This window comes from Gordionus sp. m RMFG-2023, chromosome 2 (genome assembly GCF_954871325.1).
Source record: "Gordionus sp. m RMFG-2023 chromosome 2, tfGorSpeb1-WG-v2, whole genome shotgun sequence".
Lineage (NCBI taxonomy): Eukaryota > Metazoa > Nematomorpha > Gordioida > Chordodea > Parachordodidae > Gordionus > Gordionus sp. m RMFG-2023.
The window spans coordinates 18,467,582-18,523,638 of NC_088776.1; the positions used below are offsets into that span (position 1 = coordinate 18,467,582).

The 56,057-nt window shown below is 25.6% G+C and overlaps 3 protein-coding genes across 3 annotated transcripts in view; 1 reads left to right on the top strand and 2 right to left on the bottom strand.

Moving 5' to 3' along the window:
* The window catches only part of LOC135923192 (uncharacterized), a 12,589-nt gene extending 11,925 nt beyond the window's left edge, over positions 1–664 (bottom strand). Inside the window, exon 1 of the mRNA XM_065457807.1 lies at positions 159–664. Coding sequence (XP_065313879.1) covers positions 159–351 — 193 coding nt within the window. The 5' untranslated portion in view covers positions 352–664. The remainder of the gene's footprint in view (positions 1–158) is intronic.
* Positions 665–11,107: 10,443 nt separating this feature from the next.
* LOC135925215 (inositol monophosphatase 1-like) lies at positions 11,108–25,961 on the top strand. Its single transcript, XM_065460438.1, has 7 exons — positions 11,108–11,206; positions 18,851–18,984; positions 19,379–19,520; positions 19,617–19,725; positions 25,326–25,431; positions 25,522–25,673; positions 25,759–25,961. Exons 1-7 carry the CDS (start codon positions 11,141–11,143, stop codon positions 25,863–25,865), a joined length of 816 nt encoding a protein of 271 aa, XP_065316510.1. The 5' UTR covers positions 11,108–11,140; the 3' UTR covers positions 25,866–25,961.
* LOC135925214 (RNA-binding protein cabeza-like) lies at positions 25,893–37,673 on the bottom strand. The gene is made up of 11 exons (XM_065460437.1): positions 37,557–37,673; positions 37,403–37,509; positions 37,203–37,358; positions 37,113–37,161; positions 33,502–33,542; positions 28,364–28,402; positions 28,227–28,315; positions 28,045–28,174; positions 27,401–27,947; positions 26,759–26,935; positions 25,893–26,072 (listed from the first exon to the last, which is right to left on the bottom strand). Exons 1-11 carry the CDS (start codon positions 37,574–37,576, stop codon positions 26,027–26,029), a joined length of 1,401 nt encoding a protein of 466 aa, XP_065316509.1. The 5' UTR covers positions 37,577–37,673; the 3' UTR covers positions 25,893–26,026.
* Between the last annotated feature and the right edge of the window lie 18,384 nt (positions 37,674–56,057).

Sequence of the window (56,057 nt, forward strand, 5' to 3'; positions counted from 1 at the left end):
TTAACATATTTTAAATTAAAATTTTATTTATGTACATTGGAATTGATATATGTGAAAGATGGCCCTAGCAAATATTTCTGGAGCTTTTGCCTCCGATGTATATATATATAGATTTAGTAGGCCCTTTATAGGCTTATATTATATAATCTATTTATTACCTGCACTTATAAAGCATCCAAAGAATGAACTTATCATCACCAGCCAAGCCCAACCTTGATCCAAATCTCTCGCAGAATACATAATATCGAAGTTCGGCTTAGCTTTATAACCATGATCCTCGCGGATCCTTTTTTTCAATTCTCCTTCTCCCGGTTTCAATTTAAGCTCGTGGATTGGATTTTGTTTAGGCATCTTAATAAAGAAGTATATTTTGAGAATTATACTTCCTTCATAGAATATATATATTAATCCTAATTTTTTTAAAGTAAATTTGTGGAGAAACTACATTAAGAAAATCATTTTTTTTCCCCAGAATTTTACGAAAAAAAATTTAAAAAAAATTAAATTTATCGTAAAATATTAGTTTATATAAAATGTATATAATAAATATAATAACGTTTTAAAGACTTTTATTTATGCTCATAATATTAATATTTCTTTTTCTCATTTAAAATGTAAATAGATGGGAATTTTCCCAACTAAAGCAAAAAAAAAATTTAATTTCTTTAAAAATTAAAAAAAAAATTACAAACATAAATTAAAATTTAAACAAAAATGTCGCAGAGCAACATAATTTTATTTTTTTAGATTTTACGGATATTTTTTTTATATTTATTTATTTTCAATGTATTTTTCTAAAAAATATATCTAAATATCTCAAGGCACCACTATCTCCTACATACACTAATGTATTCGTGGTATCTATTTTATGACACTTTTTGGCATATAATTACTTTTATATCTTAAAAAATTATAAAAAAATCCCTGATACCTTTTAAATATATTCTATCATGCCTTTATATATATAATTTTATGAATATTTTGCATTTTTATATTTTTAAAAAATTTGTTTTAACTTTCATGACTATTATATAGGACATTTTTGCGCTTTAACTACAAATTAATTTTTTTTATAAAATTCTAGGCCCTCAGTAATAATTATTCTTTGTCATTTTTGGATAGCTAAAAAAATCCCTGATAATGTGTAGATAAATTAATTTGTATATATATATCCCCAAGAAATTAACAAACGATTGGAATTTTACTAAAATCTAACCAAAAGCTTCCTTTTTTTATAATTTATTCTACACATAAAAAATATCTTGATATCTTACTTTGATCAATTTTTAAAAACAAAATTCGCCGAGTTATAAGATATCAGACTTGAAGAAAAATCTTTACTGGCAAAACGACTTAAAGTATACTAAATTTTAAAAATTTGCAAATAATAATAATTTTTTTGATACTAATTGTATTTCTCTATTTATTTTTGTACTAATAAAAACAACGTTACAATTAAGGTTATTACTATTTCATTAAATAAATAATTTATCACAACTTTTTAAAATTTAAAATTTTTCATTTTTGTTACATATTAAAATACTTCTACAAGAGAGATCAAATCATAATTTATTGGTAAATTAAAGCGATGAGTAAAAATTTGAAATTTTTAATATGTGACTTATCAGTTATCAGTTAGGCAAGTTAAAAGTGAATGATATATTTAAAGCGTGAAGAGCACGATTTTTCCCCTTGCTAACGTCACCATTTCATGTAGGTGAATATTTTCACCTCATGTGTCACACAACATTCTGACTGAAAAACATTAATAAATATAAAACATTGGTAAGAGGTCAATAATTAGTACTTCTGTATTTCCGATTGGCATGATGCCAACTCATTCTTATTTGGCTTATAGTTCACTTATAATTTGTTTTGCTGACTTAAATGTTGGAAACCTATTTGGGGCCAAAGCATGCATTAAATATTTACTCAAACTATATAATTGGGGATCTGTATTCTCCGTTTTGACATAATACCAATCATTTATTTTTCTTACACTTCGATTTCCGATGATTGAATTGATACATTGAATATCACTAATTAAACGTTTGGGATGCCTAATATATTTATTGCTTCGAGAAAATTTGCCGACATAATGTTTCTTATTTAGCAAAAACTAAATTCCCATTAGTTTTTCTAACTTAATTTATTGAAAAATTTGGGGCTATAGTACATACTAAATATTGACGAAAACTAAAATATTGCTTCTAATACGTTTTGACATAATCACACTCACATTTGATTTGACTAAATATTTGCATTATCATTAAAATTAGTATATTACATTACCTTTTCTAGAAGTTTGCTGTACTGCTTTTTATTTTTTTTCTAATAAAATAACGCATTCTCTTTTCATTCTTGTTCCAAAAAGATATTGTACTAAGTTTCAGAATATATAAATTTCCATATTTGCCAATACAGAGCTTAAAATGCATATTTCTTTTTTCTACAGTAAATTTTTACATGAATATTAGGGTTATAAAATTTAGGGTGAATAATATTAGGTAATTTAGAAAAAATAAGAAAATGCGGAAATCTGGGAAGAAAAATTACAATTTGCGTAGTTTATATCGAACGGCGAATACATTTAGCGAAAAATTTATCGGGAACCCATTATTGCAAAATCTTTATCGCGCCTTTATATACTACCACGAATGTGTGTGAAGTCACTAATGCCAGAGCATTATCACGAAAAATGAATATATTGAGAATGGATTTATTAATAGGCAGACAACAATTCAATATATAATTTATCAACAAATGTAGTAAGCAATAGTTGACATAAATGTGACCTTTATCTGATGTGATGAAAAAATAACTTCGAAATTTCTTCCCTGATCTTTCCCAACATGAAAGCTAAGAATTTGGGTTACATGTTAATTCTGAGATACTTGTATGGCAAAATTTTATTATAGCGAATGGATTTTCTATCGAAACTTTCATCTTGAATCCACATTCGCGAATATTATTCAGCGATGACTATATCATGAATCAAATATTGTGAATTTTTTATGGCAAAACCCATACCGCAAACTATTTTGAACGAATATATAAAAGCAAAATTTTATCGTGCATCAATAATTGCTAAAATTTTATAGCAAAGTAATTTTTGTGAAACCAAATTGTGAAGATAATATAATATAGCAATATCGCGATAATTGCTAATGGTGTCTATTTTATTTTAAAACATTTATTTTTAAAGAACATATTATAAATGATATAAAAATAGATTGAAAGATGGATTCAAATGATAGAACTTTTAATTTTTTTAACCTTAATATATTTATATAATAATTCTCGAGCATAAGGGGTTTAGAAAATTTATTATAGGGATATTAACTTTTATTTTACCCTGTCCCATGCTATTCCTCGATCCTTATTTTATATGAATAGCACATATTTTTTACCTTTGTTTTGATATTAAAAACCTATCTTGGAACCTTTTTTTAAGGCAAAGACTCGCTACCGCCATTATTTGCTCTAACTATCTAAGTTATATCTCTTTCATTGAATAATCTTCCAAGTTTCCATATACTTCCCCTCTACTTTTATACTATTTACTAATTTCCTTTTTAGACATCCTCTTTTTAAATCCCTTAGCCTTTTTCCTAAATTCTATTTTTTTTTTATTAAATTCATCTTAGAAAAAATAATTATATGCCATTACCTTTTGACAATATACTATAACAGTTATTCAAATAAAGAAATAATTGTATTGAAAAAAAAATTTAACCCTTAATCATCAAAAAAAATTTAAATGTCTTTAGTTATGTATTTCCTAATTGTATTATAAATAATTATACAAATATATTCATAAGACATGTTCTAACTTATGTTATGAATGGCACAGTGCGATTTTATTTTAAATTATTATTTTTTTCTATAAGAAAATTCTTCTTAAGCGTTGAGTATTGATTTTTTTTTTTTAAAAAGTCACATAAATAGTTTTTTTCTAACACCTAACTTAATAATCTGCTTTTAATTCTTTTAATAATTTCCAAAATATAAGGTAAACTAGGTAAAAAGTTGAGATATTTTTTCTATAAAAAATTACAAAGGTTAGCAGTTAAAAATACTAATTTAATCATATTTGGAAAGTATCAAGTATTTTTATTCCATTAATTAATTTGATAGGTTTATTCTCTGTAAAAAAAATTAAAAATGCGTTTTAAAATGGACTTTGTTCAACGGTAAAAAGAATAGGGGTATATTGACATTTTTTCACACTACTCTTTTTAGTATTTGTAGCTTTAGCGAGCTCTTTTTTTAAAAAAAATAGTGGTAGTTAGCTTCTAGATTAAAAAAGATACACATAAAAATTATTAAATATATTTATAATTTTATAATTAATACTAAAATCATAATCTTTTTACTTAATTTAATTTTGAAAACAATTTTTAAAATGTCGACAATAGTGATTTTATATTAAAAATAATTTTGGTACAGATCATATTGACAAAGTAATTTCCACAGAAAACGATGATAATATAGAGATTCCTCTTCCCAAATTAGCAAAATTTTTAATTTCTGTAAAAATATTAACACGGAGTATAAAATTCGTTGTAAGATGTGCCAAAAAGTTCTATCATCAAAAGATTAGTTTCAACTTGAAAAACATTTAAAGGCAACATATCAAACAAATTTACTATCAATGTATAGCCCAATCCTTAATCTTTAAAATAAAATTCAAATCAATAGTTTTTGAGCTATATGAGTTTATGTAAAGTTGATTTTCCCTATTTAATGATAATATTTTATAAATATCTTAATTATCTGGATATTTACTATTGTTCACCCTAGTTTCAAGCTGAATTGACCAATAATTTGATTGAATTCAAAGGACAACTTGATAGGCTAATGGTAACATTAAATAATACTATACCAAACCAGGATACCCTAGCAAGATCAATAGATTTTTTTAAATATATAATATACTATTGAAATACCTCTAGACCCATTTTTAAATATAAAAATAATCAAATAAATATTTTTGATGACTTTTTTTATGTGTACTACATAATACACTGCATTCTTAAGTTGCTCTATACCTGGGGGTGACAGTATAGAAATGTTATCATTATTGAAATGCAATAAATAAAAAAAATTATACATATACGTAAAAAATATTTTAAAAATATCTAAAGTATCGTAAAAAGTATTTAATGCTGTTGCATTTTTTGTAAAATAGTGTTAGCGATAGCGCGTTACTTTTAAAAGTAGCGTTCAACAACACTGTATTTTTTAAATAATTTTTATCTATGTTCAAATTGAAACGGGATAGAAGATAAAATGAAAAAAATACACTACATATTTTATGCTTTCATAATGCGAGTTTTTGTTCTAAAACAATAGAAACCCCTTTATATGTATTAAAAAAAATTAAATTTTCATTAATCACTATTATTTAATTTACAATATACTTTTTATATTTTATTTTAAAAAATTTAAATAGTTTTTTTTAATAATGCGCATGAACCTTGAACAAACAACAAGTAATCACGAAATTTGAAACTAGACCAAGATTGTCTTTTAATTAATTAATAATTTATGTTTCTCTTTTTAGAAGAAAATTAAGAGTATTTAACATTATCATGGATCAAAAAACCATTCTTTTACAAGCAAGATTCGGAGTCGAAATGCTTTCAAATCACATTCGCACGACCAAATAGTTATTATTCGTTATCTAACTCTCAGATTTCCAAAAATTCCATTCGTCTGTTGACCAGGCTGTCCTAATCAGATTCCATTAATTCCTACATTATTTTGCATTTCCAGAGCAATCAATCTTTTAATTGCTCGCTCATTATCCAACAGTCCTTATAACCTTAATAAATGATCCACTTAAATTATGGTTTCTTTTTTCTTTATACATATCAATTATAAACATTCCAAAAATACATTATTAAATATATAATCATGTTTCAAATGAGCTGTTAACAATTAATAATCTATTAATTAAATATTGTTTATACGTGGTGTTCATTTTATTATAATTTTCAGCATGCCAGTATTTAGAGATTATAAAAACTATTTTTATTAATTTTAAATAAATTTAGTTATAATTTTAAATTACCAAATTGATTGATATTTAGAAGGATATCAGAAATTTTTAAGTACATATATGATATCAATTTCGCAACCATAGCCCGATTTAAGGCTTGTTGGATCTCATAGGTATAGCATAACTAATTGTGTTATCATAGCATTGTATTTACATTTACATTTACATTGATTTTGATTATTTTAGGATTATAGTATTAATTTTTAATATAAAAATATTAGATCCCTATGATTATTTCTGTTGATTAGAGTGGTGAATTATTTAAAATAAATGTAAGAAAATTTCGTCACTTCAAATTTATCATTTCAAGCTCTCAATTCAAATTGCATTGACACAATGCCAAATCAGTAACCAAATAGATTATAATAATCTAAATAGAGCCCTGAACCCAAACTAGAGGTCTGCAACTAGCAAAATTGAGGCCAGACCCAGTTAGAATTTAGTCGCCTGACTCGGTTTAATTGGTATCCGGCTCGGCCTAACCCGATTTCAATTTTTTATTAAGGTTACCCGGCCCGTCCCTTTAAAATCCGGAATATCCTAAGGAAAAATAACAAATATTGATGAGGATTTCGGTTGTAAGATTTTCTTATTAAAGCAATAAACACAAATTGTGGAAAAGGAAATTGTATTTTTGAATGAATATTTACACTGTAAGTTCTCCCGCGGAACGGCAACCTTGCCATAAATTCATTGACATCTCCTAGCTGCCCTCAAAAAAGTTAATATCCCATCTATTCTTGAAACAGTGGGTCTTTCAACTGAAAAATCCCTACACCGGAAGGCATATCTCTCATTAGGTGGAGGAAAGGCCTCCTTCTGATCTGTGATTAGACTTCTATCAATTTTGCAGCGAGGCTAACCTCTCATTTTCTGCCATCGAAAGGGAGAAGTCTTTAAAAAAACAAATATGCTGGCCTCACAAATACAGTGCTCATACCAAACATTACCAACACCTTAGGCATATTTGGAAAAGAGGCCCCTAACTTTATTAAAATCATAAACAAAAAAAGGTGACAGATTACAGGCAACCCCAACTAAAGATTCGATCTTCATCAGCAGATTTCAACCGAACAGATTCTATTTCCTAAGCTTTCATTCCTCTCTCGGGTGATATGTAGCATTTTTTTAAAGTTCATTTGTTTTTTTTTAAATATGTTTCATTTTATCGTTTATTGTATTTTATTTCTAAATTGAATTGAAACCTTTTTTAAATAAAAATATTCACTTTTAAAAGAAAGCAAAATAAAATATACAAAATTGGGTTTTAGAATATTTTTTTTCAATCTCTATTAAGCAGATATCTAAAAAAAATGGTAATATAAATTTATATAATGTTAGCTAAAAAAAAAAGGTGATCTTGAAAATGTGAGCTAAAAAAGGTACCTTTTAGATTTTTTTTGAGCCTCCTGAGTCCTGAGATTGAGTGATGTCCCTGCCCTAGCAGTGCCATGACTTGACTTTTGACGGCCCCTTAAGTACATGATATACCTAAGCTTATTTGATATCACTTTTTGCAATGAGAACTAAAAGCATATTTACTTTATAAATTTTAATCATGAATGAGTCACGCAAATTAGAAAATAAATATAATTATGTACTAAAATGTTGCAATTTTATTTATCCTCCTCGCCTTTTTATTCGCAAATGAGGAAATTATGATATAATCCTACGACGAGGCGATATCATTTTCTATTGAAATTAAGAAGAGATTAAAAAGTAGATTCTGTGCCATGCGGAATCGTAGATAAGTTTTAGTTAATTTGAGCTTTGAAAAGCTGCGTTCTGCAGATGGCGCGGTAATAAAAATGATTAAAATAATTTTCAATACAATGGATATATTTGATAAAGCTTTATTTAACCAATTAGAGTTAATATAGCGTATAATTTCCAATAGAGTTTTTAATTCAATAAGTAAATCTTGCGGAATACTATCGCATTCTAACGTATCCTAATCTGTTAAATATTTAATGACAAGATTTTTTTTAGCTCGCTTTCAGACACATTTATATTCTGGCATAATAAATATCGATAAGACCACTGCTAGAAACGTTCCTCTAACGAATTTTTCGCTTGATCTAGTAATACATTGGAAAATTCAAGCTCATATTTTTTTGAAGATCGTGTATAGACGACGTGTCATCTCCTTCGTAAGAAAATTGTTTTTGAACTTTCAGTCTAAGAATTAATGTCTTCTAAACTCATTTCCAATTCCCAAAGTTCTTTCGCCAAGTCAAGGGAATTCTGAAAACCGTTTTCCTTGTAGAAATTTATGCGCACTTTATCAGTCTAAATGGAAATTGTTTTACATTGGTCAAATGAATGCAGAATTTAGTATCAAAGGGCCTGATACTAGCACATTATATAATATATTTTAAATTAAACACTTAATAATCGAATCAAAATTTTAATTAAAATATACCTCAATAAAGATTAAAGTAATTTAAAGTTACTCATCTGAAATGTATACATATTAAAAGAAGAGTATAGGTTCTAAATCGCGAAAACAAAAATCGCTAAAAATTGGGAACATCGCTTATATAACCTAGAAATCTTTTAAATTAAATTTGAAATTAATATTAATAGATGATAGGGAAGTAGACACTTATATTTAAATTAAGTTTTTCGAATATCACAAAAAATGGAAGAAATATTATCATTGCTTCCAATTTCATTACTAATTTGGGAATCAAATTGGGAATATGGATGATATTTCCTCCATTTCTAGCGAAAAAACTCAATTTAAATACAAGTTTTTACTTCCCTAGCATCTATTAATATTAATTTTAAAAATTTACTTTAAAAATTTTCTAAGAGATATAAGCGAGATTCCCAATTTTTAGCCATTTAGAACCGGAACCAAATGAAGACTAACTTTTTTATTTTAAAATAGACTAATCAGAATATCCAAAAAGTTTCTCATAGTTATTACCGCTATAAAAACAGGACCTTTACGGGAAAATACACCAAATATTTATCAAAATAGTCAGTTAATAAAAATTGTTTTTTAAAAATAAATTTACTATATTTATTTACTTACCGATTATTTTGTTTCTTTGCCAATATTATTAAATTGTTTTTTAAGATGATTTATAAATAGGAAAAAAAAGAAAATTTCAATTTTTGCAATATGAATCAAATTTTTCGTTATAATTTTTCGAAATTCATACTTGAATTTTTTACAAAAATAGAATAATGTGTGTAGTATATAAAAAAAAAATTTATCTTTCAAGAGGCTAAAGATAATTGAGCAAAATTATAAAAATTGGCGACCCCTAAAATTGTCCAATCTCTGCGGCCCGCACTTGCCACCCCCGTTTTCACGTCCTTGTACCCTAGCCTAGAGGTCTGCTTTGAGCAGGGTTTTGGCCCGTCCGCCCATGCCCGCCCATCTAGCCAGTGGGTTAAAAATATTTTTAATCATTTAAGTTAATTTTAATAAAATTTGTTTGTATGAACTTTTTTGGACATTAAAAATTAAAATGTCCCTTTTTGGTATCAAAAAAACTTTTCTTAAAATAAATAAACTTTTTTGTATATTTAAAACGACTTTGGTGGAAATGACAAGAAGGTGATTTGCCAAAGCTATCAAGATTAGCAAGAAAAATATTGACAATTCCTGCAACTAGTGCTTCTTCTGAATGCGGATTTAGCAGTGCTGGACGGTTTTTAGAACAAAGAAGAACGTTTTTGAATCCAGAAAATATCGATTCATTATTATTTTTGAACTATTAATTACATATAATATCAATTTTATATTTATATTATTTTCATAAATATTTTATTTGATCAAATAAATTATCCATAATTTAAATTGAATATTTTTTTATGCTTAATATAGTAATTTTCTAAAATCTTTTTGTAGAGGTGTAATGCTGAATTTTTTTTTTATTAGATGATTACAAAATTGAAAGAATGACCATAATTAAATTTTATAATAGCAGGCTTTTTTCTTTTTTTTTTTAAACTTTATTATTTATTCATAATCATTAAATTACAGAGGATTAAAAAATATATATTAAAATGGATATATTAAAAATTAAATATAAAAATAATAAATATATAATATATATATAATCTATGAAGACATTAAATAGGACTAAAAAAATATATATATTTTAAAAAAAGGGGGTATATATCATCCAAGAGAAGAGTGAATACTTAAAAAATTAGACCGGCAAATTTCCAGGGAAATCTGCTGGCGAAGGTAAAATCCTTCATTGGGGTCCCCTGAGATCTGTCTCATTTTTTTTCCTATGATTTTAATGAAATTGAGGGCCTCGTTTCCAAACATGCATAGGGTATTGGTAACGATAGGAATAAACATTGTGTTGGCGAGGCCAGCGTATTTATTTTTTTTAAGGATTTCTGCCTTTTCGATAGCAGAAAATGAGAGGTTAGACCTGGCTGCAAAATCAACGCAAGTGTAATCCCATGTTAGCGGAAGACCATTAGACCAGGGTATGAGAGAAATACCATCCGGGCGTATGGTGATTCGTTTGAAATACCCACTGGTTCGAGGTTAGATGGGATATTAACTTTTTTGAGGGCGGCTAGTAAAATGTTATTGATAGATTTATGACGAGGTTGTCGTCCACGGGAGAACTTTCAGTGCAAGGGATGGTAAGCTTTCGATTCAATGGGCTGATCACAGTCGATGCAGATGGAGGAAACTACGACATTACAGCGGCTTGGGTTAATATTATTTTATAAATAATGGGTGGGCGGGTAAGGAATTTTAGACTAATGGGGGAGCGAGCAAGTATATTTTTAAAAAACTATGAGCGGGCTGGGCGGGAGAGTTAAATTTATTTAAAACATTGGGAGGGCGAGCTTATGGTCCAAAAACCCACCCAATGCAGATCTCAACCCTAGCCTACATCTCAAAGTATATGGAAGAAATGTTTTTCATAGAAAATCTTCATCTTATGAATATAAATCTACTTAATAAATATATAAAAATAATAATGTTTGCATATTGTATTGTTGTAGTATAATGTTTAGGATAAATAATTCTAAATTATCTATATATTTTTCGGCATACGATATTTCTCTATTTTAACTATTCTATAAAAAATGAGTAAAGATCAAATCGACGAGTGGTACACTTTTGGCTTACATTTAGCTAAAGAAAGTGGAAAGGTTATTTATTTACCATTTTAAATGTTTATAAACAAATTTTACATTGCAATTTGTAAATTTTAATTACAATCTGCATTATTGGCTACTTACTAGGAGAACTCTATATAAAAATACGCTTGTATCTTAAACGCAAAGATTACTGCTATTGATATTTATAAAATATCAGTTGTAAATATTTTAGAAACAATCATTTGCAATCTTCATTTTACACCCAAATAGTTAAATTGGCATTTAAATAAATTATGTAATTATTCAGCATCTATAAACTGAGATTATCTTTTATGCAAACTAGATTTTTTTTTCTATTGATATAAATGATTAAAGCTTATACATTATTCTAAAAAATAAAATTGTAATTCCATGGGATTAGGACAAAGCAATTGACTATTTTTCTTTAACTATATAAATGTGTTTTGCTATTTTATAATTAAAGATTTTAGGCTGGGCTATGCCTAATAATAATAATGGGCTAAATTTGGGCTGGGAATGAGGATTAAAAATTAATAAAAAAATTTGGGCATGTCCCTCTGAGAAAAAATATTGAATTTTCATGTGTAAATAATTTTAATTGATAATTCATAAATATTATAGATTAAACATTTTATAGTTTTTTTAAATTTTACCAGTTTTTTTTAAACATCTGTATGTTTTTTGTAATCATTTGAATAATAAAATTAAGATTTGATTATTCATGTACTTAAATACAATAGCTAATTTAATTGTAAGAAAATTGAAAATAAAAAACAGAAATCAAATATGGAAAATATATTTTCTGAATTTAAAACTAAATAAAATATACAAGTCCATTATATACTATTCTGTTTCTAGGACTTGTAAATAAATGCCTTTTCGTTATATTTAAGTCCAAAAGTTTCTAAAAATCTAATAAAAAAAATCCAGAAAGGCATATATTACTAATTAGAGCTGTGTGTACAAGTTTAGCCCATGTCAGACTAGATTGGGTAAGGCTTTTCAAAAAAATATTCATGCCAAATGGATTTGAACATAATTCTTTTTAAATATTTTTTCTGGATAAACTCAAACATATTTGTTTTTTCTTTATTTGGGTTAGGATTCTGGCATAATTTTTAAAACAAATATTGGGACTGACAGATTTGAACATTTTTAAAAATAAGAATTGGTCATTAAGACTAGTAAATATTTTTTTAAAAAAAATATGCTAGACTACAGACTTGGGCATAAATTTAAAAAAAAATTATTAATTATTTAGTTATAAAATTTAAATTTTAAACCTTATTTTTAAATAGTCTTCAAATATATTTTTATGATTTTTATAATATTGCATTTTTTAAAATAAATTTAATTTTATTTTTTATTCAGGCATGATCTGGTGATTAAAATAAAAAATGATTTTTGTGGGAAATTTGTATTATTAATATTTTAAAAGTTTATAATTTTTTTATAGTTTTATTATTGATTAATTAATTATTATTTTATTGGAAAGCATAAATATAATCATTTCCTTAAAATTGACTTTATTCTTCAATCTTCTCAAATTTCGATAAATAAATTAAAATAATATATTGATAAACGATTAATATACAAAACCAATTTATTATACTTGTAATGTAAATATTTATATTCAGGCCAACCAGCAGCAGACAAAAAATTAAATTTTTGTCTTGACTGGGCAACCTTGATCACAAAAAAATAGACGTCCTTTGCAGGGCTCTAGTACAAATAGTTGCAAAAATTTTTTTTACTATATTGTTTTCCAAAATTTATTTTTAACCATAATAGTTTTTCGGGCTATAGTTGAACTTTATTTATCTTAAAAAACAATGTTAAAAAAAAAATATATCCTTTTGTTAAACTTATTTTATACTAAACTATTTCTGCAAAGTTTCTTTCTTTTTTAGTGAAATGATTTGATATTAAAAAATTTTAGGCACAAATAAATACACTACATTTTAAAAGACATTACTCGAGAAAGAAAAGTTCTATAATATTTACATATTAATTAAATAATATTTATGATCATTATATCTTTTATTTAAATGATTTCTATGCCAATATACAAATTTTTCCTCCATCTCATATTACTACAAAACTGATCCGATAACCGATACCGGTTATATATTTAGATATTCATTTACCACTTATATTTGAACCAATGTCATAAATAAAACCAATTTTAACCAATGATTAAATGAAATTTGCTTTGTTTATCCTCAAAAGTTAATCTCATCTCTTTTAAAATGGATAATATTTATGGCTATATGAATAATATTCGTTAGATATTTTTAAACCCTTTTCTTATGACAGATAATATAACAAAAAATGTTATCTTTTAGTTACCTAGCTATTATTCTTAAAACTATAGTATTTTACACGTTCGATTTGAAAAGGGCAGAATTCGGTTTTGTTTGTATTAAGATTTAGACCGATTGAAGCCCCTTCATCTTTTATCATGATGCATGATCAGTAAAAAATGGAAAAAAGAGGCTGATTAGAAAATTAATAATATAAATTATTTCTTTTTATCATAAGTTATGACTTTTCTCTTATCATATTCATTTATTTTACAATTAAACGTTATCATATTACATTTTTAGCAAATACATTTTATGAGGATTATTATTTAGATATTGCTATTTTATAGGTTTTTTTCAAAAAATATGCCTGCCCGTTTAAATGACAGTCAAGTTTTGATTATGTTATTAATGCTGTTATAAGTAAAATTAGGAATTTAATATTATAAAAGGGAGATAATTAGCAAACTATTAGTTTGCAAATATATAGTACAAGACAGCAGTTGATCTTGGTGAAATAATTCATCTGTCTAAATGAGGTTGCTAAGTCTTTTTCACCTGTCCGCCATGGTGGTAATGTGAAAAAGACCTTAGATAGTCATATAATTAAGAGAGCTGCTCCCGAGAATCATAGAAAATTTAAAAAGTTTTATCCGCTTTGATTTTTTTGAAATAATAGGGCTCTTATTATATCTTTAAGCTAAAAAAAATGAAAATTTAGGAGCTTGTAAAATGATTGAAGATGTCAAGTCTTCTGTATCTTTTATAACTTTCACCTCTGTTGTAATATGTGTAAATTACTTTGAAATAAAATAGAGGAAAAAGAAGTAATATTCAAATCGAAGTAATATTCAAATCGATTGTTAAACAGAAAAACGTAACGAATTATTAGATTTTTTGAATAAAGACGATGTAAATGAATAGGAAAGAAAAGTATATATAATCGGAAATATTTTACTTAAGAAGGATTATGATTTTACGAACTTAATTTTTAATTTAAATTTTTTATATTATTTTAATTTCTTATTTTAGTTATGATTATGTAATTAGTATTTATATTAATTAATAAAGTATTAGTAGTTAATTTATTTATACTATTTATTTTATTCTCTAAATTCTCTCAACCACTATATTTGCGAAACATTATGTTCTATGGGCATATTCAGTCTACTTAAAACACTAAAATTTTACAATGGTGTTGAAGAAAGGAGGCGACAGGGCAATTACAACAATTCAGTCTAATTAACTCTGAAAAGAGATTCTAAATAAAGGGGGAAGGAGATGTATGAAATGACTATCGACACTAAGACAAAGAATGAGAGCAATAAAACAATGTAACAATATTAATGGTCGTAGTTCGTTAAAGAATAAAATTAGTCGTTTAGCTAAAAAGAATTTGTCACAAAAGATCGTAGGGTACAAGTAATCGTTTTATTTAATATTAGGTTGTGGATTAACCAAAAATCTTCATAAAGAGATACGGCTTTTCGTCATTATAAATTTTATGCCGCAATCGAGCTCACGTAGAGATCTAATTTTTATTTGAGATCAAAGGATAAAAGAAATATTTGTCGTATAAGAGATCTTAAGACGAAGTTGATATAGTGACAAGCTACTAGGTAGAACAAGTGGTCAAGACCAGGATGCAATCTTTAATCGTTGACCAATTATCGCCAATTGCTTATCAAAACTTTAGTATAGGATACAAAATCGATGATCCTAAAAACAAGAATTCAGGAAAACAATCGTTAATCGTAGATCAAGCATCGCACATCGTTGACCGAGATAAAGCAATGATCATTAGTTACAAGAGAACGTTAGAAACGAGCAAAAGACCAAATTAATTTATCAGGAGAATTTAAGACGTAGTATCGATAATCGTTGACTAGCAATCTTGTATCGTTTAGTTAATCAAGTTGTCAGGGCTAAGAGCTCATCAATAACAGGCTAAGACAAGAAACAGAATCTATCGGTGATGTAAGTTAGCAAAGGAAATAAAACAGTAATTGGATACATGCTCGAATATTGGTATTTCGCAGGATGTGGGGCCTAATCTAAGTGTAAGGGTGTTGTAATATGTAAATTACTTTGAAATAAAATAGAGGAAAAAGAAGTAATATTCAAATCGAAGTAATATTCAAATCGATTGTTAAACAGAAAAACGTAACGAATTATTAGATTTTTTGAATAAAGACGATGCAAATGAATAAAGAAAAGTATATATAATCGGGAATTTTTTTCTTAAGAAGGATTATGATAATTTTTAATTTAAATTTTTTATATTATTTTAATTTCTTATTTTAGTTATGATTATGTAATTAGTATTTATATTAATTAATAAAGTATTAGTAGTTAATTTATTTATACTATTTATTTTATTCTCTAAATTCTCTCAACCACTATTTGTTGGCCGAAACATTATGTTCTATGGACATATTCAGTCTACTTAAAATACTAAAATTTTACAATCCTCCATTCGAAATAAAGCTATAAAAATGGCTACAAATTTAAATTAAAATATTCCTGATTTAAAGCTGCCAGTTAACATCTGGAAACAAAATGAAGTGCTAAAAACTCAAATAAGTATAACAAGGAGGGTGTATAGTGATGAATGCAATGAAAGGCTCGAAGATTCGATTATTCTCTATATTATTAAACATTTAGTCCTAAAATTGATCAAATTATAAATAGTTTAACAACCATTAAATTTTCGGTGAACAAATAGCTTATAATGAATATGCAATATTTGCAAATTTTTTTACTTATTCAGTGACAAATTACAACATGAATTGTCTTCATTGCCCGTATTTACAAAGGTTTGATAGTCAGGTTATTGAAAATATTTATGATATAATTTGTGTAGTGAGGAGTCTTGTAATATTATAAGATAATGATAAATCCAACCTTAAGTAATCAATACTTAAAATGTATTTGGGATTCTATTATGCTATGATATGCACACAACGAGTTTGGCACACTACATAATAAAATTTAACGGTTATGAAATATAACGGCTAAGTTGTTATCGTCTCTTCAAAAAAAAGCTAATTATGTTATCACTATTTAGAAAATAGTGACAAAAAAGTTCTTCGTTATATGTTTAAAAATAAGAATAGGTGAAAATAGAAAAATTCGACTAAAAATTTTATTGATTCATTTTTCTGCAAAGTTTAAAATAAAAAGTAGTATAATAAAGAAACGAAAACTAATTTATTAATATTTTATTGTCTAATAAATAAAAATCAAATATTATCATTCATTCGATCAAATAAAATAATATTTGTCTCTTGTTTAATCTTTTAAATTTGCAAATCAAAAAGAATACGAGATTGGTAAGTATGTATTGTAATAAATAAATAGTTTATTGGATATTTATGCTGTATATTTATTTCAAATGATGGATCGAGATATAGGATTCTTTCAATTTATCTTCGTACTACAAACTGTGAAAATAAAAAAATTATTTTTATCGGTTTTAGCTCTAAAATATGTTTTTAAATGAAACTTTAAATAATCTATTTTTCGCAATTGTACAAAAAAAATTTTACCAAAATATTCTCGTCATCTTATGCTGAGATAATTGCTTTTTCGATGGCTGTCATTGTTTAAAAAAAATGAAAAGATATATAACTAAATCCCACAATGAAAAGATTTGAAATTGAAATCCTATTAGCATTTCTATTGAATTCTCTTGTTTTTACACAAACCAATATAATGGTTACAGACGCTTTTCGTTATATTTTTAAAATGGGAGATATATATAACTATTTGTAACTTTCAGCCTAACTCTACACAACGGTATTTTTTATTAACATATTAGTTGTGGAAGAACATCATGTAAATTTAAAATTGTAAAATATAGGCTGAGGGAATATGGGACACGATTAATTGGAGATAATTTTATTGATGCCCGTTCAAATAGAAGTGTTTATTCAAATATAACTTGAATATGTGTTTATTTGCTACAAAGTTGAGAGTTAATGCGAGATTTATTAGCTTAAAAATTATATAATATTCGTTTGATTTTATATGTATAAAGTCTTATACTAGGTGCAATATGATATATTGTATGTAGATTTTATAGTGCAATATGTAATACTTTTATGTGTTCAATTATATGATTTTATATGTACAATTCCTAAAATAAAATGTAGGATTATCGTTTAATATGAGTCATTTTTGTAACTCTAATATTGTATTTAACCCATCGTTTTACATTTTTGTCTAAAAATATAAGAAATAATAAAAACATGTATAATATGAATAGCCATTGAAGAGGTCGGCCGAAAGCCGGGTAAAAGTGGACCTCTATGCTGCATGTTTTTGCTATCTCTTCGGGTGATTCACTAATTATTCCCTCATCGATGTTACTACACATGGAGATCAATCTTGCAGTTGATTTTTACTTTGTTTAGTAATGCAATCAAGATCTATACAGAATAAAATTAAACCTAGAGAGCCTCCCTGCTTGATATTTCCAGGTGATAGTTTGGTCCCCAATTTGTAGAAAAGAGAGGTCTTGATAGCAGCGGACCATAATCTTCAAAAAAAATTAAAGTATAAAGAAATAAATGTCTTTATTCAATTTGTTTTTCTTTACACTTTATAGTAAATTAAACTAAATAACTCATATTTAATAACTAATAGTATATTTATTGCTTAAATATTTAGATAAAATTGTCAAACTAATAAAAGATAATATAAAGGAAGTTTTAATTCAACTGATGTTTCGTTTTTCTAAATATCAAATAAATTAATTTTTAAAAGAATTATATTATACTAATAAATTAATTAAAAATTGGAAAAACTTATAAGATAAATTAAATGAATGGGAAAAATATAGCATATCTAGTTCCTTTTTTAAAGTGTGGATTAGAGTAAGAAAAAGATTTTATTTTGGCAATGACGATGCATCATTTTTTAAATTGTTTAGTTTAGTGTTGTTTAAGTGGGGAGTCTTAAAAATCGGCTAAGATCCGAGTCAACCAGATGCTTCGGCTCTCTATAATTAGTTTCTTCTACATAAAAAATTATGGTAGAACCAACTTCTTATCACCCAGGATTCCTTCCTGATATTAAAAATTTGGACTCATCTAATCGTATTAGTTGAAACATTTTAATATGCCAAACCGAGCCGATTCATTGGATGGTCTTTCATGTCGGGTCTTTTTTTGGATTCAGACCCTACCCGATTTACGGTTAGCTAACTCGACTTACCGATTTAATAGTAGCAGTTATAGATATCTCTTCGTTTGATTATAAATTTAAAAAATAATTGCTCTTCCCAATAATTTAATTTATTAAATTGTTATTTATTATGTAAGTTGACGAAGTTGTTAGTTCTATTCTTTATTATTATTTTTAATTGAAGATGATGCTTGATGCATTTCACAAAGAAAAAACGATAAATACAAAACAAACCTTCGCAGATTTGGTCACTGAAACTGACAAAGCTATCGAAAAATTCATTTTTGACAATATCCGTCAGAAATATAAAGATCACGTGTAATGATTTTAAATCCACTTATAAGAAAATCCCTGCATTATATATATTTTCCCAATCAATCCATCCCGTTGTTTTTAGAAAATACGATCCGGCTTGAGCTATTGATTTTAGAAATAGATCCCACTTAAATTAAAGACCGATTCAATAAAAAAAAAATATAGAAGTCAGGGATATATATTGTTCAAATAAACTATAAGTACTCGAGAAAAATGAAAAATTATAATTTTTAATTTAAAAAAGTTCAAGTGTGTAGGAGAATCTTTGTCCATGCCGAATAACATTTTCAAAAACAGTTCGGCGGGACCATGGCAGAGCTCTAGTGATTAATCATTTTACATATTAATGGCCTTAAAAAAACATTTGAGTCTCAAACATTTTTATTTCTGAAATTAGATGTATAGGAGAAGAGAGTGAGGAGAGGCCGCCATGGAATAATAGCCCTACCTGGATTGTTGATCCTATCGATGGAACCACCAATTTTATTCATCAGTTCCCTAATTGTGCCGTGAGTATTGGTGTGTCCTATGATAAAAAGGTTTTTTTCCTTTTGTTTTCAAAAATTGATATATTGATTTTAACTACTTTAATTATTACAATAAATTTTTTATTTAAAAAAAATAAATATTAATAGATAGTAATTGGAATTATATATAACCCAATGCAAAATCTCCTTTACACCGCTAAGAAAGGGCAAGGCGCTTTCTGCAATCAAAAGAAAATATTTTCTTCCAAAGTTACAGGTGGATTATTGTTTATATTATTGAGGTAGGTTGATACTGAAGAATTTAATAGATAATGTTAGATAGATGTTTTTATCTTAAATATGGCAGGTTTATATATATTTTGTAAAATAACTTTTATATCTATCCGATATATTAATAAAATACTATTTTTAAAAAAATTATTTTAATTTAGACTTTCATTTTTTTATATCTGGTTTTATGATTTCTATGATATAATTTATAGCTAGACTAATAATTAAAAATTAAACTCTTTTTCATTCTTCCTGTAAATTAGGCTTTTAAATCAATTTCCCTGTCACGTCAATGTCGGGAAATATACTTAAAATTTAACTCATATTTGTTGGCGTTCTTTTTGTTCATGAATTCACCAATATAGACTACCGCTTGAAATACGATTATTTAAAAAGTGACGCAACAAAAACTCACAATTTGGAATTTCCGACTTTCAAAAAGAAGTTTTTGACAATTTGTAACTTCCAAACATATGATTTATATTTTTCTTTAGTATAATATAAAAATAATAACTTGTTCACTTACATATGAAACGATTTAATCTTTAATGAAAATCAAATATTTTGATATTAAAAAAATTGTAAAATATGGCGTGTTTGGAAGTATATATTATTTTTTGGTTTTTCTCTATTGGAAAAACATCTTGTTTGAAAAGACGTATGGACTTATTATTAACACCTTAAGGCTAAAATATTATATAACCGCAGGCATCTTAAAGCTTTATATGATGTGGAAGCAGATGTGTAACCATTCCTTGGTACTCCCATGTAATAATTCGTAGACATTTGAACGCAACGATGAGAAATCTCTCAGAATATATTCTTCTACCACATGTAGCTCCATCTTTAACTTCTGATATGCACACGTTGGTTTACCCCACGGCCTTTTTTTCCACCAAATACCATTTTACTCATATATAATCTCCCTATCTTTAAATATCACCTCCCATTTCCCACGTCATGGTTCTCTCCCTATTCGTACCCACCAACGTCTTCGGATCATTCACTTCCTTTTGATCCTTTTCTTGCCCCCCCCCCCAAGATATTTCCCCAAAAATCAGAGGCTTCCCCAAAATATAAAACTTATTAATTTATTTAAATACAAAATAAAAGTAGCACGATTTGAATTAACTCTTCAGCATACTGTTATTAAGTGGCTCGATTTGAGCTAAATTTTAAAAATGGCTAGCTAAATATTTCAGCCAGAAAAATATTGGCTAGGCCTTGAGATTTTACTAATACATGTCTAAACTTTTGTATCTGTGAGCAAAATCTTCCGGGTCGCGTAATATTTTTCTGGATAAAATATTGAGTTAGCCGTTTTTAAAAATCGGCTCTGGAGCCATTTAACAACAGTATCAGCACATCTATTAAATTGTTTATTTACTATAAATTAATGCCTATAGCTACGGGAGAGTCAAACTGGGAATCTGACGAAAAGATTTTAGCCCAAATTTAAATTTCTATTTTTTTCATCTGGGCATAAGCGATTTGTTAATAAGAAATTAATTACTTGTATTATCATTTGCGATATTCTGTTATCGATATCTATTAAATACATTTAATGATTCAAAATTATTGTAACGTTATAATTCTTAATTTCTTTAAATTTAGCCAATGTATTTATAATTTTAGCGCTTTAATTTAGCCAGAAATTCACTAATATTAAACTTGAGTGGATATATATTCATGTGAGACAATACATTACACCAGGCGCGTAACCAATGGGGGGGGGGGAAATCCCCCCATCGCAAATTTGACTGTTTTCATAAATATCATTTTAAGCTAATATAAATTTTACCCTCCACCCCCCCCCCCCCCATCAAAATTTTACAAATATTTGAATAACAATTTCCCAACATAAAACTTTATAAATAAATTTTATTAAAATTTCCTTTCCTTGTGAGTACATTAACATTATTCAAAAATATTAATAAAATGGAAAAATTTTAAGTCAAAAAGATTGAAATCAAATGGTAATTTATTTTATTATTATATATAATTATTTTATTAAATTCAAAATTATTAGTAAGTTAGAATTAATAAGTATTTTTAATATTAATTATTAATAAATATCTATAATTTTTTTAAATATTTTATTTTTACTTCAATTTTGTAGAACAGAAGAAATAGAAATACAAAAGTTAAATAAGGCTGAGCATGAAAAATAGTAATGTGTCGTCAGAAGCGATATCATTATTGAATTCAATTGATCAATCAGAGTTTATCATTGCTGCTAGTTGCATCAATAAATTATTTTCCTATAGCTCACTACTTTGTAGAAATTTACAAAAATCAAATTTAGATTTGGTTCAGGTTATTGATTTGGCGGAAAATATATATGAACAGTAGATACAATAAGAATGAATGTAGATGAATATTTTCATAATACTTATATAGACGTTGAATCGAAGGCTCAATTTTATGATATAACACTAATTAAACCTCGTCTAGCACCTGGGCAATTATTGAGATGTAAAATAAATATTGGCTCAACTGAAGAATATTATAAAATATCCACTTTCATCCCATTCTTAGATACTTTTTTATCTCAAATAAAAGAACGGTTTTTAGATAAAAAACAAGTCTTTAGCAATCTTCAAGTTTTAATACCCAAAGATCCATCTTCGTTTTCTAATGCCACTATTGGTAAAATTAAATATTTATAAAATTTTATTCGTATGAAATTTAATCAGTGAATTCGAATTGTGGTATAAATATTTACTAAGTTTAGCTATTTTACTTGAGCATGCTATTGATGCGCTCAATCGGTTTAAAGAAACCTTGGCTCAAATTCCTAATATTTTGAAGTTGTTTTATATTCTACCATGTTTACCTATTATAACATGTACGAATGAAAGGACTTTCCAACTTAAGAAGGTTGAAAACATATTTATGAAGTAATACTTCCGAATCTCGGCTAAATGGGTTAGCTCTGTTAAATATCCAGAGATTTGGTTCCAACGACAAACAAAATTCTTGATGAATTGGCAACATTCTCACGAAAATTAAAAATCACATTATAATTATAGTTTTTAATAAAAATATTTGTATAATATTGTATTTGATAAGAAGTTTAGAAAAACTTGTTTTTTAAATTATTTTCTAGTCAATATTTTAGTGTTGTTAAACGCCTCGTGAGCCGATTTTTAAAAACGGCTAACTCAGTTATTTATCCAGAAAAATATTATGCAAGCCTGAAAATTTTGCTCATAGAAGGAGCAAAGGTCTAGACATATAGTATCGAAATTTCGAGGCTTAGTTAATATTTTTCTGGCGAAAATATTGAGTTAGCCGGTTTTAAAAATCGGCTCAAAACGAGCCGTTTAACAACATTAAAATTTTATACACATTACTATTAGTATTTTCAATAAAAAAATTATATTATACTTATATTGTATGAGAATTTAAGCTGAGGCTAGTTTTTAAAGCAAATTTTATTAAAAAAATGACAAACTTTATTTCAACTTTACATTTAAAAAACTTTATTAAATATAATATACCACCTAACTAAAAATAATAAAAAATAGGCTTGTGATATCCATTAGCACGAATTAGTAAATAATAGTTACAAATAGAAATATAATTATTATTAAATTAAATTATGAATAATTTAATGGAATAGCTAAAACATAAGACCCAGCCGAAGGCCATTTAAGGGGGTTTGGGGGTAAAGCCTTCCAAAAAAATCCCCCCCCCCCATCATAAGAAAATCCTGGATACGGCACTGCATTACACTCAAATGGGTACCATCTAGTACAGGATAATCGAAAGCAAAATTTAGTATTATTTACGGGAAAAAATACATCAGAAAATTCGATTAAAACTCGTCTTCAAATTTGTTTATTTTTCATAAAAGAAATCTAAGTGATATTAAATTGATTACTATATATATAAGTAAAATTTGGCCTAATTTATAAAATCATATAATGGAGCGTTTGATATTCATGCGCATATTTTCAATTTACAAAATAAAGAATATTGAAAATTTTTAAAATTCTGGACCTGTCAAAAAAAATGATTACAAATTCTAGCCTGAAAAAATTACCAAAAATAATCCACACTTTGATTTTTTCTTTTCAAATCCATGCTGAGCCTAAAATAATGATCTCTGATATTGAAAAATGCCCCTCCACCCCTCGAAGTTATAGCTATGGACTTGTATATATATGGTAAAATTTATTACAATGGATAATTCATCGATAGATAAGAATGCATAATATTAACGCATTTCATTTAAGTCAAAACTCGATTTAAATACAGCCTGATTTGAACCAGCACTAACGACATGCTTTATATTCTTAACTTTAGAACCCTCCTATTATTCATCTTTAAAAATCTAACTTTATTTTTGGCCTAATTTTTTAAATATACAGACTGAGAATTTTTATTAAAATACCTGGGCTGGGCCGTATATTTTAAATCGCCATTATTAGCTATAGAAATTAAAAATAAATAAAATATATTTTTTAAAAAAAATCGAAGGCTTGAAAATTTTTTTAAAAAATCCGGGCCAGGCCTGAAAATATAAAACCCATACCAGGCAGAAAATTTTTTTAAAAAAAATTCAGGCCGGGCATTTTTGTTTCTACTTATAATTTATATTTCATTTTTATTATATTTTACAATGAAAAAATATTAATTTTTTTGAAATATTGGATTCTTGCATTTTTCCCAAAAATATATAAGACTAGAGAAGATCAAAATTTCAGTATGGACCAATTTAAAAAACAATCCTTTCTGTCCAGATCGTTAAAAAAATTTAAAGGTTAAATATTTTATAAAAATCAGGACAACTGAACCAGGCCTTTTATATAAAATATAGACTTCAAAAATTGTTATTTTATTTTAACAAGATTAAAAAAAAATTTGGATTTTTAGTAAATCATTTTTATTATATTTTATGTAAAAATTTTACTGCTAGTTTGTAAAATTTTTGTTAGTTATAAATAATTTCTAACATGGATTTTAGGAATATTTATTGGGGCAATTCATTCATAAAAAAATAAAAAATGAGGCAAAGCTTTACAATATGATTTTTCATATTTTAATGCCATCCTTGACATTAGTCATCTAAAAACCCAACTCAGACTGCGTTTTAACAATCCTAATTCAAAAATTAAATTTCTATTTGTTATTTATATAAGCTATATCCAGACCTAGCATTGATTTTCGAACCAGGATTTTAGATTTCACACTAGACCAGACTTTACAAATTTTTTTATTTGCCGTTTTTCACAAAAATACTCACCTTTCAAAATAAAACCCATTTAAGCAAGAGATATTCATATTATTAGAAGCTTTTTTTAGCAATCATACTTGAATGGCACAAGTTACAAGTACATTTTACTTACAATTTCAAATACCTATTATATCTTAAAAGGCCCTTATTATATTATAAAATAATTTTACAATTTTTTAAAAAAATTTGCCAGACTGGTACTATTAATAATTATTGGGCTGGGTAGATCTTACTAAAAAATATATTCTCCTCTCATCAGACATGAATGTAAAAGAAATTCGATATCTTTTTAGAAGGCGCCTACAAAGAGTCCAATTTTATATAAGAATTACATATATTTTTAGATATTGGAAAGGCTTTGATATTTACCGAGGTTGGCTCCTTAAGGAAAGAAAATATCATTGATAAAAAATTGGAAAATTACGCACGTTTAGCAAGAGCTTCTCACGGGTAATTTTTAATGATTGAAATAAAATTTTAAAAACATTTTTGGGGATCTCAATAGTCAATAATTTTTAAAATATAATTCCCATCCACAAGAATTCGTTCTATGGGCTCAGCTGCGTTAAATTTATGTGCAATTGCCAGTGGTCAGGGCGATGGAGGATTTGAATTTGGTATTCACATATGGGACATTGCTGCTGGTGTATTGATAGTTACAGAAGCTGGAGGTGTGATAATGGATCCTAAAGGTTTTATCATTACAATTATAAAACGTTTAAATTAACCTAAAATGATAAGCATTTCATTTTAATTTATATAATAAATTTTTTAAAGGTGGTGATTTAGATTTACTTTCAAGAAAATTTTTAGCTGCAGGAACAAAAGAATTAGCTGATACTATATCATCAAAAATAACACCAATCCAGTTTGAAAGTGATTAATGTTATTTAAACACATATTAGTCATAATTATTCAATATTCTTTATTTAGTAAAATTTGTAAAAGATTTTTATATAATGTACCACTAAACAATAATATTTTTGTACAAATATCAAATAACTAAATATATACATAAAGCATCAATAGAAAACTAGTAGAGTATTTAGTATGGTCTTCCCCCTCTTCTTCCTCCACCTCTATCATTGTTTCTACAATTAAAAAAGTGTGTAAATATATAAAAGGTTTTATCTTGGTAAAATGATAAAAGTAAATCTTAAATTAGATTAAAATAAAATATTGGGAAAAATATACTGAGCTATAAGATACTAGTAATTTATAAAGCTTAAGATTGCATATTACATTTTTTTAAATATCTTAAACATGATGGCAAAAAAATCATTAAATATAATCTATAATAGTTTCTTGCTTACATCCCTTATTTATATATTGAAGAGCCGTAAAAATTTTGCCTAAAAATCCTATAATATATATAAATAGGGCAAACTATTATGACATGTAATAACAAGTATGTTATAAGTAGAGATGTATCGAATCTGTTTTTTATTAATCTACCCAGCTAGATCTTATGAAAAAATCTTATTGATCTGTTTCAATATATATTTTCCTTATTAAATTGATAATATCATTTCAATTTTTCTCATGTAGAATAGAGAATCAATTATAATTATAAAAAATATATATTTTCTCTCTTTTGTAACTTATAAGTACTTTGTTTATTAATTAACATTTAAACGAAAATATTTATGTGAATTTTTAAAATACGTTTATACATATATTTACAAAGATCTAAGTGAAGATTAGAATTTGGTATATCTCTAATTTAATTAAAAGTTTATGATCAGGCATATAAATAATAGTAACAAAATGAAAATACCTTCCTCCTCGAAATCCACCACCACCTCCTCTTTTGTCTCCTCCACCAAAACTATTTCTTCCTTTGCCACCATCACCACGAGATTCCTTGGGGCCACTGTCACCACCTCCTTCAGATCTAGGCGTTTTACATCTATTACACTCAGTTCTCCATGCAAAATTTTTATTTTTGCAGCCACTATAATAATAGTATTTTATAGTATTGAGTTAATTTAATAAAAATTATTCTAAATATAAATTGCTTCTATTAAATACTTTTTTAAAACTAATAATGTATTTAAAGAAATTAAATTTTCTCACAAACAATAATTCAATATTAGCCATACCTAAATTAAAATTTAATCTATTATGTTAGGAAGCTAATTTTGTGGCACAGTGGTTTTATAATAAAATATATTCAACTTTTTAGTTTTTTAAATATTTTATAAATTATAATGATTATTTTACAAATTATAATGATTATTTTAAAAATTATAATATCATTTTAAAAATCCAAACTTAAACAAAAAAATAGGAACAAACCACCTAAAATTAAATTGAACTGAGACCATCTACTATACTGAAATAAATTTGTTCAAAAATAGAACTAAACTAAACACCAGAATGGAACTAAATTAATATATTGTAATATAAATATATTTACGAATCAGAGCACTCCCAATCACCATCTCTGCCTCCACTTCCGCCTTTATCTCTTCCTCCTCCTCCACCACCACTTCCACCACGTCTTCTGTCATCACTGAAACGGTCACGCCTATCTTTACCACCGCCTCCGCCTCTACCACCGCCTCCTCTTCCACCACCCCCACCTCCTCCTCTACTTCCTCCCCCACCACGGCTATTTCGATTATTGCCACGACCACTATCTCGATTGTCATCATAACGTTGGTTATCATTCCTTCCATTTCCATCACGATAATCTCCACCATCATTTTGGTAGCCATTATTACCAGGTGGTGGTCCCCCACGAAAGTCTCCAGGAGGATTGAAACCAGGGGGTGGGCCTCTCTGTCTGGGTGGAAAACCGCCTATGGGTCCACCCATTGCAGGTGGAAACATTCCTCCTTGAGGCTGCATCGGCATATAAGGGGGAGGTCCGTTCATAAATGGAGAACCGCCAGGAGGTCCTACTCGTGATTCCTTAGCAGTGGCTACTTCAACTTTGATAGTTTTGTTCCTAAACATTTTTCCTAAAATATGAATGTAAAAATTTGAATTATATTTATTTCAAAGTAAAATGGTTTATTTTAAAAAATGAATATTGATTTATCAATGGTATAAGTTTACCATTAAACCAAGATATAGCAGCATCAACTGTTTGAGGATCGTCAAAAGATACGGTTGCTTCTCCTTTGCTCTTGCCCGTTGCTTTATCACAATATATGTAAACCTTTGGTTTCCTCAATTTTTTATCAATCTACAATTTTACGGATTATTTAGCATAAAATAATGTTATCTAATCAAAAAACCTTAATCACACCAATCGATCCAAAGTGATTTATTAAATCTTGTTCAGTAATACTTTCAGGTAAATTGCTAACAAAGATCGTTTGGTTGTCTAATGTATATATATATTTATTTAATTAGTGAATATATATTTATTCACCTGTCTGGGGCGGAAAATTTCCTCTTGGTTTATTCATCCCTAAAATAAAATTAAACATGAGGATAAAAAACTATATAAATCGCAAGATGGACTCCACATTTATAAAATTATTTCAATAAAAAACGTAATAAAGGCTATTATATTAAAATATGTTTTCCTAAATCAGGTATATCTAAAATGAATTTAGATCTACCATCCCCTGAAACTTATAACTAACATTGGATTTGAGTTTCTTTTCATTCCCATTTCAAAATTTATTTTTTTACTATAAAAATGTTTAATAGATACTAAGATATAATTTAAACTTTTAAATTTTTTTAATATGGACATGGTGCAAAAAATTGAATATTTTCAAAATAATATTATTATATTTATTATACATTATATGAAACGTTTATTTTAAAAATTCATCCCAGCCTAAGTTATATTAAAGATATATTTTTTTAGGCTAAGGTATGTTATATCATTTTATGGCTAATTATGGCCTGTAGGTCTCTGATATCATTGTATAAATAGTACATTAATATATTAAAAATTATATTGCAAAATCTGTATTTTCTTGAAGGCTTAAATTTCCTTGGTTTCCTTGAATATAGGATTTTTTTTAAACCAAGCCTCCATCAATCACACAATAAATAAAATATTTTTCTTGCAGTCCATACTCTTGGATAAATCCTTGCTAAAACATTTTATAGCTGCAATATAATAAATATTGACAATTTCTTCTAAATAATTTGCTTAATTAATTTTCTTAGAAAATCAAATATAAAAAAATACCAAAAATAAAACAAAAAATGGTGCATTGAATTACTGAACTTTTGTTGGTTCCATTCATATTTTCTAGCAACATTATAATGGTATGCCAATGTGAAGGCAAATTTAGTTTTAAAGCTGTTTTCTTCATATAAAAATGTATAATTATCATCATATAAGATTCAAAATTGTCTTCAATGCTGAGATCTTCATCATCCAGATCTAATATATCTGGTCTAAGGATTATGTACTTAGCACTAATTCTTTATAACATTTTATCATTAATTTCTTTATTCCATTGTGAAGCATAAGATAATTCATGTCTAAAACATAGGTGGTGATCATATTTAACTAACAAGAGATTTGATCATAGATCTCACCATTGAAATTCTTGGATTTGAGGTTTTATGAGTCCATAAGGAAATAAAACCCATATATAATTTGGTTCCACAACAATTTATCGCGGCAACAATTTAGCGCGTATTTAATTAAGTTACAATTTATTAATATAAAACTAAAAGATAATTAAATAGAAGTCATTTTGAATATTAGTCCTATTAATTATTTCTTCATATTTTTTGTTCAAAATTCTCAATTTTATTTATTAAATGAGTAATATCAATATAAAATTTAATAATATATAAAAAAAATTAACCTATATTTCTTTGGTGGACCAGTTTACCAAGTTATAAGATTGATTAGTCTTGTTAAAGATTTTAGCCAATCTGATGTAAGCCTGGGCATTTTGCGAATATATGTAAAAAAGGCTTGGGCCTCTATCTCGAATCTATTATTTTCTTAGAATCTTAATCGACAGTTTTTAAAAATCCACCCCACAGGTAGTTTAGCAGTTTCAAAAAAATTCTAATAATTATTTAAAATTATTGATAAGGGATAAACACAAGGAAGTCTAATGCTAGAGGTTGGCATTTCCCAATGATATCCAACGATTATATTAATTTAGAAAAAAATTATAGGACAATTTTCCTAGTATAAAATAATCAAAAACGGATTAATGCACAATTTTATTTATTTATAAGAAAATATAAATATACTAATTAAAATAAAATAATTAAAGTTTAAAAAAATTACCCCCCCCCCCATAATAAATATAATAAGAATAAACAAATTTATTATAAATCTTAAATCCTTTTTTCCCCGCCTAATTTTAGAACAAAGAAAAATAAATACAATATTAATTTTCTTATTTTGTAAGAGCAATCATTATTTATCTCAATAAATAAAAGTTTATAATATAAATTTTATAGTCTAAAACATAGAATCCAAATCTCCTTTTTCTTATTTTTTTCCCCTACCTTTAAACAAATTAATAAATAGAATTATATTATATTTTCTCCTTTTCTTAATTTTAAATTCTAAAAAGTTTGTAGAAAATTTTTGTATTTTCATCTCCTTCCATAATTTAATCTATTTCTTTCCTTAATTTAATCATTATAAATTAAGAATTCCTAATTAAAGGGTAAATATTAATAATCTTATTTTGGTATATCATTTATAATTTTTTATATTCTAGTTTACTTTTATTTTAAAGAGTGCCTTTAAATTATGTTAGTGAACATGGATCAAAACCTAAACTTGCTCATGATCGATGCATATTAAAGAAAGAGAAAAAAATAAATAAAAAAACAAGTCTTATAAAATATTGGAAGATAGACCTGTCCATTGCAAATGGCGGTGCCATGCATCAAATGAAGAAATTACCTTTTGTTGATCTCTTATCAATAATTTTAAATAATCATTTTTTAGATCAACATTAGTTTTGTAAAACAACCCAATTTGGATCTATTTTTAAAAACCACTGATTAAGATTTTTAAAAATAATATGTAAGATTCGAGATAGATGTCCAAATCTTTCTATTTATGCACAAAATCTCCTGTCATACATAATATTGGCTAAAATCTTAATGGTCCGTTTAACAACACTAATCAACATACCTTATAACGTGGTAAATTGGTTCAGAAAAGAAATCAGTTGGTTTGCTAATTTTTTGATATTATTCAATTTTTTATTGATACTATGCATTTTGTAGATTTTTGTAAAAAAATAATATGAATAATTAAGACCAACATCTAAAATGACTTCTATTTAATTACCATTTTGTTTTATACTAATAAATTTATAATCGCAACTGTATTAGATACGCGCTGAATTTGACGGTGCACGAATTGACCTGATATCATATAAATTAATAAAACTGTAAGATTAAAAATGTTTTAACTTGTTTCTCGATAAAATTCAAATTTTACAGAAATATATCAGATATAATTGTGAAAAGAATTGTCCATAAATTTTTAATTATATATTATAAATATTAATTTATTATTATAAATAAAAAAGCAAAAATATAAGAATTATACAACCTCATTAATAATTTTTAAATGAGTATTTTAAAATTAAAATCGCACAGCAGCAGTGTCACATGCACATCTATCTATTAAAAATACTCAGTAATCCTATATGAAATATATAACTTTTAGTGTTTTTTCTCTATACAATAGATTTGAGTAATAGATGTTGATGATGCTTTTGTAGTACATTTAGAAAGTTAATTAATCAAGCAAAATACCCTTAAAAATCTTTTGAAATATATATTTCTTAAATTCTTAAGATCTACCCTGCTTAACAAATAAACAAAAAAATGAATGGCAATGTTAATATTTTTTATGCAGCTTTTTAGTGAGGAATATAGCATATAAAATTTTAAATTATCCATAAATTATATGATTCAAAATTGAGACAACAATATTGCAATGGTAAATATCATGATCCTTTTTTGATTTTTTTGATATCTTTTTTTAAATATTTCTATATTTATAACTTTATTTTTTAATATAAACTAGATATATCCTGAATATTTATTTAATATTAATATTAAAAATGATAGGTTTATGGTTTAAAAACGAATATTAAATAAATATAATCATAGACATATAAAATGCATAGACTCTCGTTATTCATTCTGTGAAAATTAAGACAATATGTAAAACTACTTACAAAAGTTTTGAATACTCATCTACCTATCTACTTCCCTATGGGTGTAACGATACCACCTTTTGGAAGCCAATCTGATATTAAATTGATATCGGCCGATTACTCATTCAATACCATATCTAATTTGTCTTATGCTAACATACTCGTTAATTTTTAATGCATACATCTACTCATCAGTCTAGCAAGTATAATTTAACTACCATATAATACTTCATTTAAATATATTATAATGATGAGTTATGGTAAATATATTTAAATCATTTATTTATAACATTATCTAATTACATAATAACTAATAAACAAATATATTATGAAATTTGAAATAAATTTTTTTTTGAATTATCACGTACATCCCTACTACTACCCAAATATTATAATCCAGTCCAAAACCAATTATTTATTTATTTTCACTCATGAGTAAAAAAGTCAATATGAATTTAAACTAACAAAAGAGTAGCAATCATATTCTAACTATGCAACAAGGTTTTTATTTGGTTAAAAACTAAGTTTTTTTAAACTTTTTCCTTGTGTGGTAAATCAAATTGGTACATTCAATTTTTTATGCTTTACATTTTAAAAAATTGGACCAATTTGTTTTATATATTTATTGGCAAAATAAATTATATTATTTTTAAAATAATGATTATTTAATAAAGCTTATAATAATTTTAAATCTTTCTTTCTTTAATTAAAAATCAAGCTTATTCTTAAGTATCATTTCTCTTGTTAAGAATTAATAGATAATAAATCAACTGAATTTTAGAAGTTATCTCAAGCATTAACTAATATAATTCTTTGATTAATAAAATAAATTGTGTAGGTTAGGTACTTAAAAAAAATTCAAAATAAAATTAGGCACTTAAACCAATTTAAGAAAAAATTGATACAATTCTTACTAAAGATCTGCAAAAGATCTTTTTCAACCCAACACATAAGGGGAAGGTTTTCTAAACTATATTTTATATTAAATTTATGACCATAAAATTAATTTCATATTCCCAACCCATAACCAAAAAATTAATTCTAAAATTAATTTATAAGTATATTAAAACAAAATTGTAAAATACAATCAAATCATAATATTGATATTCAAAACAATTAAAAAATTTTACATTCTGACCCAATACAATCTGAAAATGTACCAATCCATCTAGTAATAAAAAATATTCCAAATTTGCCAATCAAATATAAAAGTCAGATTAGTGGACTTTTGGGTTGGGTTGAGTTTTGCAGATCTCTAATCTCAATAAAGTAAATATTTTATTATAAGATATATATAAATTTAGACCAAGTTTTATAAAAATAGTAGAATGCATAAATGTTAGGGAATATTAACTCATATATTGAATACACTATATACACAAATGAATACCTTCATTAAATCGCATTCTGTTATCATTGGCTGAGTTTTGGCTTTGATTTTTCAAAATATTATATTAAGCATTGTGTATATTAATATTTTATAAACAAGGTAGTACACGCTCAAGCTCCTTCCTATATCAATATTTATTAAATTATATATCTTTAGTCATGGAATATTAACCATACACTTCACTGATTTTAACACCTTTATATACTATAAGTATTTTTGTCAGGTTTTTCAAACCTGTAAATAACTGATTATTGTTTATAATATGAAAACTTTATTGTTATAGAGGAAAATACCTTTATAAAAAATTTGAACAGTATGACCTACAATAGCCAATACATAAAGTATTTATAAAAAGTCATAACAACCCCACTAAGCTAAAAATGCTAAGATTCATTGAAGGGTATACATAGCATTCCAATGAAAGAACATAAATTATTCATCCTAAAATTAGGAATGAATATCCAATCAACATGTTCTTAGGTTTAAATTTCAAATATTTTATTAATATTAAATAAATAAATACCATTTGTTTTGCCTATATCTCTTATTTAATGTTGATTACAAATCTGCTTTCATCATAATAGTGTTTGATTATGGATTTTATTTCAGCAAAAGTGCACATCATTGAAATATATTATATTTCTTACAAAATGAAAATTTAATATAATTTTTATAATTTCCAAATAGATGATAAAGGTTATGAAATTAGCTTATTTTCCCATAAACTAAAACCCTTTTAGTAGTGTTGTAAGAAAGTCAGATTAAGGTCAATTTTTAAAAATGGCCCTAAGATTATAACCAAAATAATTTGTGAAAGCCTGGTGATTTTGCATATAGATGGCAGAAGTTTAGGCTTCTACTTGCCAAATCTTGAGGTTCTCACAATATTATTTTGACTAAAATCTTAATCGGGTCATTTTTATAAATCAACCTAAATAAAGCATATTAATAACACTATTTTATAGACTCTAACCTACACATTTTGTATCTCTTTCAAGATTTTGAATATTACCAGAATATACTATAAATAAACTAGAAGTACCTTTATGAACATGTTACCTATAAATTTTAGATTTCTGTTCAAGATTTTGAATAAATGTTACCAAAAATATACTTTTTACTTCAATTTAAAAAAATTTTAACATTTTTTTCTTTACTCATATGTGTATAGCATATATAATATGCTTTCATTTTATTTTAGATAAACTGATAAATATTTCTTGGTTATTTATTTTTATAAATGCCATTATCAATTTAAACAATGCATTTTAGACAAGCACACAATAACTGCTCAATTTTTAAATACTATAATACTGTCATTAATTATTGTACAAATAAAGAGAGAGTAAGCAAGGCATATCAACTACATCATTTAGAACTGCTTTCACATCTTTACCATTTGTATTAAATTGCCTATATAATTAGGTGTCTTTGGAAGTTGAAATTCCCATATTTATAAATAGTATAAACTAGAGATCTGCAAAATAATTGGTTGGGCCGGGCCTATATTTTTAAAAAAATTTCGGGTTGGGCCTGATTGGACCTTGGAAATTTTATTAAATATATCTAAATTTATCAATTTTATATAGAATTTTTTATGTAAAATAAAAATTTTTGATTTAATTTATTGAAACTAAATGCTTATAAATGTCTTTTATTTTAAGTAATTATAAAAATTAATTTCTATATTTAAATAAATTCGGACATGGCCAAGCTGGTATATTTTCAAAAAAATTTCAGGTTCTGGCTGGGCCGCTAAAACTTTGTTAAAAAAATTTCAGGCCAGGCTGAGCTTAAAAAAGTAGGCCCAATGCAGATCACTAGTATAAACATTATTATAACCATTTCTATCTAACATTATATTTATTATAAAAATGAGAAAAATGGACAGAACATGATATATTCCAGGAAACTAAGATTTTAGAAAATGAATGGAACATTCAAAAATATAGCAAAATTTTTAAATATAATATAATATTCAATAACAATATTATAAATCATTAGTTAGAATTATTATAAACATTTTTTAAATAAAATGTATTGTTTATAAAAAAATCAGGCTCGATGAGAACATTTAATAAGAACTTTGAGTAAAGGTCTGGAACAGAAACAGAATAGTATATTTTGGAGCCTTCCTGTCTAGATCATTTTTAAAAATCAAATGAATAAATGCTTATTTCACTATCATTATATATTATAAATAAAAAAATTAGTCCTATAGCTAAGCCTATATAATTTTCCTAAATTGAATATTAATAATCATCACATAAAATAACAATACAATACAAACAATGAATATAGACCATGAATATATTGCAAACAAATTTTGGAATAAAAATTTTAAAAAATATTAAACTATTTTATTTCTCTTTTTTGTATTATTAATAAACATCATCCAAATATCGCTTATGGTAAAATCAAGATTGTCAGAAAACATAAATATAATATATAAGGAAATCAAATATATCAAAGTAATGCTCAATTCATATTAATGGTTAAAAAAGATTAATGCATAAAATGTGCTGATTTAAAAAAATATGTATCAAATTAGATATTTTTCAAGAAATGGTCTCAGAATGGAACTTTTTAGCCAGAACAGTATATGAATACAAAAATGCTAGTGTTCCATTATATAAATATAAACTGGGTAGTAAGTTTTGCTTTGTTTCAATATATGTCAATTAAAGTTATAAAAAAAAGTGTTATGCAACAAGGATATAAGAATAAAATCATTTCAAAAAAATTAATATTAAAAATCTCCAATTAGAATAAATTCCTAAGCTAATCTAATAATTCACTAATTAAAATTAAATTGTTTCTGACAATTATTCTATAATCAGTGTTTAGATTGGTTGAAATAATAATGTTTGTTTTAATTTACAATTCTCTATTCTACTCTTTCAGCTTTTTCTTTTTCTAGTCCATTTACATGAATACTATAAGACAGCTATTTTTGGCTTGGATTAAGAAACACCTATTGCCATATATTTGCTTCTTAAACAATAATGTTGTATACTGATTTTCATTATATTATTTTCAATTAAGTCAGAATGTTCTTGAAAATCCAGATAAATTTTAAAATAAAGATTATTTCCTGTAAATGTTTCTTTAAATATAGGCACTTTTAATCAGAAAACTAAATCTGTTATGATTTCTGAGTTGTTACATTTTAATCAGCTATATTAATATTTATCTTCAAGATTGAGAATTATTTCATTTTTAAAAAAATATATATTGATATTCTTTAAATATATTACAAATTTATACTTTATTTATGTGATTTAAGTATGCAGTCTGTAATTTGGGCATACTCAGCATTATGTTCCAACTTCTATATTATTAAAAAAGGGGGGAGGCCTATTCAAAACACTTTTGGCAAAAAGTAAAATTTTAAATTTAATAATTTTAAAGTCTATTCTATCAATAATAATCAGCTTCAATATCGATATATATTTTTTAATAAAAATATGTTTAAAACATTATTACATTTTAATTTATAGTTAGACACCTTTATTGTTATACTTTAGCTATTATAGATCATACTGTATAAATTATTTTGATATTATATTTTTTTTAAAATTATCAATAACATATAAACATAAAGTGTTTACTTAAATGGCATATTTCCCATAAAACTATCTGGCTGATTCATAAAATTTGCTATTTAATAATTATAATTTGAAATTCATAAAATTAGTTACTTGGTCCAAAATTTCCAAACATAGGATCAGGAGCCATTTGACCCAATGGAGGACGAAATTGGGAAAAATTAGAATTTGGAAAATTTTGAGGTGGAAATTGATTAGGAGGAAAACCGCCTGGCATATTTCCTTGAGGTGGTGGAGGTCCTTGATTGCCTAGGTTATAATTAAGTTAATAATCATATATATGTGATGTGTACCAAATTGTTTTGGCGGATATGGTGGCATCATTTGAAAATTCTGTGGTGGAAAATTTTGCATATTGGGCCCACCAATATTTGGAGATGGTTCTACCATGCCTGGAAAACTATATTATTATTTTATACGTTTTTTTAATAAATATCGTATAATAACTTAGTATTTTGAAAGTTCATCTAGATAAAACTAGTCATAAATATAAAATGGATATATTTAAATCACGTGATATAAACAAATAATACATAATAATAAATTTAGGTGTATGAAATTGATTTGGCTTAAATTAAACTTTTTATTAATATTACCAGATTGGAATATATTAAAAACAATTCTAATTATGAAATTATTAATATTAAAATAGTGTTCTTGTAATTATAATAAATTATCTTTCAAAAAATTTTATCGGTTTGATTTTTATTTTCAAAATAAAAATAAAGTTTTCAAGTAAAAAATAAAATAGTTTGTACTAATCCTTTTTGTAATTTAAATGGCATTTTGTAGACATAATAAAAGATTTAATAATAATATTCAAATAAAATATAATAAGATGAATGAAATTTTAGAATATATTCTCCAAAAATTTGTTTAATCTATGTGATCCTTTTTAAGCTTAGTTAGCTATTAAAAATTTGAATCCATTTACAGGAGCTTTTTAGAAATTAGATCATAAGCTGAATTCTTCAACCAAATACAGTCGAATATTCTTTTATGTAGTGTTGTTAAAAAGCCCAATTTGGGTCGTTTTTAAAAAACGGCCCAATTAAGATTATAGTCAAAATAATATTTTGTAAGCCTTAAGATTTGTCAAGTAGAATCCCAAACTTTTCTTCATCTATGAGCAAAATACCAGACTTCATGGGTGTCACGTCACTAGCCTTTAAAATCTCATGGGGCTCAACTAAAAATATATTTATAGAGGACTTCCCCATACCCCTTATTTTTCCGGCATTCGGCCCGCTTTCTGTTATGCGACCTCGTTTATTATATTATAATTTTTTTTAATTGAAATTTGCAAATAGATTCTGAATTTCATATTTTGCTATTTATGAGGCATACAAATATTGAAAGTAAAATAATACAAGACATTTCTAAAGATATTATTTTTTAATACAAAATATTTAGCCATTTCTTACAAATTAAATAGTTTCGATTGCGGATATAAAAAAAATTAACGTCTAAGGGATTAAAAAAGGTTAATTAATTAATACATTGCCTCAATTGATAATGGTTTTTAAAAACCACACAGGGCAATATATTCTTAGCATCTAATATAACGTTGTGCTACTATTTTAGACAATGTTTTAAAGAATGTACTAAAAAGGAAAAATTTGAAAACCTAACCAAATCAATAATTCTCCAAGAAGTTAATATAAACGATTAAACCAAATCATAAAACTATATGGTGGTTAGAGCTTCCTGAAAGCTAGTTAAGTAGTCGAGAAAATTATTTTGAGTTATATAATTTCTAAAAGATATCTTCCATTTTGATATATAAACGACTAGACAGCTGACCATTATTGCTTATCTAAATAATGCAATCAAATACTCTCAGCAGCAAGCGTAATAATCTTAAATAACATAGCCACACAAATAATATTTGTTGGCTAATTCGCAGTCAAAGCCAGGACACTCACAAGGTAAACTCATATCAGAATTTATTATGTTAGATAAATTGATAAAACAAAAAAACTAATAAATTTTAGAATAAATAATTATGCAAAAATATTGAAGCCTTGAGTTATTTATGTGGTAAGGATGCTATATTAAAAGAAATGAATCATTTAGTAACTAGAAAATAAGGACAATGATATGCTAAACGCAATTAAGATTTTATATATTATTGTCGCACCACATCTAGTTGGTATATGTGTCTTAAAATATTAGTAGTTTCTAATAATAACAAAATATTTACGTAACTGTTTTTCACTAAAAAAAATAGCTTTCCTAAAATCATGTAAAAGAAGAGAAGGAAAAAAAAGATATCTAATAAGAATTACATCCATTGTGGGATGAATAATAGGATGTTTAATTTTTTAATAATATTTTTTGTTAAAAATAAATAAAAGGCATTAAAGAATTGAATGCAAATTGTAACTTATATTTATTAACATGTAATAAAGTTTATTAGAATATTATCTCTAATACTAGTAGATAGCCCGTCATATTACATCCATTGTGGGATGAATAATAGGATGTTTAATTTTTTAATAATATTTTTTGTTAAAAATAAATAAAAGGCATTAAAGAATTGAATGCAAATTGTAACTTATATTTATTAACAAAAGCACTGTAATAAAGTTTATTAGAATATTATCTCTAATACTAGTAGATAGCCCGTGAAAAATGACGGCGAATGAGAATTTATTTCTTACTTTTATGCTAGATGTTACCTGTTATTTGAAAATAATATCCAATTTTTATTCTTTTTACCTCATGCCCCTTCAGGCCGGGTTCAATCCATTAAAACTAAGTGTAAATACTATTGTTTGAGTAAGAATAAATTTAAAGCTTTTACTTGATAATACCAATATTATTTATTAAATATTACTGATCACTTATACCTAATATTTAATATTAAAAAAAATTCCCAGGCAAAGTAAAAAGCCATAATAATTTTGAAAAATTCTTCCAAGCCCAATGAAAGATCATAATAATTTTGGTAGTTGAGAACTGAAATAAAATTCACAATGAAAAAAATACAATCAAAATCAGATTTTCATGGGCCTTGGTGTTTTAGGCCAATGTCTGACCCATAATTAATAGTAAAAAAATTATCAAGCGTCCAAGCTCATAATAATTTTGAAAAATTTTCCCCAAGCCCAGCCCAATATAAAAATATTTTCCAAGCCCAGCCCAACCCATAATAATTTTATAAAAAAATTATTATAAAACCTGGCCAACCCATAGTAATTTTTAAAATTTTTTCCCAAACCTGAAGATAGGTAAATCTCTTAAAACCATATCTATTTTTTATTCTATTTTAACCCAGCTCACCCCGACCAAGTCCAACCCATTAAGATACTATTTTTTTGAATAAAAATATATTTTAATTAGCTTTTATCTGAAGGCCATATATATTCTGTGTTAAATATTACACCTATGCCTAATATTAAAAAAATTCCCAAGCCAGGTCCTCGCACTTGAGAAAATTTCCTCAAAATCGCCAATGACCATAATAATTTTGATAGTTGAGAACTGAAATAAAATATATATAAAAAGTCACAATGCATTTAAAAATACAGTCAGAATATGAAAGTTGCATGAGCCTTGGTTTTTGATCAGGCCTTGCCATGTCCTCAAAAGAAATTTTCAGGCTAATTTCTAGCCCATATTTAAAATTAAATAATTTACAGGAATCTAAGACTATAATAATTATGAAAAATGTTTCTCAAGCTATGTCCAAGTCCATAATAATGGTGAAAAATATTTCCCAAGTCCAGAAAAACCCAAAATAATTTATTTTTTCTTTGGATCCAGAAAAATAGGTCTGATGTATGGGGTTTATAAGAATTAAATCTGTCTAATATGTTCATACTTTTTTGCCATTTTATATGGAAAATTTTTCAAAATCATCAAATGAAGGGTAAATATCTGATTTACCTATCATTCTACTGGTTAGCTCCTGGTATTTATATGAAATTCATTATATATAAGACTAAATACTATGGTTTGAGTAAGAATAAATTTAAGGCTTTTACTTGATAATACCAATATGTTAAATTTACTGATCATTTATACCTAATATTTAATATTTAAAAAAATTATCAGGTAAGGTACAAGCTCATAATAATTTTCCCCAAGCCCAGCCCAATATAATTTATAAAAATATTTTCCAGGCCCAGTCCAACTTATAATAAATTTTATAAAAAATTTTCTCAAGCCTGGCCAACCCATAGTAATTTTCAAAAATTTTTTCCAAACCTGGAGATAGGTAAATTTCTAAAAACCATATCTATTTTTTATTCTAACTTAACCCAGCTCACCCCCAGACCAAGGCCAACCCATTTAGACTAAGAGTGAATACTATTTTTTTGAATAAAAATAATATTTAAATTAGCTTTTACCTGAGGGCCATATAAATTGATATTACACCTATGCCTAATATTAAAAAAATTCCCAAACCAGATCCACGCACTTATAAAATTTTCTTAAACCTGCCAAAGACCATAATAATTTTGGTAGTTGAGAACTGAAATAAAATATATAAAAAGTCACAATGCATTTAAAAATACAATCAGAATATGAAAGTTGCATGGGCCTTGGTTTGTGATCAGGCCTGGCCATGTCTTCAAATATTTTCAGGCCAATTTCTAGCCCATATTTAAAATTAAAAAATTTTTTGAAAAATGTTTAGCAAGCTATGTCCAAGTCCAAATTAATTGTGAAGAATATTTACCATGCCCAGGAAAACTCAGAATAATTAATTTTTTCCTTGGATCCTGAAAAATAGTAAGGGGTTTATAAGAATTAAATTTGTCTAATATATGTATATATTAATTGATAAAATTTTTCAAAATTATCATCAAATGAATGGGAAATATCTGTACCTATCATTATATGAAATTTATGAATACATATTAAAGTACCATGCTGAAAATATGTTCATCCTAATTTAAATTTTAAACAAACCATCACCTTTATGATTTATTATTTAGTTACAAATTATCAAATTAAATTTAAGAAATTGATATTAAATTACAATAGAAAAAATAAAAAGATATTTTAAGTCATCAAATAATAGGTTAACTACAAATCATAGTCAAATTATATATAAGTAAAACAAAAATGTTATACATTTCATCAAAAATGTTATAATAAGTTAATACATTCTACAATTATGAAGTTATGAAAAAATATACAACACTATATTATAATAGATTGAATTATTTAATGGTAGTTGAAGTATTAGTAAGTGGACAATTTTTACAAAATTATTTAATTCTTTATTTTTTCCTTCAAAATATTATGCTAATAATCTCTGCAATTTCTCTTGGAATATCTATCAATTTTCTCTACCATACAATAAATATATTACAATAACTCAGATCCTAACATTAAAAGGTGCTGGAAAATAAGGATCTACTATATGTCAAACAATATATATGGTTAAAAGAAAATATTGATGCAAAATGTTATTAATTTTTGAAAATTTTAAGGATTTTTTTAAAACATTTTGGACGCAGCTTAAAATAAAATTTTAGTTAATTATTATTCAATACTTAAAATTATAAAAATAAAATTTGGTATCTATTCTATCTCCATTGGAATAATAATAAAAATTATTATTTTAGAAAGGAACTATTAAATATACACATGAGTTTCATATAAAACCTACACTTATCATAAAAAATTATTTAAATGCTTTTAAAACCTTCATAAATACTCTTTTAACTTCTCCCTAAACAATCAATCTTAATTGTTATGTATACCTAATAAATTAACCTGGATTTTGATCCTTGCCTCTAAATAGCCAATGGATACCACCACAGAGTTTGTGACACAATCAGGTTGACCTCATTTGATCTAAATCTATGATAGGAGGTCTTTGTTTAAAAGTGTATTTATGAAAGTCTTAAAAGCATTCAAATAATTTTATGATATAGAATAATATCTCATAAATTAATAAAAATAAAATTTGGTATCTAATCTATCTCTAGTTTTGGAATAATAATAAAAATGATCATTTTAGAAAGGAACTATTAAATATACACATGAGTTTCATATAAAACCTATCTAAATAACTTTTCTTTAAATCCAAAAAATTTATTGAATAATTAACTAAAATTTTATTATAAGCTGCATCCAAAATGTTTTAAAAAATCCTTAAAATTTTCACAAATTAATAACAACACTTTGGACACATTTATGTTTTAACAAAATTAAAATATTCAAAATGTTTATCAAAGTATACTTAACAAAATTGTTTTACCCCTAAATTCCTAGACATACTATGACATTAAAACTCTCCTTTATTCTACCCAGTTTGATTAAATATCTTTGAAGCAAATTTTATCTGTAGGTTAACTATATAATCTATAAAAAATTTAACCTTCATTAACCTTTTCTATAACCTTATGAAGATGGTAAAATGTGTTATAAAATTGAATGAATGTTAAGGTTGCTACATGATTATTATTGGACCTATTACCCTATAATCATTTTTATTGGACAAATTTTTTTTAAAAGAACACTATTGGCTAAATTTGATTGACGTTTTTTGAGGATTATTATTTGTTAATGTTTTGCCATGGCTCGTAGTTTACCGTATTGGTGAGGAAGATGGCTTAGCGATGGTGAAGAAGTTCTCTTTTCTTTGCTCAATGTGGTTTCGTTTTTGAAGATGATGTTGAAATTTCCTTGCTAGTAGTTTGCCATAAATAACCTGAAATAAAACGTGTAAATTGAAATTATAAAATAGAATTTACTGTTGTTGGTGAGGAAGATGGTTTAGCGATAGTGAAGTTCTCTTTTCTTAGCTCAATGTGGTTTCGTTTTTGAAGATGATGTTGTAATTTCCTTGCTTGGTTGTAGTAGGCCAAATTGAATTATAAAATCAATCATATTTTTAGTCATTCTACATTTAAAAAAATGAAAGGGATCATTAGGATTCTTTTCCTTATATAATGAAATAATATTTTCTTCATTTTTATGTTTAGATAAAGGAGTTAATTAAGCTTTGTTTGGCAACTGTATAATTTAAAATGTATAGATAATTTAAACTGATTACTTCATCTGTATAAATTGACTCTAATTGGATAATAATATGATTATCTTTACCCTTTAAAGACACTATTAAATATTATTTAAATTATAAACCTCTTTATTTGTTGATAAATTTCTAGATATTTCTTCTAGGTTATCAAAAATAAAACTATTGGGTATATTTTCTATTTGCTATATTTTGAAGAGAAATTTAATTAACATTCTACAGACAAACTATTAAAACTTATAAATTTTAAAATATTACGTTTCATTCATATTTAAAAAAAAATTATAGTTAAAAATTATAAAACCTGGGCTTCATTATCTAACAATGATATAATTTCTGGATAGGGGGCATCTAAATGAGATTGCTATTAATTATAAATATAGAAAATGATCTTGATTTATAAAAGAATCATATTTAAAAATTATAAAACCTGTGCTTCATCATCTAACAATGGTATAATTTCTGGATAGGGGGCATCTAAATGAGATTGCTATTAATTATAAATATAGAAAATGATCTTGATTTATTAAAATAATCATATTTAAAATATATATAACCTGGGCTTTATCATCTAACAATGGTATAATTTCTCGATAGGGGGCATCTAAATGGGATTGCTATTAATTATAAATATAGAAAATGATATTGATTTATTAAAATAATCATATTTAAAATATATAACCTGGGCTTTATCATCTAACAATGGTATAATTTCTGGATAGGGGGCATCTAAATGAGATTGCTATAAATTATAAATATAGAAAATGATCTTGATTTATAAAAGAATCATATTTAAAAATTATAAAACCTGGGCTTCATCATCTAACAATGGTACAATTTCTGGATAGGGGGCATCTAAATGAGATTGCTATTAATTATAAATATAGAAAATGATCTTGATTTATAAAAGAATCATATTTAAAAATTATAAAACCCGTGCTTCATCATCTAACAATGGTATAATTTCTGGATAGGGGGCATCTAAATGAGATTGCTATTAATTATAAATATAGAAAATGATCTAGATTTATAAAAGAATCATATTTAAAAATTATAAAACCTGAGCTTCATCATCTAACAATGGTATAATTTATGGATAGGGGGCAATTAAATGAGATTGCTATTAATTATAAATATAGAAAATGATCTTGATTTATTAATATAATCATATTTAAAATATATATAACCTGGGCTTTATCATCTAACAATGGTATAATTTCTGGATAGGGGGCATCTAAATGAGATTGCTATAAATTATAAATATAGAAAATGATCTTGATTTATAGAAGAATCATATTTAAAAATTATAAAACCTGGGCTTTATCATCTAACATTGGTATAATTTCTGGATAGGGGGCATCTAAATGAGATTGTTATTAATTATAAATATAGAAAATGATCTTGATTAATAAAAGAATCATATTTAAAAATTATAAAACCTGGGCTTCATCATCTAACAATGGTATAATTTCTGGATAGGGGGCATCTAAATGAGATTGCTATTAATTATAAATATAGAAAATGATCTTGATTTACAAAAGAATCATATTTAAAAATTATAAAACCTGGGATGATTTATTTTGTAATGATATGGTAATAGAGTGATGTGGTATGGTTTTATGGAAATGATTTGTGAATGAATGATTTAGTTTTCACGTTGATTACCATTGATCAAATTTGCTATAATCATTTTGATTGGAGAAATAATATTTAAAAGAAAACTATTGGCTAAATTTGATTGACATTTTTTGAGGATTATATATATAGATATTCTATAACTGTCAGATATATCTATAAAGTGGCATTTTATTTAATATTTTGTAACCAATTCTATATAATAGAGGATTATCAACTATATGTCTACTTACTTTTTATTAAGAAATTTCTTATACTTGTTTGGACCTTGGAATATTTTTAGGAAGAGGCATTGTAATTAAATTTAAAAATAGATTAGTGATTTAGAACGGTAGGCTTTAGTGGGGCTACTGCCATGCTCACACAATATTATTTTGGTTATAATCTAAATCGGGCCGTTTACTCAAATCAGACTTTTTAATAACACTATAGAAAGGTATAAGAATAAAATAATATATTATTTAGATCATAAAGAAATAGTAGTACAACTAAAGGAGTATAAAAATATTGTTGAGATTAAATGAAAATGAGTATGTATTTATCCAATGTCATAAGTACATTATCTGTGTTTGTTAATGATGTGGTTGTATATATATATTTGGACATGTTATGGGTAAGAGGTCATTTAAAACAGTTAAGGTAAAGATCAGCATTAGAAGTTGACAGGGCTTACCACTAAGTGGTGAGGGAGGGTATAAATCTTAAATTCATCTTTAATTATTGAACATCGAAAACTTCGTAAATTTATTAAGACTAGTTTCTAAAAATTGATAATTACTATACTTTAATAATTTGCAAATTTATCAAATATTAATTATTAATTTATGCCAAAAAATTTTGTTATAAATTATTAAATTTATATAATCGTGTAGCGTTGTGCATTTGGACAATAGCTCATCGTGTTGAGAAATATAGCATGCTTAGGTTGCATTTAATATTTTTTAGGCTCTTTTATAAATTTTAGAAAAATAATAAAATTATGAAACATGTCCGAAATCTTCTTTAAAATAATAAAGAAAAAAAACAAAAAAATACATAATCAAAAAACATATAATCAAAAAACACATAACCAAAAATCCGAAAAAAAGAAGTAGAAAACCAAAAAGAACAAAATACGAAAAATAACATCATTACATACTAGTCTTTTCATAAAAATTACCTAAATAAATAAATTTTGAATAAATTTTTACTCATATTTATTATCTATTATTTTTTTAAAAAAGAAAATTTTTGTATATGACAAAAATAGAACACTATTTTATTTTTACATTAAAAATAGCTTATGTTATTTTTTTCTTCAAAATTTATTTATTTATATTTTTTATTTTTTTAAAGTTTTCTCATCGTGATTTAGTGAATATGGTTTAGAAGAATTAAAACAAAGAATTATTGAGGTAAATTATTATTAAAATTGCATTTTAATTTTGTTTTTAATATAAATTACTAGTATGTTTTAGTAGTGCTGCAAAAGTTTCTAAAAAAATCTAGCGCGTTCACGTTCAAGTTCATTTTCAAAACGCGTTCACTTTCGTTTAAATTTTATGATAAATTTTTTAAAATGTATTTAATATAAATAAATGTCTTATATTTTTTAACACAATATATTAGCCATGTTAAAAATTTTTCTAAATAAATTTTAATAACAACTGTTTTTTCAAAATTTTCATCTGATAGATAGGAACACTTGGCAGTTAATATGGCATTAGTTATACTAAAAACTCGCTCAACAGGGGCAGATAAGGGAATGCTGTATTATACTTAATAAACAACTCTTTTAACGTGGGGAATTTATTAAAAACATTTATTGTTTTGTCCTTTGCTTCAAAAAAACCGGGATAAGTTATCCTCCTCCAATCCATCCTTTACTTACTAGTCAAAAAATGGATATCTCGAAATTAACAGTTCTTGCATTATCATTTCCATAGTTTTCAATGCATTTTTTCAATAACGATATAAATTTATTTTTTATAGGTTCGTTCTGTGGAAGCGAAGTTTTATCCACCATTGGAGCTTGAATATGGGATGTATAATGTAGAAAGAACATATTGATCTTCATATAAAAAAATCTTCATATAATAAAATCTTCAAAAAATTAAAATATATGCAATTAATTTGATAGTGATAGGTTTAATACCTTTTATTAATCCATTTAATACTAAGTCTATCAATGGTTGACCATTTATGCCACTAATTTTTTTAATTTTAAATAACTATCGTTATTGTTGGGACAAATAGCCCAAATGCATTTTTTCTTCAAATTTAATTATTTTACTTAGTTATATTATATTATATAAAATAAAATAATTAATATTACAATCAAATTTTGTTTTAAATTGGAACTTGAAGATTTAGAAACTGATACAATACTTTTTGGGCACATTATTCATATGGTAAGTATTGAATTACTTCCTTCATAGGATGTTACTCTAAAATAATCATATTTGGGCCATGGTAATGTTAATTCATCTGATTTTGAATTTTCAGAATCAGATGATGAGGATGAAATAATAATATCCATATTTATGCTGATCCAGGGTTGTGCATTTGACCGGTCAAATACGTTTCGGTCAATTGACCGATATTTGACCGGCCAAATATGGTCAAATACGGTCAAATGTGGTCAAATTCAAATATATTTTTTTAAAGTTAATATTAACTTTATTTTGAATATAATAGTAAAATGAATCTATAATATTAATTTTTTAAATTCATTCAATAACTAACGTGTAGCTATCTGTATCAGAGTCTTGTTCTGATTCATATTCAATATTATCATTTTCTTTAATATTTTTTAAACAATTTTCCTGATATCTTAGATCTTAAATCGATTTCTATTTTCATAAGAATATTAACCCAAATCGACCTATTTCTTTCTAAAGAAGAAGTAGAACTAGGAATTGTTAGTCTCTTAATGGGCAGGGTAGACAAAGTTTAATCTATTAACTTGAGGTCGGAATTGATTGTTTCTGGAAATTACTACTTTACACATATTTTGCTATATTAAACATGCTGTTTTTGCTTCTGAAATTAATTATATCACTTAAAATATTTTGGTCATCACTACCTTGTAAAATAGCTAATTCTTGAATTATATCACATACTTCATTAATTACACTACTAGTGAGTTCTCCTCTTGATATTGTGGACCCGAAAAATAAGCAAACATTGTGATCACATGTATTTACATCTTTTTTCCCTTTTTTAAACATATTTTTAATTTATTTTTCCTTTAAATTTTTTAGAGTATTTGACCGTATTTGACAGGTCAAATACTCCTCCGGTCAATTGACCGGTCAATTGACTGAATTTGACTGGTCAATTGACCGACTTGCCAACCCTGTGCTGATCTATTAAATTTAAACATAAACAATAATAGTATCAAATTAAAAAACTATAATAATGGTGTGTTAAAAAAAATTGAAATGTGAAAAGAAAAAACAGTTGATTATAAAATATAAGACTTTTTTCTAAGAAATTCGGATTAATATTAAATATTTCAAATAATTAAAAATAAAATGTTTTTTTTTTAAATTGAGGGAACGTTAAATTCGAACGCTTCGTCATAAAATGGAATTCATTATAAACGCGTTCGTTTACAACACTATGTTTTAGCATTAATTTAAGGAACAAGAAGGGTAAAATTTTCCATTCCTCATAATTTAGGCTTACATTGATACAAGATCTTCCAAATTATTTTGGCTTAAATTGTATTAAAAATATTAGATAGGCAAAATTGCTTTAGTTACTTATTCCTCTCTTAATATTCTAACTGTTTATGATTGAAATAATTTTGCCAGATATCTGTTTTACACCTATGTACAATTAAAGGCAATATAAATTAATGCTATAAATCAAGAAAATTGACATTAAATATTAAACTAACACACTTATACTAAACTATACATGCACAGGTTTATTCAATCTTTAATATATAGATTCACAAGGTTGTTAATCATTTGGAATCGATTACGGAAATTGTAAATATAATTGACTAAGAATTTTAGATAGTTAAGCCCACTCAATATTTTATTGATCATAAATTATAAGTAATCATTATAGCCGTATATAATTGACTAATTCATAATGTTTAAATATTATATTACAATATATTCCTACATTACTACAAACATAAGCAAGCATCTTAAAATAATTTGATGTAATCAGTAAAATATTTTCACTGCATTTTCATTCTTCATAATTTTAATTTAGGATTACATTTATAAAAATCTTGCAAATTATTTGAGAGCATATTGTTCCTATGCTAAAATAATTTTATAAATATTAGATGGATCCTTAGAATATCTCTATTAAAAACCTAAAGTTAATATTTAGAAATGATTAACAAAATGAACTAGCAACTAGTGTTGTTGAAAAGCCCAATTTGTCTATTTTTCAAAAGGCCCGATTAAGATTTTAGCTAAAATACTATTATGTTAGTATCGAGATTTGGCATATAGATGTCCAGGCATTTCTGCCAGCTAGCTATTAGCAAAATCTTTAGGCTTACATATTGTAATTTTGGTTTTAATCTTAATCTAGACGTTTTTTAAAATCCACCTGAATCAGGCTTTTTAACAACATTACTAGCAACAAACATGTATCCTTAAACTTTCAATTGATTCACCAAAAAATTTCTACACTAACCTCAATATAATATAGTATTTAATTTAAATGAAAATAATTGTGTGCACAAACTAATTTGAAATAAATTTATTCTGTTAAAAATATATACATATATAATATAATTAATTTGTGATAAATGCAGCAATATTATTTATAAAATAAATTTATTTCACTATATAAGATGCATAAGAAAATATAATGTTTATACAAATAAAGATAAAAATCTATAAAAAAAGGAGTTTCAAAAATATTATAAAAAAAATAGTTGTAAATAATATAATATGTATATAATAGATTAACTAATATCATATTTGTGTTTTATTAATTTTTTATTCTTTCTCTTCTAGCCAAAGCTGTAGGTTGGACATAGATGAATTTTTACTTTTCAATAACTCTCGATCCCTTTCGATAATAAGTTTTTTTATTATAAAAATAAAGCTGAAATTAGTTTGAATTTTAAAATTTTTCGAATAATTTTTAATTAAAATAATTTTGTTTCTTTATATATATCCTTGGATAAATCTTGTGCATCCTCTGATATCATTAATTTTAGTTCTCTAAATTATTATTGGAAAATGTTTCAATTTCATGGAAGCTATTTGAATTTTTATTTTTATTGTTATTATTATTTTTTTTATTTCACGATGAAAAAAATTATATTTTTTTTAAAATTTGTTTTAAGCCTAATTAAAAATTTATGATACTTGAAAGATGTCTTAAAACTTTTAGGTCTAGTAATAAATTGGCTCTGCCATCACAAAGAAAAATAAATGTGAAAATTTAAAAAAAATTATTTTAAACCTAGTTAAAAGTTTTTGATACTAAAAAGATGTTCAAACTTTTGGGACTAGTAATAAATTGGCACTATCATTATATTTTACTTCATGAGGATTTAAGCTTAGTTAAAAGTTTTTGATACTAAAAAAAATGATCTAAAACCTCTGGGTCTAGAATAAATTGGCACTGCCATTATTTTTTATTTCACGAATTTTTTTATATTTGTTTTAAGCCTAATTAAAAATTTTTGATAATAAAACGATGTTCTAAAACCTCTGGGTCTAGTAATAATTAGACATTTCTATTATATTTTATTCCACGAGGGAAAAAATAAATTTTTTTAATACGTTGTAAACCTAGTTAATTGTTTATGATACTAGAAAGATGATCTAAAACCTACAGGTCTAGTAATATATTGAGACTGCCATTATATTTTACCTATGAAGGAAAAATAAATTAAAAAATTTATTTTAAATTTATTTTAAGCCTAGTTAAGAGTTTTTAATACTAGATATTCTAAAACTTTTTGGACTAGTAATAAATTGGTGTTGCCCATATACCCCACGAGGAAAAAATTTGAAAATTTTATAAAATTTTGTATTAAGCTTAATTAAAAGCTTTTGATACTAAAAAGATGCTCTAAAGCCTCTGGGTCTAGTAATAATTTGGCACGGAAAAAATAAAATTATTTAGAACGTTGTTTTAAACCTAGTTATAAGTTTATACTAGAAAGATGTTCTAAACCTTTGGGTCTAGTAATAAATTGGCCCTGCCATTATATTTGACTCTTAGGAAGTAAAAATAAATGTAAAAATTTTTAAAGATTTATTTTAAGTCTAGTTAAAAGATTTTGATACTAGAAAGATGTTCTAAAACTTTTGGGACTAGTAATAAATTTGTGCTATCCATTTAACCCGCGAGGAATTATGAATATTTTTTAAAATTTTGTCTTAAACCTAGTTAAAAGTTTTTGATACTAAAAAGATGTTATAAAACCTCTGGGTCTAGTAATAAATTAGCAATGCCATTACATTTTATTCCACGAGAAAATTTTTTATTTTAGATCTTTGCTTTAAGCCCATTTAAAAATTTTTGATATTGGAAAGATGTTATAAAACCTTTAGATTTAGTAAAAAATTTCTAATTTCATTACTTATTAACTCCACGCGTAAAAATCTAGAAATATATAAATAATTATATATTTGTTTTGGGCCCAGTAAAAAGTTTTTGATATTAGAAAAATATTCTAAACCTTAGGGTCTAATATTGATACTGCTATTATATTTTATTCTTTCTTTTTTATAACTTGAGCTGAGTTTTAAATTTATATATTAGAAATGAGCGGTATACAATTTGAAACTCTTTAGGGGATTGGTAGTTGATAAAAAAAGACCGGGCAAGTTGAGAAAGAATTGCAATTTTAAATAAGAAGTTCGGATAAATGATGAATTTATCCTAATCTCAAAATGTTCTTCTATATATGCTAAAAATATTTAACTACTATAAATTTTTAATATCAAATTTGAAACACAAGAATATAATTATTAATTGATTTAATATCATGAATATAATATTTAGCAAATTTCGAACTATTTTTTATAATTTGTGAGTTTTACAAACATTTATTATCTTTATATTTAAATCACGATTATTAAAGCGAGTGTTAGTTTGCTAGACCCCTAAATACTTTCTACTACTAATTGTCGAGTCGACTTAGCCTAAAATCTAGTCAAGTTTTGAATCGCAAAACTCATTTCAGTCGGCTCCGGCTTCAGAGTCGTCTAAGGTTTATTTTGAATCGGCCTGCTATTATATTTACTCCACGATAAATATATTAAAAAATTTAACCCCTATGGTTCGAAAATTTAAATATCGAAATGTATTATTTTAAGAATATGACCATGTTATTATTAATATAATCTAAACCCGACATTTCGCTGATAGATGTCTAATCTTTTGTGTTATCTATGACCACAATCTTATAGCTTACATAATAGCTTTCTGGATAAAATGTTGAGTTAGCCATTTTTAAATTGGCTCAAATCGAGCCGTTTAACAAGACTACCTATACAATTATTTATTCAGACCTGGGTAAGATTTTTTTAAAATATATTATAGGGCAGAAACTGACTTAAAAAATTTATTGAGCTGATATCGCATCTATATACAAATATATATAATTAAGATAAATGATTGTTAGATTTTAATGCTCTGAGCCCATAATTTGGTTGTAAATTTTACGACTAAGCAAATTAACACTATACATAAGTCATTTTGAATTTTAAAATATTTAAATTCTCAAACCATAGTGGTTAAATTTTTTAAATATTTTATCGTGGAGTAAATAATAATAGCAGGCGGATTCAAAATAAATTTTTTCCGACTCTGAAGCCGACTCTAAAGCCGACTCATGCGGCTCATTGAGCCGCTTAATTTGAAATGAGTTTTGCGACTCCAACTTGAGTTCAAAGTCGTAAAAACTCGACTATTTAACAACACTAGCCGACTCTGAAGCCGACTCATCGAGTCGACTCATGCGGCTCATTGAGCCGCTCAATTTGAAATGAGTTTTGCGACTACGACTTGACTTCAGAGTGGTAAAAACTCGACTATTTAACAACACTACTACTAATGCATCATAAATAAATTATAATTTAAATTATTTTTTTTGTAATTGTGTAGATGACTTATCCAAAAGCATAATATTCGTCGAGTAAGAATATTATCATAGACAAAATTTTGAAAACATTTAGATTTTAAGAGATGCTACTAATTAGGAATTAATTATTTTTTATTTATTAGCCCACCTCCTCCCTTTAGTTTTGAAAATAATAATAACTATTTTTGATTTATAAAAGATATCCTTGAAATTATTTATTTATCGTAAGTAGGCTCTTTTATATTTTATAAGTAAAAGTTTGCAAATGCGAAATATATAAACCACATTATCAATATATTTATTATTTTCATGTATAAAAAATAAAAATTTATATGCATAAATAGAGTAACGGTTTTACAGCTGTATGAATTGAGAATACAATAGAACAACTAGTTTAACTATGCAAACCTGAAGATGAGATGCATTAAAAATGTAATTATTATATATTTAAGTATACACAATCTAGTTCCACTCACCATCAGCATTTCTCCTTCTTCATCACAATTCCCACAATGCAATAATGCTTTTACTAATGATATAAATCAATTATCCCTTTATGAAACCATTTTTTACAATCAAAGCTTTAATATCATGATCACATATAATAAACTGATTTAAATCAAAGCTTTTATATCATGATCACATATAATAAACTGATTTGAAGATGGAAAATGAAAATTATAGAAATATTCCAGATAGAAAAAATTAAATTTATCAGTAAATGGATTATATAATTTATGGCAATTGTCAGCAAAAATTTTATCACATTCTACTTATATGAATTTTGACTTACAGAACAATACATAGATTTAGCCATAAACATATCTGTGAATTTTAACCTTAAAGGTTTTCCCTCCTTGAGGCATATTATACCACTATTGCATCTTGGTGTTCAAGTATACACACTCTGGTTCCACTCACCATTAGTATTTCTCCCTCTTCATCTCAATTCCCACAGCACAATAAAGATATTATTAATGATATAGATCAATTACCCCATTGCAAAAACATCTTTGCAATCAAAGCTTATATATCATGATCACATATAATAAACTGATTTGAAGATGGACAATGAAAATTATAAAATCATTCCAGATAGAAAATTTTTAAATTATTAGTAAATGGATTGTATAATTTATGACAACTGTCAACAAAAATCTCTTCATATTCTACTTATATGAATTTTAATTTACAGAACAATACATAGATTTATCCATATACACATCTGTATTCACCTTTACCTTAAATATGATAAAAATTCCTAATCCATGAGCCTACCAGACCTCAGCACAGCATCTACCAAATGTAACTGCCCATCAGGCTTGTTAACGGATCTTTTTAAAACGATCGAATCCAGATCACGATCTTTTCAAAAATGAGGATCGAAATCCAGGATCGACTTTTTTTTAAAAAAAAGATCGCGATCGCGTTCACGATCTTTTTTTCTATTTAAATTCCTGAAGGAAATTTCTGACCGATGCAAAATTAACTAATATATGTTATAAATTTATTGTAATTGAATAATAATATAATAAAACCGATGCAAAATTAACTAATATAAAAATAAATTAAATATGGTAGAAATTTATTGCAACTGAATAATAAATATAACAATTATAATATATTTATTTATAATTAAAATTAGTTTTTAATAATAAAAATTTTTCTAAATTATCATCATTTAAACATCCGCGTCTTTCATTTAGAACATGTTTAGCTTTACTAAACAAGCGCTCCACAGGAGCGCTTGATGGCAAAGGTGTATTATATTCAATAAATATTTTTTTAAAATTAATATAAGTATTAAAAATATTCATGGAATCATCATTTGAATAAAAACTTTTTTTAACGGAACAAGCATTTTGTACAGTATTTTTCCCAAAAAAGCATCAATGTCATCCATACATTCATTTGAGGTCCGCATATGGTTGTTCCTGCATATTTTCCAAATGGGCAACTAATCTTTCTTTTACCATCATATTTTGTGGCAGATTAATATAAGGCCAATTTAGTTTAAATTTAGGGTGAATCATGGCTGCCAAAATGTTACTGTCTTCATACAGTGAAGGAAATCTATATTTTGAAATGATAATTAATTTATTATTAAATAAGTGTTCATTTTATTCATATAAATCAAATCAAGTATCTGCAAAACTTAACCCTTTTAAATTTTACAGTCAAGTCTGGCACATCATCTGTATGGTATTTATTTATATTTGGGTCATATCATAAATATTGATTAAATGTAAACTTA

What these genes read in the sequence shown, in the direction of transcription:
- LOC135925215 (XM_065460438.1), top strand. Translation starts at nt 11,141, where the DNA reads ATGAGTAAAGATCAAATCGACGAGTGGTACACTTTTGGCTTACATTTA. An exon ending in ATTTTCTTCCAAAGTTACAG is followed by an intron (nt 19,726 to 25,325) that starts GTGGATTATTGT and finishes ATATATTTTTAG; the next exon opens with ATATTGGAAAGGCTTTGATA. An exon ending in TTAGCAAGAGCTTCTCACGG is followed by an intron (nt 25,432 to 25,521) that starts GTAATTTTTAAT and finishes CCCATCCACAAG; the next exon opens with AATTCGTTCTATGGGCTCAG.
- LOC135925214 (XM_065460437.1), bottom strand. Translation starts at nt 37,576, where the DNA reads ATGAACTTTCAAAATACTAA. An exon ending in ATGGGAAATATGCCATTTAA is followed by an intron (nt 33,543 to 37,112) that starts GTAAACACTTTA and finishes GAAAAATCAAAG; the next exon opens with CCAAAACTCAGCCAATGATA. An exon ending in GATTGGGAGTGCTCTGATTC is followed by an intron (nt 26,936 to 27,400) that starts GTAAATATATTT and finishes CTATTATTATAG; the next exon opens with TGGCTGCAAAAATAAAAATT.